The following is a 72089-nucleotide window of genomic DNA, read 5'->3' as shown; positions in this document are numbered from 1 at the left end:
CATGAAGAATCGGAAGCTTAAACTCCTAGGATATGTTTATCTAATCATCAAGAAGTTAAGGAATTTACCTTGGATTTGTTTATGAAGTGAAGCTTGAATTCTTGAAATTTTTCTTCCTTGGAATGAAGAAAGCCGAGAGCAATGTTCTTGGGAGGGTGTTTTTCTTTTTGATTGTGTTTGTGGTGGAAAATGGAAGTTGAATGAGATATTTGGGTGGTTAATTAGATGATTAAAGTGAGTGGATTGTGATTAAGCATGACATCACCTTGGTGACTTCATCATTTGCCACTTGTCATTAATTGGTGGTGGAAGCATCTTTTATGCTAATCCTTGCTTAATTTCTTAATCCTTAATCCTTAATCCTTGCACTAATCTCTCTTGCATTACTTGTCGTTTAATTGTTTTACGACTCGTTCGTCGTTTAAGGGATCATATCCGGGATCTTATTACTTGGGTTCCCCTAAACCTTTCTCAATATTTTTATATTCCTTTTATGATCCTCTCTTATAATCCTTGAATTTTAGTCCTTTTAATCATGTTACCTTATATTCAATTCTTTCAGTATCTGGTGGGGTTTCGGGAAAAATCAAAGTATTTTCTGACGATCTTTACATACACTTTTATACCATATGGAGTACTAATAAGATCTCAGAATATTAATAAAAGAACTCCTACATAGTGTGTCATGAAAAGTTTTCTTAATCAGCAAAATCACTATTCATCAGTGTTTCAAAAATTCCAAAAATTGGGGTTATTACACGATTGCTGCGCGAATTGAGTAAGAGCATTCCCGATTGCAGCTGTCTTTTCCATAGGAAAAAATTTAGTAAGGAATTTCTGAGCAAGATCCTCCCATGTCGCAATAGAACCTAGTGGTAGAGAGTGCAACCAACTCTTAGCTTTGTCCCTCAGAGAGAATGGGAAAATTCTCAATTTCATAGCATATTCAGAAACATTATTGAACTTGAAGGTGTCGCAGATCTCGATGAAATCCCTAATTTTCATATTTGGATCTTTCGTTGGAGCACCCCCAAACTGAACTGAATTCTGTACCATCCCAATTGTGCCAGGCTTGATCTCAAAGGTATTAGCTGCTATAGATGGCCTGACAATGCTAGATTGAATGTCATTGATCTTTGGTTGAGAATAATCCATAAACTCTTTCGTTGCTGCTACTAGTTCTCCCATTGCAATGATTACTTCTTCAACTTTTTCAACTTCTTCAAAAACTTCTTTGTCCCCTTCTTCAACTTCGTCTAGTGTTTCCTTACGAGATTTAGAACGTGTTCACATACACGCTCTCTAGAGTACCTAAAACATACGAAAAAATAAACCTTGTAAGATAAAGAATCCGAGTCAGTGAACTTTAACGACCACTGATGATAAGCACATAAACTAAATTTAACACCGATCCCCGGCAGCGGCGCCAAAAACTTGTTCGCAATAAAAAACACGGAAAAATACACACAAGCGTACGCGATCACAAGTAGTATAAGATTTAAGTCAAGTTTGTTCCTAAAAAGATTGGTTTAGGTTAAGTTCAGATTATGCCCTTATGCAACAATGTATGATTATCGTTCACAGCTAAGACAAGTAACAAATTTGAGTTGATTAACTACTTAAGAGATTATACTAGCATGCATTAACTAAGAGATTAAAAGTGAAATACTTATATGAGAATAAAACATGGGAATTTAACTTCATTAAATACTTCATTCAAAATTTATGTTTTTATTCAATAGTATGCGATGGTGATGACAACTAATCAGATAACATGAAATTAGTATACGTTATCTTGCGATATACGTATACCCTACTACTGAGCATCCACAATCAAGATAGAAGCCAAATAGACACAATTATGCTTAGACCCTATATGTCTATAGAATTTGAAATCATTACGGTTTAAGAACAAATTATTTATTATGATTACATAGGGCAGGTAAGATGGTTAAAATTACTCCATGAATTATGCATGTCAATTCATGCATAAACCTATGCTAGCATGGCAAGTTCTAAACCTCTATATTCACTGTCGCTTCAACAGAGATTAACAAACAATCTTAGATGTTAGCTATGCATCAAGATGAATAAGCACAACCAAACGAAATCATAAATCACCAAACACTAAAGATTTAGAACAATTAACTATTGAAATCCATAAATAAATCTGCTAGAACCCCATGAAAATGATTAATTCATAATCGAACACATCGTCACCATGGGTTCCAATGAAAACATGAGACTAATAAGTTCAGAACACTATGAGTTAATATAAAAGTACTAGGATTTAGAACAAATAAAAAACAAGCATCCAAAAGTATCGCTTAAATAGAAGAATACAAAAGAATGAACTAATTCTTCTTCTCCTTAGCCGTCTTGTGTGCTCTAGGTCTTCTTAATATTCTTTCTGGCTTTCTTGTTATTAAAAAACGTCTTCTTTTCATTATATATAAGCCCCTGGATCAACTGGACTATTCAAATCACCCAATTAAACTCAAATCAGGATTTTGAAGCAAGTGTCATGCGTGGGTGCGCTCTTCCTAGCGCGGGTGCGCTCTCTCTCTGTCAACATGGGCGCGGGCGCACTCCTTCAGGCGCGAACGCGCCTGCTCTCTGTAGAAATTTCTGCATTTTCTTGATTCTTGCTTTGATCTTCGTGTAACCTTCCGTGACTCCATTCCTGACCTCTTATTAGAATAAAATCCTTATAAAGCTCCTTTCCCCCTCTGACTAATGCCCTGCAAAGACTCAACACAAAACACATTAAAAACACCACATACTTGAGTCAAAAATACCAACTTAAGCTGATATGAAGCGTTTTAAGTGGATATAAATTCCACTTATCAGGATGCAAACTGTGATGCTTGTCTAGATAAAGAATTTTCTATTGAAATGGATGTTGTGCAAGCTAAGTTCAGGGAGGATTATATCACTATTCTGGGAAGCAATGCTAGATCTCTAACTCCTCAGGAAGTATCTGATGCCATCAATGATGTATACAAGGCTCAAATCAAGGCTTTCCATAACTTTGGAAAAACACTTCAAATTACATTGACTGGACATCAAGATAAAATAATGAAGATGGTGAGGGAAAAGATCGATCAAATAATCCCTTCCCAAACTGAGATAAAAAACAAATTCATAAACTTTGTTGACCAGATGTCAAGGTATGATCTCAGTGGAATGGAAACACATGTCAAAAATCTCAAGACCTTATTTATGGCCCTGAATGAGCAAGTTCAAAATCATATCATTCATTCTAATGATACAAGACTGAAGCTGGATCAAACACATTCTACTAGATACACTTCTTCAACCTTGCTCATGGATGAAATTAAGAAGGCTGTGCAAGACACTTTTGGGGTTTCTACTTCCTCCACATCTCAATCCTCATCCACACTGCAAGTTCAAGAACTGCAACACCAAGGGTCTTTTCTCAAATCTTCCAATGACTCACTGAGTGCACAAGTACAAGCTCTTACATCCTTGGTGTAGAGTCAACAGACAGATATCAAAACCCTGGTGGACTCTCACAAGTATCTCCAAATGCAGAATTCTGTTGCTTTGGGAGCCATCATGGGGAAGCTCAACATACCACTGCCCTCACTACCTGAAGAAATAAGGCCAGAATTACCAACTCCTCTACTCATGCCTGTCACCAAAACTAAGGGGGATATTGAGGCTATGATTCAACAATCTAGGGATGCTAAATCTAAGTCTAAAGAGCCTATTCAGGTTGGCCAAATCTCTTCACAAACTCAACAATTTCAAGATGCGGGAAAAGAAAGACTCATCAAGGCTGCAGAAGGACCAAATCAAGATCAAGAATTCAGTGAACTTCTTGCAGTCCTCAGAATGTCTCTTCAAAATAACTTCATCATATACAAAAGAGCATTGGCCAAGACTATCAACTCTATCAGGGCAGTAGTTGTGAATGTTGAGAACTACTTATAGAAGAAGATTATTGTCAACATCAATGATGGTGGTGTGGATAGATGCCTTCAAGTATCCCTTTCAAATCACATAACAGTAAGGGTATCTGAGCTAGATGTTGTGATTGATAAAGTACATGTAGTCATCACATAGGACACTCAGCTTCTTCATGAGCTTAAAAATGCACAGGTAGCAGCTTTTCCTGAAGCCTATCTATATCCAAGCTAAGGGGTGTCCTACATCTGCTCATAGACCAAGAAGAATAAAATCTTCAATGTTCCCAAGAACTGCGTGAGAGGGAACATGAGGCTGATTATGACTCTTCAATCTGATTTAAAATACAAAAAGGTCAAGAAACTTGAAGATGAAGAAATGATCAGAATTCTTGAAAGGTATCTGGTAAATGTTGACACCATGTTGACATCCACTCAATTCAACTTAAAAGATGACAAGGATGATGATAAGCAGAAGCATCATGAACAAAAACCTTCTGGCTCAAATTCAAGTCAATCTTCAAGAGCAACTGGCAGCAAGGATAAAAAGAAGGATGAAAAGAAGGACAATGACAAGAAGAGATGAGATGAAAGAAGGAGGAAAAAGAAGGAAGATAATCCATGACCACACAAACAAACCCTACAAATCCAAATGACACAATCGCAACCTACCAAATCCCTTGGCTTAAACACTCAACCATCTCTTACCTCTAAGCCAAAATTTTTATACAAGCCAACTGCAAACTCACTTCTCAAAATACCAATCACTACCACTAAAACCATCTTGAAGAAAATCACAACCTTCATATAAACCTCAATCAAGACACACTTTAAATCTGTTGGGAGAAAAAAAAGCAACTGCCAGTGTTAGTCCCTAACAATGCAGCAAGAATTACAGAAAGGGGGGGGAGGGTTGAATGTAATTCTAGTAAACTTTTTCTTGAACTATAAAATGTTCTAACTTAAACTATGTATATATGTGTGTTTTGATTTGCAAGGTGCGGAATAACAAGTTAAGTGAATCAAAAACACAAAGTAATAAAAACACAAGCTTTTAAAACTTTCTGGTGGATTTGAAAGTATCCACCAGATATATATATATATATATATATATATATATATATATATATATATATATCGATTTAAGAACTCTGTGAAGAACAAGTTGTCTCACAGCTGCTTTACAAGTGAACAAACAAACTACAGAGAAATTCTTAACAGTTACAGCCTTTTCTATTTCTCTTCTAAAAGTGTTTGCTTAGTTATTTGTTTCACTAGCTACACTTGGTTTATATATCACCAAGTTTAAATGGTAGTAAGACAGGATAATAAAATAAAACTATCGAGTCAAACTCCATGCTGCTTCACTACTCTATTCCAGCATCTTTGAAAATCTTCTTAACTTGCATGGAAATGGTAATGCTTTTTTGTTCTTCATTCCTGTTAAACAGGCTCCCATATTCCTTTTGTAAACACCACATGTGACTGTATTGTCACTGTCAACAGATGTTTGAATTGATCATTCATCGGGTACATGCTTGTCATCCGTCAGGTTGCCTTGTTGATCATCCGTCGGGTAGCTTTGTCAATCATCCTTCAGGTAGCTATTTGGCACTTGACTTCATTTCACTTATGCAGAATTACAAGACATCTTATATTTACAATTAATCAACCTATTCTGCATATCTAATAATAGTTAACATGACTCATATGCTACTACAGGATCTATACAAAGTTGTTCACAGAAATGTGTTACAATACTTATTGTTACATAAGCTACTCATTCGATGGATGTCAAATCATCATCCGTTGGTGAAGGGCATATGGCATAGCCTATTTGTATATTCGAGGATTTAACTCAACTCAAATAAGAATGTAATAAGTAAATAGTGGATCTATCATCAGAGAGATCTCACAAAGTAACATCTGTCAAAGGGTTAAGAAACATTATTCATCTACAGACTTGAAGACTTAATTCACTGGAAGAAGCTCAAGAAATTGATCAAGCCTCAGTGATATAAATCAAGATTGTGGATTTAATCTAGTGACAAAGATCTCGTCAGGGTATCAATTAATTACAAGGATTTAGTCTGAAGAAAATCAAAGTCAAGACATGAAAAAACGTCATGGAAGTTAGTCACTCATGAACCAGACAGTACATCGAGTGTCAACGTTGAAGTGGTGGAATTGATTCATATATTTCAGTAATTTTCAGAAGATATTCAGAAGAATGGATGCTGCTCAAGATTAGTATTAATTCTCTATTAATTAATTAAGTCATATAATTTAATTAAGAAAATAAATTATATCTACAAAGATTAATTTATTGATTAATTGAATTAATTGATTAATTAATTCAGAATTAATATTAAGGTTTTTCAGGATTTTAATTGATTTAAAATCTGTTATTAATTCTTAAAGACAACCGATTGTATTAGTATGACAATCGGTATGACAATCAATAGTCATACCGAAAGTCATGCTAATTCAAAAGGATTGTCTTATCAGATTTTTTATTACATTAAAATCTATTATTAATTCAGTAAGACAATCTGATTTTGAACTACTATGACAATCGGTATGACAATTGATTGTCATACCGAAAGTCTTGCTAGTTCATTCTGATTGTCTTGCCAGTTCAAAGAGATTGTCATGCCAGTACATTCTACTCGACTGTTGGATTAAAAGAAGCAGCAGAAGACATTCATGCAATAATACAGAACACACAAGTCAAGAGCAAAAGCAGAAAACAAAGGCACAACATTTCATTTTTCATCTGCTTTATTCAAGATCAAAATTCTAGATTGTAAAGTTAAATCCAATCCACTAGAATTATTTATCTTGTTCTTGTGTAACAATCTAGCGGATTAATATCCCTAGAACTTAATCTCAAATCGCATTTAGCATTTGATCTTTTAATTGCAAAAATAGAAAAAGTTCATGTCGAATTTATTCTAGATTTGTAATAATTGATTTGAGATTAATCCCTTGTAAACGATACCGTTGTTGTAACACCTTTCAAGTTTAATAATAATTTTATTTAACTTGAATTTTGTTTCACATTTTTATTCCGCATTTTATTCGATTAAACGGTATTGTTTGTATTCAACCCCCCTTCTACAAACATATTGAGACCTAACAATTGGTATCAGAGCCTTCTGATTAACGTACAAATCAAGATCCTAGAATTTTATGTTTCTTTCACTCCTTGAATTTTTTATTCACTCAAAAAATTCATAATGACTACACAAAAAGTTGGAACCGTTAAAATTCCACTTTTCGATAAAGAAAATTATGTTATGTGGAAGAAGAAGATGCTACTGTTTTTACAAGTTGCTAATCCCAAATATCTGCAAGTGTTAAAGAAGGGTCCAAAAATTCCTATGGTTATTGAACCAGAGGTAATAGAAAATGATGTGGTGATCACCAAAGTGAGAACTTATGTGAAAGATCCTGAGGATTTCTCTCCTGCTGAAATAGAAGAAGCCTCCCTGGATGCTAGCCTTCAATTAATTTTAGTAGATTCCCTTGATCCCTTAATGAATAGACATGTGATGAATTGTAAAGATTCCAAACATATATGGGAAACTATTGAGGTTATTAATGAAGGCACAGAGGAAGTTAGGGAGAACAAGTTAGAAATCCTAACCTCTGAGTATGAATACTTCAAATCCAATCCAGGAGAAGGAATCACTGAAGTGTTTGAGAGGTACAATGCATTGATCAACAACCTGAACATTAATGGTAAATACTATTCCATCAGGGAGGTCAACAAAAAGTTCCTTTTAACACTGCCAACTCATCTCGAACATAGAATCACTGCCATAAGAGAAGCAAGAGATCTGAGTGAGATTTCTTTGGATAGGCTCTATGGTGTGTTAAAGACTTATGAGTTGGAGTAGATTCAGCAGAAGGAAGTTTACGGGAAAGGAAGAGTGGTCAGCACGTCTACTGCTCTAGTAGCTGATGAACAACAACAACAACCACAATATCAACAACAATCTCAACAGTCAGAAAGAATGGTACAGTCTTCCAAGGTTGAAGATAATATGATAGTAGCAGAATTTGATCCTCCTACTACAAATCAATCAGGAGATGATTTTTATTCCTTGGAAGAACTGGAGCAATTGGAGGATGAGTCAATGGCCCTGATTGTCAAGAGATTCTCAAATGTCAGATTCAAAAGGAATCTCAAGTTCAAGTACAAGTCCAACTACAACAGATTCCAGAAAGGTGGATCTTCATCCTCTAACACCAGCAGTGGTGGGTATAAAATAGGGATGGTTGATCGAAGCACCATTCGATGCTTCAACTGCAATGAGTTGGGACACTTTGCCACAGAATGCAGGAAGCCAAAACAAGCTAGGAAGAACTCTTATGATTCTAATCAGAAGAGTAAATCTGAAAGGGCTTACTTGGCAAAGGGAAGAAGCTGGGATGATACTGACAGTGAAGATGAAGAAGTTGGGAATCTTGCTCTCATGGCTAGTGATGCAAACACCTCATCGTCAAGAAAAGAGGTAAAATTTACTGATGCTGAATTAGTTTATCATCTAGGAGGTTCCTTAGATTGTGCTCGTCGTGATAATGAATTGTTAAATCAACAAATCAAAGACCTTGAGAAAGAGGTCAATGAATTAAGACTTGTGCACATTAATCAAGATAAATTAAAAGAACAAGTATCTTTTCTAGAGAATAGAGTTGACTGTTATAGACAACTTGAAACTATTCTCAAAGACAAGATCACCGGTCTTGAGGATAAGGTTAAAGCTTACTTTAATTCTTATTCGAAGTCCAAAGAGTTTTACAATAAGTAAGCTGTTAATCAAATATCTGGAATAAGTTATGATTACAATGCTGCTATTGGAAAATTAGGCATAAACTCCCCTCCTCATGTCTGTGCTAAAGGCAGGGAAGTACCACATGTGCTTAAGGGTGTTGATGAACCCCTCTATAAAGAATCAATTGTTGAACCATTTGATGAGACCTCATTTATTATTCAAGAAGAAATCCGTGCTGAAGATAATGCTAATGAGAAAGCTGTCTCCAAGTCAAGTGTGTCAAAAGTTCTAGTCAAGGTTGTGAAAGCAATTGAGACTAATTCAGACACACATGAGTTGGATAACACAAATGCCATGTCTACCATGCATAAGTTGCCTATTGTTAATCCCTCTCATAAAACATGTGGTGTTCCTAATTGTATGTCTTGTGCTTTTAATCTGATGTATGCTTATTTTAATGGTAAGCATATTTCTAATGATAAGACTACTCCTCGTCAGCATGTGAATAACAGAAAGCATGATAGGTCTAAGACTGCTAGTCCTCCTAAAGCTAGAAAGGAGACATTTGTGCCTAAGCCTAAACAGAAATCTGTCAAGGCTGTTCACAAGGTCAAATGTTCAGTCATTGAGAACATTGAGAATATTAAAATTAAGAATGTTGTTTTTCCTGATAAAGGCCAATTTTACAAGTATGCCGGACCCAACCAAGCTTGGGTTCCGAAGAAGGTCTAATCCATTTGTATTGCAGGGCATTAAACAAGTACAACCGGTAGTGTGGATTCTTGACAGCGGATCGTCAAGACATATGACCGGAGATAGAGCCCTGCTATCAAATGTGGTTGAGAAAGCTGGCCTAGTGGTTACCTTTGGAGATAACAGCAAAGGTTTAACGGAGGGATATGGCTGTTTACTAGCTGGAAATGTTATCATTGAAAATGTGTATGTTATGCAAGGACTTGAACACAATCTGCTTAGCATTAGTCAGTTCTGTGACAACGACTACAATGTTTTATTCGACAAGCTGAAGTGTCAGATTCTGCACAAGAAAAGTGAAAAACCCTCCTTAATGGGAATCCGGAAAGGAAATCTGTTCGTAGCTGACATGAACTCTGGAAGCAATCCTGAAGTCAATTATTTCTATGCAAAGGCATCGTCAGATGAGAGTTGGCTATGTCACAAGAGACTTTCTCATCTCAATTTCAAAACAATGAATTCTCTTGTAAAAAGAGAATTGGTAAGAGGTCTGCCTCAGCTGGAATTCTCTCCAGAAGGACTATGTGAGGCTTGCCAGAAAGAAAAGTCAAAGAAAGCAAGTCACAGAGGCACTGGCACATCTTCTATAACTGGTGTTCTGCAATTATTGCACATGGATTTATTTGGACCAGTTAATGTCCTTTCGATGTCAAAGAAGTGTTACTGTCTTGTGATAGTTGATGACTATTCCAAGTATACGTGGGTTTTATTTCTTCACTCTAAGGATGAAACACCACAAGTTGTGATTGATCATATCAAGATGATTGAGTTAGATTCTAACGTCCCTGTTAGAGCAATAAGGTCAGATAATGGAACAGAATTCAAGAATTCACTTCTCAATGAATTCTGTACAGACAAAGGGATTACCAGACAATTTTCAGCTCCTAGAACCCCTCAGCAAAATGGAGTGGTAGAAAGGAAGAATCATACATTGATTGAAGCTGCAAGAACGATGTTAAGTGAATCAGGTCTTTCAATGTACTTTTGGGCTGAAGCTGTCAATACTGCATGTTATACTCAGAATCGAACTCTAATCAACAAAGACTTCATGAAAACTCCTTATGAGATTTTGAATGAACAGAAACTTTCTATCAAATACTTTCATGTATTTGGTGCCAGATGCTTCGTGCTCAAGGATGGAGATGATCGTCGTGGTAAGTTCGAGGCAAAGGCATATGAGGGTATTTTTGTTGGATATGGAAGAAGATCATACAGAGTGTATATCATTGATCAACACAAAGTAACTGAAAGTGTCAATGTTACATTTGATGACACTAAACTCCCTAGTATCCAAACTGAAGATCCTTCTGAGAAACTGAAGTTTGATGATATGTCAGATTCAGAATCAGAACATGGTCAAGAACCTGAGGTTGTTGCTGGTGAAGAACCTGTTAATCATGATGATACTCAAGGTAATAGTGATGGAAACTTTGGCAACAATGGAGATACCACTGCTACTGACGGAGAATCTTCAAGTCAACATGGCAACAACTCAGGGGGAGATGCTGAAGGATCATCTAGTAGGACACAACATCCCAATGAATTTCAAGGCGAATCATCAAGATCAAATCTTCCAAGACAGACTGTCTGGAATAAAGCTCATCCTTTTGAGTTGATTATTGGTGATCCAGATGTTGGAGTCAGAACTAGACGTGCTACTCAAAATGAGTGTCTGTTCTCAGGATTTCTTTCTGAGATGGAACCTAAGAAGATTGAAGAAGCACTAACTGATCCAGATTGGGTGATTGCTATACAAGATGAACTCAATCAGTTTGAAAGTCAACAAGTCTGGAAACTGGTACCTAGACCTACACACAAGAAAGCTGTTGGTACTAGGTGGGTATTCAGGAATAAACTAGATGAAGATGGTGTGGTTACAAGAAACAAGGCAAGACTGGTAGCAAAAGGGTATTCTCAAGCTGAAGGCATTGATTATGATGAAACCTATGCTCCAGTGGCTAGACTTGAGGCCATCAGGATATTTCTGGCATTCGCAGCATTCTCAAACTTTAAAGTTTATCAAATGGATGTCAAGACCGCCTTTCTGAATGGAAAGCTGAATGAAGAGGTATATGTAGAGCAACCTCCTGGTTTTGAAGATCCAGATCATTTGGATTTTGTCTTCTTTCATTTCAAGGCTATCTATGGGCTCAAACAGTCTCCAAGAAAATGGTATGACACTCTCTCTGAATTTCTTATTGAAAATAGCTTTATTAGAGGTGTCATAGACAAAACTCTCTTTTCTAAAAAACATAAGAATGATACTATATTAGTCCAAGTCTATGTGGATGATATAATATTTGGGTCTACTAATGATAATCTCTGTAAGAGATTTGCTAACTTAATGCACAACAAGTTTGAAATTAGCGTGATGGGAGAGCTGAAGTTCTTTCTTGGATTACAAGTAAATCAAAGGTTAGATGGAACATTTATTTGTCAATCCAAGTATCTCAAGGAACTCCTCAAAAAGTACAATCTAGAGGATTCTGCATCAGCAAGGACTCCATCAACTACAGCTGTCAAGCTTGGACCATGTGAAAACTCCATTAAGGTAGATGTCACAAGCTACAGAGGTATGATTGGCTCATTACTCTATCTTACTGCAAGTAGACCAGATATTATGTATGCTACATGCTTATGTGCAAGGTTCCAAGCGGATCCTAGAGATATTCATCTCGTTGCTGTTAAACGAATCTTAAGATATCTTAAGGGAACACCAAATCTAGGTATTTGGTACCCTAAAGAATCTGGTTTTAACCTTGTTGGATATACAGATTCAGATTACACAGGAAGTGTTGTTGATAGGAAAAGCACCTCAGGGAGTTGTGAATTCCTAGGAAGCAGGCTAGTCTCATGGTACAGCAAGAAACAACAAACAGTTTCCAACTCAACGGCCGAGGCTGAATATATTGCTGCTGGAAGCTGCTGTGCTCAGATCTTGTGGATTAGGAACCAGCTACGAGACTATGGCTCTGTATTGAACAAAATTCCTATTTTATGTGACAATACAAGTGCAATAGCCATCACCAACAACCCTGTGCAGCACTCGAGGACAAAGCACATTGACATCAGGTATCATTTTATTAGAGAGCATGTCATGAATGGTACTGTTGAACTATTTTTTGTTCCAACAGAAGAACAAATAGCAGATATTTTCACTAAACCACTTGATGAATCCATATTTACCAGATTAGTTGGTAAATTGGGCATGTTGAATAGTTTTAGTGATTAATTTAATTAATATATGAGATCTGTTCTTGAATGAATTTACAAATGAATTTTTCATAAATGAAAAATTCATTTGCAAATTTATTTTATCATTTTATCATATTTCTTACTTATTTCTATGGAATTTCTATTATCTTATCTTATTTATTTACTCAACATGTTAATTGTAATGTCTCAGAATATTTTATTTTCTCTAAAAATATCTCTCTATGAATTTAATCTGTTAAAATTCAAAAGAAATCTATTTTTGGACTGGAAATATTATTATCTCTGAAATATTTTAATTATTCTAATTATGTAAATATTTTCTGCAATATTCATTTCAGTTTTCTGAAATTAAAATATTTTATAAATTCTGTTTTTATGTTAATTATTAAGTATATGTAAATACTTATTTATCTTATACTAGAATGACAATCGGTAAGACAATTGAAATTGTCTTGCTGAAAGTCATTTTAGTAATAATGATTGGTTATTTTAAAATCAGATTAATTTTATAACTGGCAAGACAATCAGTATGACTATTGATTGTCATGCCAATAATAAAATTAATATCAGACTTATTATTATATTTTATTTTGTACTGGTATGACAATCGGTATGACTATCAGATTGTCATACCAGTTATTTATTTTTATTTGTTTTGTTTTGTTTGTTTTTTTTCTTTAACCTGGTGTGACAATCGGTATGACAATCGGTATGACAATCCGATTGTCATACCAGTTATACTACTTAATCGGTTTTGTGTGTTTTAATTTCCATTCAGTTTCTTTTTCTTAAAAATTCCAACAGTTTATCTGTCTCTCTCTCTCTTCGAACAAACACAAATCATCTGCCATTGTCTTCCTTTGCTCGAGTTTTTACTCAGCAATCTGAATCATCACTCCTGTGATATATACTTACATTTATATACATACAGGAGTGCTGCCAAAATATTTTCAAAAACTTTTTTTTCGAATCAATTTTTTTTCCCCTTCAAATTCAGTTTGTGTTTGTTGATTTTGAGTATTTTTAATTTTAATTTCAATTTCTGTTTTGTGTCTTTTGGTTTTTTCAAATCTGTGTTTGTGAGTTAGGAATTTTAACGAGATACATTCCTGTCTAAATTTTTCGATTATAATTAATTTAATTCGAATTATTAAATTAATTTAATTAATTCGAATTTTCTTAATATTATTCTTAAAATTCTGAAAGTGTGTGTCTTATTATTATTTTAAATGGCTCTCAATTTTCAAATTGTCGCTCATAATCAGGTTGGTTATTTTAATCCAGAAAAATGTGATGTGGAAAAATTTAAGCCTTGGATTAGATTTTTAAATGACCATTCGATTGTTAGCTCTGCTATTAAATCAAATGTGATTTTAAATGTCGATCTGCTTAGACTGATATGCACAACCTCTACTGTGGCCGATGATTCAAAATCTTTTTCATTCACCGTGGCAAACACACAGTATGTGGTTGATGAAACAGTAGTCAATCAAGCGTTAAATTTTCCATTGGACAATTTCTGTAATTTACCCTCTGAAAATGATATCACAAACTTTTTCCATGCTATTCACTATCAGGGGGTGATCAATTTAACCAAACTTTCAAAATCCAATTTGGTGTCTGAATGGGATATTTTCTTCGATACACTTTCTAAAGTGTTTGCCAACTGCACTAAATCCAACTTTCACAACATCACTTCCACTCTGCAGTATATTGGTCTTGCGGTTGTTTTCAATCAAAGGATCAATTTTGGCAAACTACTTTTTCCCATTCTCTTGAGACGTCTCACTACTGCTTTACGTGATCATTCTAAAAATCGTAGGGTATCATGTTACTATGCTCATTTTCTCATGCTTATAGCAGATCATCTTCTCACACCTGAGCACAAAGCCCTTTTTGCTAACTCAGCAGTAACCGAACCCCCTCCTGTAAGCAAAAAGATTTACACCTGCCAAGACACAACCTTTAAATTCATGCAAGTTCCAGTACTTGTATCTGCTTTCATGACCACTTATATTCCCTTACCTATTTTCAATCTTCCCGGTCATGAACAGCAACCTCAACCTCCAGTGGTTCAAGCCACCCAGGCTCCTCCAACATCAGATGCTCTTCCATTACAGGTAGTAATTCCACACTCTCACTCCATTCCTACTTCTGTTGAAAGACCCCCAGTGGTCGATAGGACTGACCATGAAGTTGTAGAACCACAACTTCAATCCCAGGTCATAGAGCCAAACACAGAGTCTCAACCTATCTCAACCTCTCCCCCACTGTCTAAAATGTTACCCAGAAGGTTAATAGGAAGTAGTGCATTGTTAAATGTGAGTGAACCCTCAGCTCTGCCTCCTCCAAAGAAAAGAAGAACTTATACTGAGGCATCTGAAAGCCCATCCTTGTCCTCCCAACAGGACATGGACTTTGAAATGGCCAATAAACAGTTACTAGAGACATTCTCTCAACAGGATGAATCTATTGAAATTCGCCATAGGGCCATGGCATCTTGTACTGAGTCAAGCACAATTCCATTACTCACAATGGAACCATACATACCCACAGATGATACTCAAGACACAGAGCAAGGAGTGCACATAGAGTCTGTTACAGTGCCTGCCATAGTTACGGCAGAAGAGCAGTCATATGCTTCTGAGGGAAAATCTGACTCTCAGTCACCCTTAATAGAGTCATTTTCTCCCCTCCCAGATCAAACACCTCTGGCTCCCTTACAGGATTCTCCACTCGCAGATTTATTTGGAGAAAGTGGAGGGCAACTCGGTCAATCTATCCCTGAAGCAATTCAGACATCTATTTCACATGAAATGATAGGTTTGACTGAGGATCGGGACTCGCGAATTCCCATTGCACCACCACTGACCTCTCTTGAAGAGGCTAGGGTGATTTTAACTGCAGGTACAGAAGAATAGCAACAGGAAGACTCCTCACGAGCAATTATATTGAGAGAAACACAAGCACGTGAGGTGAGTGAACCAAACACGAGTGAAATTCAGGTGAGAGCACACACAGACACAGATACTGAAAACCTGTTAGCTCAAATTGCTGCTCTAAAAGAAGAACTTGCTAAAAGCCAAGCTGAAGATCAAGCATTCAAAGCACAAGTGGTTGAACGGTCTTCTTCTTCCACCTCTGTCAACAATCAGCTGGCACTCATAAGGAATGATATCTCAGATCTCAAGAACACTGTCACACCAAAGCTAAATTCCATTCAGGAAACTCCAACTTTATCAGCTGATGACATTTCTAACTTCTGCTCTCTACATACAAGGATGACTTCTCTTGAAGATTTGGTTGAAATGAATCATTGTAATAACCCCAATTTTTGGAAATTTTTTGAAACCCTTATGAATAGTGTTTTACTGAATGAGAAAACTTTTCATGCCACACTATGTAGGGGTTCTGTTATTGATCTTCTGGGATATTATTAATACTCTATGTGGTATATAAGTGTATGTAAAGATCGTCATAATCCAATTTCCGAACACTTGGATTTTTCCCGGAAATCCACTAGATACGGAAAGGATTGAGTATAAGGTAACAGGATAAAACGGATTTAAATTAAAGGATTATAATAGAGGATCATAAAAAGGAATATAATGTATTGAGAAAGGTTAAGGGAACCTAAGTAATAAGATCCCGGGTATGATCCTTCAAACGATAAACGAAAACGAAAGTTAAGCGAACCGTATAACAGATCAGCGGTCATTAGGCAAACGATTAGGAAGTTAAGCAAAGGGATTAGAGGGAGTGATGTCACCCAACCAATGAGAGGAGGACAAAGAGGGTAAGATGACATCACAACATGACATAGGCATGACATGGGAAGGAAGGAGGTGTGGTTGAATGAGAACCACACAAATTCAAGGGCAACAAGGTAATTAACTAAATCAAACACAAAAACAAGCCAACTAAGCCAAGCAAAATCATTTTTCATCAAAATAAAAAAGAACCAAGGCTTGTTCTTGAAGAGCTCTCGGCTTTTTACTATTCAAAAGAGCAAGAAATTCAAAATCAAAGATCCAAGCTTCCTAAATTGGTGAGTTAATTCCCTAATCATCTTCATGCTTAGTTAGGGCTATATCATGAGTTTAAGCCATCAATTCCTTCTCCATCTTCTTCATTTAATCAAAGAAGTAGACTATGAATAGTGTTTTCAAGTTTTTAACTTGAAGTTTTTCTTGTTTTCCTTGAAGATCCAAGCATTCCTAAGACTTCTCAAAGCTTCTTAAGGCTTCCTAGCTCCTCCCACCACTTCAAGGAAGGTATACCATCTCCAAACCCTAGATTCCTATGTATTATAAGATGATTTTGATTAGTAGGATGATATTGTAGCTTGATGTTGTGATTTAGAGTTTGGGATTTGAAATGGTATTGAATTGGAATGGTAAATGTTGTTGTTTTGATTAAAAGAACTTAAGAATGGTTAAAGTTAAGCTTAGGCATAAGTATGAATGTTAAAAATTGAATTGGTTGGGGTTGTTATGATGTGATAAGGATGGATGTTGGTTGTATGTTGGATTTGAGGTTGAATTGGGTTGGTTTTGAATGGTTTAAAATTGGGAAATCGCGTAAACATAGCCGTCGTAACGTCTGATTTTCTTTAGACTGTTTTTGTGCATAACATTAGGACCCGAGAACCCCCTGCTAGATTATGACCATTGCCATGTTTAGATAGCTCCTGTTACGAGCTTCGTTTTGATATGTAGTTCGTTCGATTCCGATGCACGGTTTAGGAGAAACGACCGTTTCAAGTAACGGCGTTTCGCGAACGAAACTTTTCCCCTCGCCTTACTTTGAAACATAGGTTAAAGACCAAAAAGGGTTAATTAATGCATGAAAAATTTAAGGTAAGTGTGTTAGGCAGTTGGTAAGACACTCGCGAAGGAATCGCCTTAAAACTCATAAAGGTTAAATTATTAAAAATGGTGGAGCCGAGGGTACTCGAGTGACTTAAGAGAATCAGTAAGCACAAAACGAGCGTTAGAGTCTGAGTTGGTTAGAGTATAGATGTACAAGTGACTTTGGTTTAATTCTAACTTACTTGTTGTTTATAGGTTACCAGACTCGTCCCGAGCCATTCGTAACCCCCAGTCGCTCAGGCAAGTTTTCTACCCGTTATAACTGTTGTTGTGATGAATATATGTATTTGCATTATCTTGCGATAGATGCATGTTGGTTAATTAGCAAATGATGCAATATATTGAAGCATGCTGCTATGGTATATATATATGCATGCCTGTTTCGCATTCTTTCCATATATATCTGTTGATTCAGTTGATAATACCTATGCTAGAGGATAGCGGTAATTTGCATATACCCTTAGTACAGGGACCCAAAGGTGAAAATATTTTCTAAAACCAGGAGTCGAGGATCCCGAGTAGATTTTGTATATATGGATATAAATATATATATATATATACTTATATATATATATATGGTCATAGTTTTCAAAACTATTAATCGAATAAGATTTATTCGATAACTTTAACTTTATTTTATTATTGAATATTATTTCGAATATTATTCGAAGGCGTATGACTCCTTTATATTAAATGAATATTATTTTGAATATTCATTCGGGGACTTATGACTCCTTTTATTTATTTATCTGAATATTATTTGAATATTCATTCGGGGACTTATGACTCCTTTTATTTATTTATCTGAATATTATTTGAATATTCATTCGAGGGCTTATGACCCTTTTATTTATTTATCTGAATATTATTTGAATATTCATTCGAGGGCTTATGACTCTTTTATATTATTTATTGAATATTATTTGAATATTCATTCGAGGGCTTATGACTCAGTTTATATTATTTAATGAATATTATTTGAATATTCATTTGAGGATCTATGACTCCGATTATTTGCTGAGGTATATTCTTTATTTTATTAAAGAATAAGGTGTCAATAATCAAACTTATTTTCGATTATTCAAATAAAGATAGTACTTTCATATAAGTATATCTTTGGTTATTTAATACTCGTTTCAAGTATAAGTTTTAATACTTCTACTTCAATTATTTTTATAAAGATTATTCTTTATGGGAATATTATTTAAATAATAATATTCAGTCATTTTCTAAATATTCTGGGGACTGATTTACTTCATTAAATCAGCTTTACTCCAAACACTCTATAAAGTGTTTTCGAGTCTTCAAAATGATTTTTAAAAGTTAGAGCGGATCCCAAAACTCATTTTTATATTTAAGATCTTCCTTTTTAAGGGGATTTAAATACTCGCTCAAAACCTGAGGGATCCGGCTCTATGGTGTATTTTATATTCGCAACAAGGTTGCAGTTTTGGTAAATGAATTGATTACTTACCCAATGTTCGGGAAGTAAGTCCATCTATTGAGTCGGCATAAGCAACATGGGCTCAGTGGGCGTCCATGATAGTGTAAGTGGCTCAGTGGGAGTCCATCAAATGCATAAGTGGCTGAGTGGCAGTCCAGCATAAGGTCCTATTGCGACCAGGGTGATGACCAGTGGGGAATTCGTCCATCTACTAGTAGAAAAGGTTACTTATGGGCATCTTTGCCTGATCAGCAAGATATCTGGTTTATGCCAAATTCTTTTCCTTTCCAAATTTATTGGATATTACAATTCTGTTCATACTTTACATGACAGAGGTTTTCAGGAAATGTATAAAGAAGATGTATATGTGGATATATATATATATATATCAGAACTAAATGAAGTATATCATAACTTCATTTCCTTTAATAATATTTCAAAGATTTAATCTATTCAAATCTTGTCTGGTAGTCTCATCTATGTGATGAACTGTTGAAAGCTCATTATACTTTGAACAGTGGTAGTTCAAGTAGCTTTATAAATGATATAAGTATAGTGAAGTATTTGGTAACTTCATCCCTTGTTTTTACTTATATCTAGTAAGTAATTATCTTACTCATGATAAAAGATTCTAGTAAGTATCCATTTAGATACTTATATTATTGTTATCACTATATATTATCTTGCGAGCTGTAAGGCTCACTCTTGCTTTATTTCTTCATCACACAACAACAGTTAGGAAAGATGGCCAGACTCCAGCAGACCCAGCGCAAGCGCGTGGGAAGCGTCCTGCGTCTTCCCGATGATTTTTGTGGCTGCTATAGCTGCAGAGGTAGATCTATTGGTAGATCAGGCATTCTATTTTTGAGAATCAAATTATGTATAATTATAACTTGTGGCAGATAATGGAAATTAACTGTAAATTTATCAAGTAATCATTTTGGGTTGTAATAACTTTTAAATTGTGGATTCAAAGACTTGTAATTATTTAAATTTCATCTCTGAGACTATAACGGGTTGTGGTGTGTGTTAGTGTGGGGTCACAGCATAAGGTTATTATTATTAATTAAGTGAAGTGATATTATGGAAAGAAAGACCGTGACGACCCGGATCCCCGACCCCGGATATTGGGGTGTTACAGAAGTGGTATCAGAGCTAAGCGTTATAAACCTCAGAGATGATGTGACGTTAAGATAATAAGTTCACAAAGATAATAAGAACTCTTGCCAAGTTCATAATTGGGCTACCTAACGTAGTACTGACAGTTAAAACCCTTATGGGAACCCTTATAAATATCGTGATAGGAGCGTAGTTCGTTATCGTATATGGTAGCGGGACTCCGAACCCTGAGGTTGAGGAGCAACAGCGCGATGATGTTTTATTACTAATTGGAGATCGGATTATGGATCCGATAGAGTGTCCTAATGCAGGACCGGATGATGTTGATATTGAGGATGTAGCGGTTGAGGATGTTGTCCTAGAAGGGATAGTTGTTGACGAGGATCCCATGGAGGATCCTGACAAGATTGGATAAAGGACCACTGATGAATTGATGACCATGGTTAGGTCGACTACCAGAGGTAGGATTGGCCGGTCACTACCGGAGGTTCGTTCAAGTTTGTAAAGATAGTAACCCCTTTAACGCGGCTTACCCGTAAGACTGAGAAGTGCGAATGGACAGAGAAATGCGAGAACAACTTTCAAGAACTGAAGCAGAGGTTGGTGATGGCCCCTATGCTAGCATTGCCGGATGGAAAAGGAGATTTTGTGAAGTGTAGTGACGCTTCGCACAAGGGCTTAGGGTGCATGCTTATGCAGCACGGTAAGGTAATCGCGTACATGTCAAGACAATTAAGGTAATATGAAATTCGATATCCCCGCCCATGAGCTTAGGCTCGTGGCAATAGTTTTACCCTAAAGATTGGAAGCACTACTTGTATGGAGAGAAGTGCGAGAATTACCTAAGCCATAAGTGCTCTAGTACATTTTCACGTAGAAAGAGCTCAACATATGCCAGAGGAGGCAGTTAGAGCTAATCAAGAATAATGATTGGGAGATTCTTTATCATTCGGGGAAAGCCAATATGGTGGCTGATGCCCTTAGTAAAAAGGAGAGACTCAAGATGATAATGTCTTTGGGAGAGTTTATAAGAGATTTTGGAAATAGTAGTGAAGGTAACCGGAGCCGGTACCGAAAAGCTGTTTGAGATTGCAATAGAGACCGAATTATTGGAAAAGAGCATACGGTGCCAGAGAAAGATGATAAGGGAATAATGAGGAATTCCTATAGAATTTGGGTTCCGAAAGTTCAAGAGCGTAAGGATGAGAACTTAGATGAGAGCCATAGTTTGAGGAATAAGATTTAGAGCAAACCCTGAACGTGATAGTCAGGGAGGTCGCCATCAAGATAGAAGGAACCCATGACATAATGGAGTGGAAAATGAGGATTTTAAATTAAAAGATGACCCCAATTATGGGGAGTAGGATGAAACATTTCATACTAAGGAAACAGAAAGTCGAGTAAGGAAAGGAGACCCGATACGGTACTCCTATACGGCAATTCATGGACCTGTCTAGACAGAACTTAGACTATTATCCCCAACCACCACCTTGAGGAAACAATGCGATAGAAAATTCTTTCAGGACCTTTAAGTCTCTAAGCTCTCAAAGTTCCAAGGAACAGGTTGACCTAGTCGAGGCAAGAGCCTGGCTAAAGGAAATAGAGGAATCATTTGAGATTCTGAATGATTGACGAACCACAAAAGACTGTTTTTGTCACTTACCCTCCTAAGAGAGAGACCACCCGCTGGTCAAAGACCAAGAAAGGCATGGAGCCAGAGGTTAGAATAAACTGATTTAAGTTCAGTCAATTGTTTTTGGGAAAGTAATTCCCAAAGATAAGGAGATAGTGTAAAAGCTTTGGAGCTAGAACAAAAGTGGATGAGTATGATGAATTATGAATCTAAGTTGTAAAAGTTATCAAGATTCGTTCTGAGGACACGAATCCAGAATGACGGGATGTTTGGAATCAATACTTATGTTGTGTTAGTTCATGAAATAATGATAAGAGAAAGGAAAATAAAAAGAAACTGAAGTGGAAAGGAATATAAAGGCAATAGAGTTTGAGGTATGATAAGGGAGTTGGGTATGAGGAAACCCTAAAGACTCGTAGCAATAGACATAGAAAAGTATGTAATCGTTAGGATGAGGGTGATTCACCATGAGTTAAAGTTGATGGTTGAAGGCATACGAGTTATGTACATTTTATCCCCTTTAAGTTGGGAGGATTCAAGGAAACCTTTAGATAGTTCGAAGGATAAATAATAAGACGCGGATAGACTAAGGAGACAAGAAAGTAAGAAAGTAGGAAAATTGGATGAAGGAAGTGACCTTCAATAATGTGAAATGTAAGACCGGTGGCTCGATACTCAGAAAGGGAGACGCCAGATATGAGAGGTATCCCAACATTGAGGTGACTGTTGAGATAAACAACAAAAGTAAATAAGGAATTATTAAGAAGAAGTTCACGTTGAACATGACCAATATCTTCCAGAACATCCATGTTATCATTACCAAATCTGGAAAGAAAAGCGGATGACCATTGTTATCTTTTGGAGGCCATATGGATTGACCTCAATTTGAATAAGGATGCTATTATGAAGTTAGGTATAGACTATCGAGGTGGGAATGATGAAGAAGATAATCTATCAAGGATATATGACTTGGTTTATCCATGGATGGATGCATGTACCTTTTCAAAGGTGGAATTAAGGATAGAACATCGATAACTTAAAATGAATCCTAGGGGAATGCATAAAGGTTGGCATTTCACCCTTAATAGGGATAGTATAAAATTTGACAGTATGAATTGGAAAGGATTAAGGTAATAACAACCTTTAAAGAATCAGTGGAGAAATTTTTTTTCAAAAGTATATAGACAATGATTCTAGTATTAGTATATGGTATTTTGATATGCCCTGTATCTAGGGAATACAGGAGGAACGATTCAAGGATAACCTTAGAGGTTTTACAAGGAGAAAGGTAATATTCAAAATTCTCAAGAATAGAAATGTGGATAAAGGAAATATGACGTAATTATAGTGTTGCCAAGTGGGGCACGTGTTAAACCACGAGAAAGTATGGATCGAACCAGTAATGGTCGAAATTATTCAGGGCAATTAGGACTTAAGATAAAAGATGTTCTAATTATGATTGAGAGTCAGTCATGACAGTGATTAATCTCTAAAGACTGAGGCAATAACTTATGGAAAAATGGTGATTTTTTTTTTACTTATCAGATTTTAAGGAAAACATCTTCACTCAAGCAGTGATCGGAAATAGGGTAGAAAATTTGTGAAAGTGGTTAAAATGAAATTGACTGTAAGGAAATTTTACTATCAGGAAAGGCCAAAGAGGTGGCCGACACTTTAAAGGTAAGATGATAATTATAGGCGCTTGTGCCAAAATAATACAGTGAGGATGGTTAAAACTGTGAAGGTTGTATTATGGTTTGGAAGATTGACATTCCTTCTGATGACTGTGCAATACCCAACCGTAATAGTAGTTGGTAAAGGTTTAATTCGTGTAATCGCCATGAGCAGGCTATCTATCTTAGGAGGTCCTATCTTGAGATAAGCCAGGACCATATTTCAAAAAGGACTAGACGAACCTTTGAGTTAAGTCTTCTATTTAAGGCATATGATTAAGAATGGTATTAACCTGCTATCGTTGCTTTGATTGAAACTCTTCTGCAATTTTATCTACTTCATGTCATGAAAGTACGTCAGAGTTTGGAGTGTTCTTCATGAATTGTGATTGGTGGTTATGTTAACTCCTTAGGAGAATTAGATACGAGATGTATGGACTCCGTATGGTTAGCTATTAAGACTTCATGGAAAATGAATGACTACAGTAGGTCAGTGGTGGACCATAGTAAGGCAGCAATGATTCTGCGAGTAATGAGCTGATTACAACCGTGAGAGTTGTATTGGAATGGGTGTTGAGATTGAGTACCACTAATCGGGTCGTGGTAGTCTATAAGTTATCATTGATAGACTAATTAAGTAGAGTATCTACCTAGTGAATTATTATTCTTTCTTATCAATAGAGAGTCGTATTATTATACGAGGAAGGTTGCGATGCAAGCATAGAATTCTAGTAACGATGATGTATAGAATGAGATCCCAGATTCGATTTTCGATGTCGAGGGAGTTTCAAAGGTGATTGTGTATAAGCTCGAGGAAGAGCATGGGTCCATAGAATGATGGACGGAATAGCAAATATTTAAGCATGTGAAATATGATGCGATAATACTCGATATTGATATAAATACATATATGTTTTGTTCTCCTATGACAAACCTCTATAGTTCAGAGGTAGGTTCCAAGCCAGATATTTTGTGGCAGTATATTTTTTTTTCATATATACAATTCTTTTCAATTCGTTCTTTTCTCTTCTTTTCATTTCATGTAAGCTGAGAAGAACAACCCTTCCAGAAAGGGGAGGTATTGCCGAATGACTATCTATCTGTGTGATAGAAGCCTAGTAGGATACCATCTATTGTTTAATTGCTTGTCAAGTACTAAAGGCTGGCCACCTTCTGTACTAACTATGCGATATAACAAGTGTTCATGATCATAGTGATCTCTCAATAAATTCTTTTACTTCTATATGAAGGATTAAGCTTTCGAAGATAGAAGCAACTGAAAAAGGATAATAAAGTTGTGGTAGTATTCGGAATGGAAACACATTCGTGATACTAAGGTTGACGTGGTTATTAAAAGGTTATAGAATGCTATCGAGCAAAAGTATAACCAGTATAATATTAGGAACGGAAGGTGATAGTGATTACGAACTGGAAAAGAATGGGTATTGAGAAGCAAAAGCTATAATGATTAGAAGCTATGATGAGAGTCTGTGTAATAGACTTGAAAGAATTTGGAATGATCACTTAACGCGGATTAAGTTATCTTACGACAATAGATCATATGTCAGTATTGAGGTATCGCCTTATGAGATCCTTGAGGGAAGACAATGTCGATCTCCCTTATGTTAGGATGAAGTTGTAGAGCGCAAGATGCTCGGACCCGCAGTAGTCCAAGGGACCAGGGATATAATAGATCTAATCAGAGGATGACTGGTAGTAGCCAGGAAGGACATAAGAAGTATGTCGATTTGACACGAAAGGACAAAGAATAGGAAGGAGGCAACCTTGTATTGTTAAAAGTATTCCCTTGAAAAGAATTAATGAGATTCGGAAAGAAAGGAAAGCTAAGTCCACCAATTGTTGGACCCTTGGATATATTAAGACGTTTTGGGAAGTTAGCATATGAGCTAGCCCTACCCCAGAACATGTAGCAAGTCATAACGCGTTTCACGTATCAATGTTAAGAAAGGGTAATTCGGATGCCAGATAAATAGGGGCATATGAGTGCATAGACACGCAACCCGACGTAACCTATATGGAGCAACCAAGAAGGGTTATAGAGTGAAAAGGAACAAGTGCTTAGGAGAAGGGTTATCAAACTAGGCGGAGTTTGGTGGTAGAACCACAATGTGGGAAAATTGACTTGAGAGTTAGAAAGTGCAATACTAAGAAGGTATCCCTATTCATTTCTGTCTGATTCCGGGACGGAATCCTTTTAAGGAGGGGAGACTGTAATAACCCCAATTTTTGGAAATTTTTTGAAACCCTTATGAATAGTGTTTTACTGAATGAGAAAACTTTTCATGCCACACTATGTAGGGGTTCTGTTATTGATCTTCTGGGATATTATTAATACTCTATGTGGTATATAAGTGTATGTAAAGATCGTCAGAATCCAATTTCCGAACACTTGGATTTTTCCCGGAAATCCACTAGATACGGAAAGGATTGAGTATAAGGTAACAGGATAAAACGGATTTAAATTAAAGGATTATAATAGAGGATCATAAAAAGGAATATAATGTATTGAGAAAGGTTAAGGGAACCTAAGTAATAAGATCCCGGGTATGATCCTTCAAACGATAAACGAAAACGAAAGTTAAGCGAACCGTATAACAGATCAGCGGTCATTAGGCAAACGATTAGGAAGTTAAGCAAAGGGATTAGAGGGAGTGATGTCACCCAACCAATGAGAGGAGGACAAAGAGGGTAAGATGACATCACAACATGACATAGGCATGACATGGGAAGGAAGGAGGTGTGGTTGAATGAGAACCACACAAATTCAAGGGCAACAAGGTAATTAACTAAATCAAACACAAAAACAAGCCAACCAAGCCAAGCAAAATCATTTTTCATCAAAATAAAAAAGAACCAAGGCTTGTTCTTGAAGAGCTCTCGGCTTTTTACTATTCAAAAGAGCAAGAAATTCAAAATCAAAGATCCAAGCTTCCTAAATTGGTGAGTTAATTCCCTAATCATCTTCATGCTTAGTTAGGGCTATATCATGAGTTTAAGCCATCAATTCCTTCTCCATCTTCTTCATTTAATCAAAGAAGAAGACTATGGATATTGTTTTCAAGTTTTTAACTTGAAGTTTTTCTTGTTTTCCTTGAAGATCCAAGCATTCCTAAGACTTCTCAAAGCTTCTTAAGGCTTACTAGCTCCTCCCACCACTTCAAGGAAGGTATACCATCTCCAAACCCTAGATTCCTATATATTATAAGATGATTTTGATTAGTAGGATGATATTGTAGCTTGATGTTGTGATTTAGAGTTTGGGATTTGAAATGGTATTGAATTGGAATGGTAAATGTTGTTGTTTTGATTAAAAGAACTTAAGAATGGTTAAAGTTAAGCTTAGGCATAAGTATGAATGTTAAAAATTGAATTGGTTGGGGTTGTTATGATTTGATAAGGATGGATGTTCGTTGTATGTTGGATTTGAGGTTGAATTGGGTTGGTTTTGAATGGTTTAAAATTGGGAAATCGCGTAAACATAGCCGTCGTAACGTCCGATTTTCTTTAGACTGTTTTTGTGCATAACATTAGGACCCGAGAACCCCCTGCTAGATTATGACCATTGCCATGTTTAGATAGCTCATGTTACGATCTTCGTTTTGATATGTAGTTCGTTCGATTCCGATGCACGGTTTAGGAGAAACGACCGTTTCAAGTAACGGCGTTTCGCGAACGAAACTTTTCCCCTCGCCTTACTTTGAAACATAGGTTAAAGTCCAAAAAGGGTTAATTAATGCATGAAACATTTAAGGTAAGTGTGTTAGGCAGTTGGTAAGACACTCGCGAAGGAATCGCCTTAAAACTCATAAAGGTTAAATTATTAAAAATGGTGGAGCCGAGGGTACTCGAGTGACTTAAGAGAATCAGTAAGCACAAAACGAGCGTTAGAGTCTGAGTTGGTTAGAGTATAGATGTACAAGTGACTTTGGTTTAATTCCAACTTACTTGTTGTTTATAGGTTACCAGACTCGTCCCGAGCCATTCGTAACCCCCAGTCGCTCAGGCAAGTTTTCTACCCGTTATAACTGTTGTTGTGATGAATATATGTATTTGCATTATCTTGCGATAGATGCATGTTGGTTAATTAGCAAATGATGCAATATATTGAAGCATGCTGCTATGGTATATATATATGCATGCCTGTTTCGCATTCTTTCCATATATATCTATTGATTCAGTTGATAATACCTATGCTAGAGGATAGCGGTAATTTGCATATACCCTTAGTACAGGGACCCAAAGGTGAAAATATTTTCTAAAACCGGGAGTCGAGGATCCCGAGTAGATTTTGTATATATGGATATAAATATATATATATATATATATATACTTATATATATATATGGTCATAGTTTTCAAAACTATTAATCGAATAAGGTTTATTCGATAACTTTAACTTTATTTTATTATTGAATATTATTTCGAATATTATTCGAAGGCGTATGACTCCTTTATATTAAATGAATATTATTTTGAATATTCATTCGGGGACTTATGACTCCTTTTATTTATTTATCTGAATATTATTTGAATATTCATTCGGGGACTTATGACTCCTTTTATTTATTTATCTGAATATTATTTGAATATTCATTCGAGGGCTTATGACCCTTTTATTTATTTATCTGAATATTATTTGAATATTCATTCGAGGGCTTATGACTCTTTTATATTATTTATTGAATATTATTTGAATATTCATTCGAGGGCTTATGACTCAGTTTATATTATTTAATGAATATTATTTGAATATTCATTTGAGGATCTATGACTCCGATTATTTGCTGAGGTATATTCTTTATTTTATTAAAGAATAAGGTGTCAATAATCAAACTTATTTTCGATTATTCAAATAAAGATAGTACTTTTATATAAGTATATCTTTGGTTATTTAATACTCGTTTCAAGTATAAGTTTTAATACTTCTACTTCAATTATTTTTATAAAGATTATTCTTTATGGGAATATTATTTAAATAATAATATTCAGTCATTTTCTAAATATTCTGGGGACTGATTTACTTCATTAAATCAGCTTTACTCCAAACACTCTATAAAGTGTTTTCGAGTCTTCAAAATGATTTTTAAAAGTTAGAGCGGATCCCAAAACTTATTTTTATATTTAAGATCTTCCTTTTTAAGGGGATTTAAATACTCGCTCAAAACCTGAGGGATCCGGCTCTATGGTGTATTTTATATTCGCAACAAGGTTGTAGTTTTGGTAAATGAATTGATTACTTACCCAATGTTCGGGAAGTAAGTCCATCTATTGAGTCGGCATAAGCAACATGGGCTCAGTGGGCGTCCATGATAGTGTAAGTGGCTCAGTGGGAGTCCATCAAATGCATAAGTGGCTGAGTGGCAGTCCAGCATAAGGTCCTATTGCGACCAGGGTGATGACCAGTGGGGAATTCGTCCATCTACTAGTAGAAAAGGTTACTTATGGGTATCTTTGCCTGATCAGCAAGATATCTGGTTTATGCCAAATTCTTTTCCTTTCCAAATTTATTGGATATTGCAATTCTGTTCATACTTTACATGACAGAGGTTTTCAGGAAATGTATAAAGAAGATGTATATGTGGATATATATATATATATCAGAACTAAATGAAGTATATCATAACTTCATTTCCTTTAATAATATTTCAAAGATTTAATCTATTCAAATCTTGTCTGGTAGTCTCATCTATGTGATGAACTGTTGAAAGCTCATTATACTTTGAACAGTGGTAGTTCAAGTAGCTTTATAAATGATATAAGTATAGTGAAGTATTTGGTAACTTCATCCCTTGTTTTTACTTATATCTAGTAAGTAATTATCTTACTCATGATAAAAGATTCTAGTAAGTATCCATTTAGATACTTATATTATTGTTATCACTATATATTATCTTGCGAGCTGTAAGGCTCACTCTTGCTTTATTTCTTCATCACACAACAATAGTTACGAAAGATGGCCAGACTCCAGCAGACCCAGCGCAAGCGCGTGAGAAGCGTCCCGCGTCTTTCCGATGATGTTGTGGCTGCTATAGCTGCAGAGGTAGATCTATTGGTAGATCAGGCATTCTATTTTTTAGAATCAAATTATGTATAATTATAACTTGTGGCAGATAATGGCAATTAACTGTAAATTTATCAAGTAATCATTTTGGGTTGTAATAACTTTTAAATTGTGGATTCAAAGTAAATTTCATCTCTGAGACTATAACGGGTTGTGGTGTGTGTTAGTGTGGGGTCACAACATAAGGTTATTATTATTAATTAAGTGAAGTGATATTGTGCAAAGAAAGACCGTGACGACCCGGATCCCCGACCCCGGATCTGGGGGTGTACAATCATTCACTGGATTCCTCCAGATTTCTGAAGATAGAGATAGGTATGGAACATCTGAATGAAGGGATGAAGCACCTGTACTACATGATCAAAAATTCTCACTGTCCCAATGAAGAACAAAGGACTTACTTTGAAGGGCCGTCTGGTGGAGGCTCAGGCTCGGGAGGTGATGGAGGTCATGGAGGATCTAAGGGAAAGTCCGTAGAGGATCCCTCAACTAAGGGGGGAAGAAAGAGAGTAGTGGAAAGGGGAAAGAAAAAGATACCTCTGCTGGAGACAAAGGAAAGGCTGATGATGTCTACTACAGTGGAGAACATGATGACTTTGATATTTTTGACATTCCCACTGAACCAGTCTTGGAAGATAAAGATGGTTTATTTGAAGCTGAAGAGGAAAGTGATTTTGGAGAATGGGAAGAGGAAGCTACAGTGGATCCTATCTTTGAGAAAGAGTTTCAGCAGCAGCAGTCAGGGATGAAAAGAAAAGAAGCTGAACTCAAAAAGGTCTCCCAGATCATTGACATGAGGAAAGACATACAGAGAACATAAACTCTTCAAAAGCAACGTCTTCATGACATTAAAGCTCAAGAAGGGAGAAGAGATGTCAGACTGAAGATTGGTGAAAAATGGGATGAAGCTAGGAGAGTACTTGATATGCCTCAGCTGAGCACTAACAATGATAGGCAGTTCCTACATCTTCTTGACAAGCTGGAAATCTCAAATCCTAACAATGACATGTACATGAATGCTATCAAGACTGAAGTCTCAAGGATCACAGCTGCTTTTGATAGATCCCTAAATGAGATGAGCATCTTTGTATATTGTCAGAGTGAAGGATCTTTCAAGGTGTCACTTCATCTGTTTGAGAATCGTTCTTTGTCAGAGATTTGGGTTCTTCTCAACAAAGTAAAAAGAAGCTCAGAATTGAATGAAGTTCTTTGAGAAAGGCTTAAAGAGTTTGCCAGCAGGGCTAGTCCTCAAGTGGTCAACAATCCTCATCAGGTGAGATTCTTTAAGTCTGATTGTCTTCAAATCTGTCAGTTAGATGTACAATCTCTTAAAGACTACTCAGCTAAGCATCTGGTCTGGATGGAACATCATTTAAAAACTGCTGGATACTCATCCATGTTGAAGACTCAAGCTGCTGATTTGATTCAAGCTTATTGTGAAAAGAATATTAAAAGGTACAATCAGATCAAGAATAAGCTGAAGTCAGTTGGAGTTCAACCAGTCAGACCAGCAAGCTTCACTTCAGAAAAGGATCGTGTCTTTGACAAAGAGTTGCTTCAAGATTTAGAAGAAGGTGAAGTCAGAAGAGAAGACAACTGAAGTCAATTAGCTCAAAACTCAATGTAATATGATTAGAGCTTTATGAATCAAGATAGACTAATGTAGTTATATGTTCAGGCTAGAGGAACATCTATCTTGTATTCACTTGTAAATTTCTTTTGGAATCTGGAAAATGTTAAATATAATCCAGAACTTTTCTGCTATTTACTTTGCATTACTGTTTATATCTTTTTCTTATTTGTTAGTTGAGTTATCCTCTAGGTATTTGTTGTTATTGTCTAACAAGCAAATAGGGGGAGATTGAAGGGCATATGGCATAGCCTATTTGTATATTCGAGGATTTAACTCAACTCAAATAATAATGTAATAAGTAAATAGTGGATCTATCGTCAGAGAGATCTCACAAAGTAACATCTGTCAAAGGGTTAAGAAACATTATTCATCTACAGACTTGAAGACATAATTCACTGGAAGAAGCTCAAGAAATTGATCAAGCCTCAGTGATATAAATCAAGATTGTGGATTTAATCAAATGACAGAGATCTCGTCAGGGTATCAATTAATTACAAGGATTTAGTCTGAAGAAAATCAAAGTCAAGACATGAAGAAAAGTCACGGAAGTTAGTCACTCATGAACCAGACAGTACATCGAGTGTCAACGTTGAAGTGGTGGAATTGATTCATATATTTTAGTGATTTTCAGAAGATATTCAGAAGAATGGATGCTGCTCAAGATTAGTATTAATTCTCTATTAATTAATTAAGTCATATAATTTAATTAAGAAAATAAATTATATCTGCAAAGATTAATTTATTGATTAATTAATTCAGAATTAATATTAAGGTTTTTCAGGATTTTAATTGATTTAAAATCTGTTTTAATTCTTAAAGACAACCGATTGTATTAGTATGACAATCGGTATGACAATCAATAGTCATACCGAAAGTCATGCTAATTTAAAAGGATTGTCTTATCAGATTTTTTATTACATTAAAATCTATTATTAATTCAGTAAGACAATCTGATTTTGAACTACTATGACAATCGGTATGACAATTGATTGTCATACCGAAAGTCTTGCTAGTTCATTCTGATTGTCTTGCCAGTTCAAAGAGACTGTCATGCCAGTACATTCTACTCGACTGTTGGATTAAAAAAAGCAGCAGAAGACATTTATGCAATAATACAGAACACACAAGTTAAGAGCAAAAGCAGAAAACAAAGGCACAACATTTCATTTTTCATCTGCTTTATTCAAGATCAAAATTCTAGATTGTAAAGTTAAATCCAATCCACTAGAATTATTTATCTTGTTCTTGTGTAACAATCTAGAGGATTAAAATCCCTAGAACTTAATCTCAAATCGCATTTAGCATTTGATCTTTTAATTGCAAAAATAGAAAAAGTTCATATCGAATTTATTCTAGATTTGTAATAATTGATTTGAGATTAATCCCTTGTAAACGATACCGTTGTTGTAACACCTTTCAAGTTTAATAATAATTTTATTTAACTTGAATTTTGTTTCACATTTTTATTCCATATTTTATTCGATTAAATGGTATTGTTTGTATTCAACCCCCCTTCTACAAACATATTGAGACCTAACAGTTGGGACTATATTGAGTCATCCGTCGGGACTATATCTGATCATCCGTCAAGAACTATATTTTTCACTAAGTTAAATCTACTAAGGTGTTTTGTTAATGTAATCATCAAGTTCACGACATATTCCCAACAATCTCCCCTAATTTATGCCTACTAGAATTGTAGCCATAAATTAAGAGAAACTTGATGATAACAAAACACCCTAAAAATACAGATTTAAAAGTAGTAGATAAAATCAAAAAGTGCTGCATTATTTACTGAAAAAAAAATTTACAAGACAGAGTGTTCAAAGATTTGCTCACAATCATTTTCAAGGTGCTCCTCTAGTCTGAGAAAAATGATCTATTTCCTTGATTGTCTGGATTTCTTCCTAAGCCTCCTGTTGTTTTCTTCTATTTGATTTTGGAGCTGTCTGTGGAATTCAAGTTCATCAGATTCTGAGAGATCTAGCATTCCTTGCATTTCCAGAAGAGTCTCATTGCTAGATATGCTCAACTAGTCTTCTAATCTGAAGAATCTTCTAACTCCCTTATCTTCCATGAATTCCATCAGCCAGTAGGGCCTTAGATGCACTCTACTCCCTGTGTAAGGAATAGTTAAAGTTTTTGGGAGTGCATCTTTGGCTCTAATACTCCTCAGTTCTTCAATCTTCTTTAGAACTAAACTTCTAGCTGTCACATTGAATCCAAAGTTCTTTTTGAAGGATGAATAAACTTTTATTAGTACAGATTGGCTTTCTTGAAGAATCCTGTGAAGTGGCCATGGTATCTTTTTTCCTCCCTTGTACTTGAATACTAACCTTTCAGGTAGATTCCTGTAAGCATCAATTCCTCTAACTTCTTCCAGTTCATCTAGATAGAGGTTTAGATTAGAGAATTCCTTTATGTCACAAATGTACATGATATCTCCCTTGTTCACCTTGGTTTGAGCTTTGGTTAGGGACTTGGATCTGAGAGTCGAGGGCTTCACTTTCTTGACTGATCTGGTCTTGGTCTTCTTTGGCTTCATGAAATGAGGTAGATTGAGTTCAGGAATTGGTAGACTATCCCAGTCTATTGGCTCATCCTTTGGAATGATAGGTTCACCATGGAAATTCTTGGATGGATCTATCTTGAATTCTTCATGTGTCACAGAGGGCATGGATGTTTGAGTTGTTGTAGAAGTAGACTTTTTGGGAACCTGATCTTCCAATCCTTCTTCATCAAAGTTCACTTTTCTCTTGGAGTGAAGTTTGTATCTAAACCTTCTTTTTTGCTGTGATTCTTCTTGCATTTTTAGATCCTTAGATCCAGTGGTTTCAGATGGTTGTTCAGGAATTTGTTGTGTGAGTTTTACAGCTTGCAACTTGGCCAAGATAGCAGCTTGCTCCTTCTTTTGTTTGAGCTTTTTAGCATCTAGAGCATCTTGCTTCTTTTCTTGCTTCAATCTTTCCTTTTCTTCCCTTTTTGCTTCAGCAAATTGAGGGTGTCAAGCCACCACACAAATTTCCTTACCATTTCTGAAAACTTTGGCAATTCTCCTTTTCAATCACTACAAGAAAAATGTCCATAGACATCGGTTTTTGGCCGATGTCTATGTTGTTTGGCAACCGATGTTGATGTCGGTGATGTCTATTCTAGACATCGGCCATAACCCGATGTCTTTACTTGCTTAGACATCGTTTCTGGCAAAAAAACTGATATCCATGCATTGTTTTTTTACAAAAAATGTTAGAAATAAATAATTTAGTAAATAAATTACACCTATTACAATAAATTAAACATATAATGAGCTATGTTTTTTTCTTTCACATAGACATCGAATATTTTCATTTAGGTGATGTAAAATCAGTTATTAAACATCGATTTATTTGGTAAAAAGTGATGTCTATGTTGGCACTTAGACATCAGTTTTATCCCAAACAAAGTGATGTTTATGTTCCTTTTAGACTTGAAAATGTCAGTCTTTGACATCAGTTTTTTAGGAAAAATCGATGTATATCAATCATTTTGAGATCGGTTTTTCTTCACTAAAAATGTTGTACAATTGCCTTTGAGATATCAGTATTTATATTTTAAAAGTGATGTACAATTATTTTTTTGACATCAGTATTTATTCATTAAAAGTGATGTACAATTATTTTTTTTGACATCAGTATTTATTCATTGAAGGTAATTAAATAATGAACTAACTAAACACTTATATTCAACAACATAAATATCAAGTATCTAGTTTTATTACAGAATCGTTCAAAACCAAACTATTATTATATGCTTGTTAAGCCATCCCTAATAACATAAATATCGAGAATATAGTGTCTTAGCTAAGCCATCCCTGCTAACAGCTACACTAAGAGGATCAAGACTTCGTTTTATAACTTCTTTAGGAGTGATCATTACTCGTTTACACAACGCATCTTCTAGTCCTGCAGCTTCGCACCTAAAATATTTCAATCAACACTGGACCAATTATGGTTGCACTAATTTAAAACAAAGCATTTGCACTAATAGATTGCAAAATAACAAGTTCGCACTAATCTAAATTTAATCTTTACCAGCGTGACTATACAACCGTAACTAAAAATTGTCATCATATCTGTTCAAAATCAGCAAGTTCGCAACCCTTGTGCGTGATCTAAAATCATATCTACAATAAATTTATATATACATAATTTACATTATGTATACATATATTGGTATAGATATTACAATATGAAAGTTTGTGCCATGTCTGAATTATGTAAACAACAGCTATTTATAGTACATATAACATAGATAAGAAAACTTGAACCAGAAAAACAAGGAGGGGGTGAGCAAACCTGATGGACATTGCTTGGTTCACTGTATATGATGTGTCATAAGCATCATTAGGAGGATCAGGAAGAGGACCTGTTGCCTTTCCTTTAGAATTGGAATAATGCAATATAGCAACACCGGTAACTCTCTGCCAAATTGATTCATTCACAAATCTAGGACTTGCTATAATATAGTAGTCACTACTTGCATTCTGATCCATAGTAACCAGAAAAGAATAAGATTGTCCAACATGGATGTCTAACCTAGTATAATTACTTTGTTGCGTATAGTACCCCTCAGTCTCTGCTAATAGCATATTGTGGCTCTGAATACGAAAGTTCAGACATGTTGAAACACCAACATTGTGCACACGAATTCGGTAGGTTTTTCCTGTACAATGTAAAGACATCAATTATTGTTACAAAGGCTTTAAGAATATACAATAGACTGAAATATTATCTAATACAAGTTCAGCTTGCTCTATAACATGTTTGCTAATCATGAATATACTTTAAACCCATTAGGCTTAATTACTCGTGTAGTCGTGTAAAACTTGCATTGTTGAGGACAGCTTTAGTATTACCTTGATCAACATTAATTGTTTCATAGACAATGCCATTTGGTACACTCGCATTATACTGATAAGGTCCCTTGCCATTAATCAGGACACCATCTGGCATTCCCAGGTCCTTGCCCGAGTCAAAGGATGTCCTCAGAGCCTATCTTGAATTTTTTTTAACACAATACAACTAATACGAAAATGATATACCCATAAAACATATAAATCAATAGCAATAACTAACCGAATGGCTTTTGGTATACCAATCACTGATGATAATCACTATATCCCCGTCAGGCATATTAAATGGCAGCGGTATAACTTTCCGATTAGTAATGATGAAAGAACCAAAACCACCTGATGCCCTCTAAAAGTTGAACGACGGAAAGTAAAAGAAGCTACCAATCTGATCCTTGACCTGAAACTCATAGGTCCAGTTCCACCCTGGTCGAATGGACAGTTAGTGCCAAGAACCCCATCTTGCCAAGAAATATGATGCATTTGAACTCTAGGCCTTGAATACCAAAACAGAATACTTGCACCCTCAAAAGACATTCTTGAAACGAAAAACTTAAATCATTTCTAGAGTAAAAAACATAACCTACCAAGTTACAAGCGAATTCTCATTCAATTTGTTTCTCACATTCACAATGACATTTTTATTAGTGGTCACATTGAAAGTAGGACCCAAAAACTTTCCATTAACTGCTATAATCTGCACCAAAAATAGTACATAATATATTAGTATAACCTAAAAATGGCAATTCTCGACAATGCAGTTTACATGCTTTTTGTCTAACAATAATACGATGAAGAGTAAATTCAATTATAGCAGTCCACAGATAGAAGTGACAGGGTTCTATATCTTTGGGCATAATTAAAGAACCTTTTAGACGGATCTATGCGATAACCAAAAAGTTACATAGTCACAAACACAACGTAACATAAAAATTAAATTATATAACATACAAACATAAAAGTATAAACCAATGAGTAACACAACCCAACTTTCAATCAAACTTTAAACAAATGAATACCTAGATATTAAATCCACAACCGTATGCAAAAAAGGTCATGTATATAACATAAAATTGAAAAGAATTAATAACTCCAAAATATATTGAATTAAATGAAAGCACCATACACAGGGCATATAAGCAAATTAGGGTTTCAATTTGGAAAAACCCCAATTTAACAAATTAGGGTTTTGATTTAAAGAAACCCCAATTTACAAATTTTGTTATCATGTAGAGAAGACCATTTCGATTGAAGAATAGAGATTAGATAAGCTTATAAAGCTTAACAACAGAGCTTTAGTTGAGTTGAGATGATGAACACATAGAGATGGTGAGATGGTGAGGGGAGGTGAGATGGTGAGAAGAGGTGAGGTGAGTGGAATTGAGATGGTGAGGTGAGTTGTCGAGGTGATAGTGAGCGGGGGGAGATGAGTGTTTAATCGAGAGAAAATAATGGGGGAACCAAAATATTAGCTAATGAGCGGGGTGAATTTTTGGGATAAGGGGGGAAATTTTGACTAAGGGGGAAAATATTAAGGTGGGCGCGAATTGATTTTTTTTAGGTAACTTTAGACATCAGTTTTAAAATAACTGATGTCTTCGAATGGCAATGACATCATAAAAACACGGGATGATGTTATAAAATCTTTTAACATCAGTGGCAAACGTAACCGATGTCTAATGTGTGATATCTATTGACATTTTTCTTGTAGTGAATGCTGAATCAGCTGGATCCTTATAGAATATAATAGATCTTGACAACAGTTTCTTCTCATCAGGCTTTGGTGTCTCATACACTGTGTCCAAAGGGTTCTTGAGTGAAGACTTTGGGTAGTTCAGCTTTGGCTTCATAATTAGATCTGCCTTTGGGGATTTGATGCAGGATGTCTGGCCTTTTTCCAGATAGTTCATGTTCATATCATTCACAGAAATTTACCTGACTTGAGAGTGATGAATGACTGATTTTCTGGCTTCTTTGCTAGACCAAACTTCTTTTGAATATCCTCATCATTTTTCTCCCAATTTATTGTACTAAACTGCTTCTTCTCAGCTGCTCTCAAAGTGGCTGCTGCTTCATTTATCAGATCAATGCTATCTTTGGTTGGTGGCTTAATGAAAGCAATTGTTGGCACAATTGCTTTACTCATTTGAATGTTAAGCACCTTTTGCTCCCCCTCACTCATAGAACTCTCTTTCTCCCCCTTTTTGTTATCATCAAGCTGAGTAGAGGAGGAGGTCTGTGTAGCCACCAGTTTCTGAAGCAAGTATGTTTGTTGTGCTTGGTGTAGATGGATTGCTGTAAGAGAAGCTTCCATAGCAACCATTCTTTTGTCCAAGGAATCCACCTTGGTTGTAACACCCCCAAATCCGGGGTCGGGGATCCGGGTTGTCACGAGTTCCATTTCCCTTAATAACACCCAATCTTAATAAATAATCAACTATTATGTACTGTGACCCCACCATAAACACACACACCACAAGTTATAGTCTCAGAGATGAATATCCAAAAATAAACACAAGTCGTTTTATTCCATAATTATATGCCAATACACCTTAAAAGGGTTTCTGAATAAATTTACATTTCTTTGCCATTATTACAATTGATAAATATACATAAATCTGGTACATCAAAAGTTGAAAGCCTAGCCTATTGGTAGTTCCTACCTCAGCTACAGCGACATCAACGCCTATAGGAAACTGCGGAACGTTTCCTATCCGCTCACGAATTGGCAGCTTGGTCCTGTTTATCTTGTCTATCTGATGTTGTGTGATGAAAGAAGAAAGCAAGGGTGAGCAGCAAGCCCACCAAAGTAATATGTATAATGATTAACAATATATGAGCCTTCTCATAGTACTCATGAAAGTCTTGGTTAAGAAGAAATGAACCAAGTTGATATCTTAACGCGACCAAGTCACAAAATATTCAGTATATATACATATATACTTTTCCAAATCTTGGAAGTCCTCTTCCATGCATAATATACACAGAGTTCCAATTTATAACTGTATAAAACTATCGTTTCAACTAATATTCATTAATAATATAAAGTGAGTTATAATTCCTCGAATGAATATTCAAGTAATATTCATTAAATAATATAAAGTGAGTCATAATTCCTCGAATGAATATTCAAGTAATATTCATTAATAACATAAAGTTATCGAATAAACCTTATTCGATCAATATTTTTGAAAACTATATCCATATATATATATAAATATATATATATATATATATAATATACTCGGGAACATCGACTCCCGGTTTAGAAATATGTTCACCTTGGGGTCCCCTTTACTAAGGGTATATGCAAATTACCGCTTATCTCTAACATAGGTATTATGCAACTAATAAGCATTTGAACCAACAGATATATAAATCAAGAATATGAAACAGGCATGCATATATACCATATCACATGCTACAATATATCGCAAGAATTTGCTAATAACAAATATGAATTTATCGCAAGATCATGCATATACACATATACATCACAACAACAGTTATACGGGTAGAAAACTTGCCTGAGCGACTGGGGCTTACAAATGGCTCGGGATGAGTCTGGTAACCTATAAACAACATGTGAGTTGGAATTAAACCAAAGTCACTTGTAAATCTATACTTTAACCAAATTAGACTCTAACGCTCGCTTTGCGCTTACTGATTCTCTTAAGTCACTCGAGTACCCCCGGCTCCACCATTTTTAATAAATTAACCATTAAGGGTTTTAAGGCGATTCTTTCGCGAGTACCTTACCAACTGCCTAATCCACTTAAAATAATTGGTTCATACTCCAATTAGCCCTTTAAGGTCTTTAACCTATGTTTCAAAGTAAGGCTAGGGGTAATGATTCGTTCGCGAAATGTCGTTATTTAAAACGGCTGTTTCTCCTAAACCGTACATCGGAATCAAACGAACCACATATCAAAACGAAGCTCGTAACATGAACTATCTAAACATGGCAATGGTCAAAACTTAGCAGGGAGTTTTCGGGTCCTAATGTTATGAACAAAAGCAGTCTAAAGTAAATCGGACATTACGACGGCTATGTTTACGCGATTTCCCAATTTTATACCATTCCAATACAACCACCAATCAATCCCAATCCATCCATAAAACCAACATCAATCCACAATACATCATAACAGCCCCAATCAACTCAATATTAACAATTATACTTATTCTTAAACTTGAATTTAAACTATACTTAAGTCCTTTAACCAAACCATAAGATTTCAACATTCAATTCACCACCATTCCAACCCAAACTCTAAACCAACAAGCATTAAGCTACTCTATTACCATAACAACCAAAATCATCCTAATATACAAAGTAAAGCTAGGGTTTGGAGATGATATACCTTCCTTGAAGTGATGTGAGTAGCTAGGAAGCCTTAAGAAGCCTTGAGATGTCTTAGGGATGCTTGGATCTTAAAGGAAAAACAAGAAAAATCAAGTTAAAAACCTTGAAATCACTATTCATTGTCTTCTTCATTAATTTCTTGGAGAAGATTAAGAATGAACTAGAGGCTTAAACTCATAAGATAGCCATAACTATGCATAAGGAGTACTAGAGAATTATCTTACCAATTTAGGAAGCTTGGAACTTGGATTTTGAAAAATCTTCTCTATGAAAATGGAAAAAGCCGAGAGCAAATGTTCTTGGTGAAGAGAAATACAATTTTTGTTTTGATGAAATGATTTGTTTTGGCTTGGTGGATGTAGTTTTGTTTTTATTTTGGTTAATTACCTTATTAACCTTGTCTTTGTGTGGTTATAAACCAACCACATCTCCTCCCTCCCTATGTCATGCTTACATCACCTTATTGTGTCATCATCTCTTACTTGTCCTCTCCTTATTGGTTGGATGACCTCATCATCCCTAACCTCCTTGATTAACTTCCTAATTGTTTGCCTAATGACCGCTGATCTGTTATACGGTTCGCTTAACTTTCATTTTCGTTTATCGTTTGAGGGATCATACCCAGGATCTTATTACTTGGGTTTCCTTAACCTTTCTCAATACATTATAATCCTTTTATGATCCTCTCTTATAATCCTTTTATTTAAATCCTTTTTATCCTATTACCTTATACTCAATTCTTTTCGTATATAGTGGATTTCCGGGAAAAATCAAAGCGTTCGGAATTGGATTCTGACGATCTTTACATACACTTATATACCATATAGAGTACTAATAAAATCTCAGAATATCCATAACAGAACCCCTACATAGTGTGGCATGAAAAGTTTTCTCATTCAGTAAAAACACTATTCATAAGGGTTACAAAAAGTTCAAAATTTTGGGGTTATTACAGTCTCCCCTCCTTAAATGGATTCCGTCCCGGAATCAGATAGAAAATGAATAGGGATACTCTCTTAACATTGCACTTTCTAAATCTCGAGTAAATTTTCCCACATTGTGGTTCTTCCATCAAACTCTGAATAGTTTGATAACCCTCCTCCTAAGCACTTGTTCCTTTTCACTCTATAACCCTTCCTGGTTGCTCCATATAGGTTACGTTTGGTTGCATGTCTATGCGCTCATATGCCCCTATTTATCTGGCATCCGAATTACACTTACTTAACATTGATACGTGGAACACGTTATGAACTTGCTAAATGTTCGGGGGTAGGGCTATCTCATATGCTAACTTCCCAAAACGTCTTAATATATCCAAGGGTCCGACAAATTGTGGACTTAGCTTTCCTTTCTTTCCGAACCCCATCAATCCTTTCCAAGGGTTTCCAAGGGGATACCTTTAAACACACTAGGTTCCCTACTTCCTATTCTTTATCCTTTCGTGTCAAATCAACATACTTCGTGTGCCCATCTTGGGCTACTACCAGCCGTCCTCTGATTAAATCTATTATATCCTTGGTCCTTTGGACTACTGCGGGTCCGAGCATCTTACGCTCTTACAACTTCATCCTAACATAAGGGAGATCGACATTGTCTTCCCTCAAGGATCTCATAAGGCGATATCTCAATACTGACATATGATCTATTGTCGTAAGAAAACTTAATCCGCGTTAAGTGATCATTCCAAATTCTTTCAAGTCTATTGCACAGACTCTCATTATAGCTTTTAGCATTAGAGCTTTTACTTCTCAATACCCATTCTTTTCCAGTTCGTAATCGCTACTACCTTCCATTCCTAATATTATACTGGTTATACTTTTGCTCGTTAGCGTTCTATAACCTTTTAATAACCACATCAACCTTAGTATCACGAATGTGTTTCCATTCCGAATACCACCACAAGTTTACTACTCCTTTTTTTTCAGCTGCTTCTATCTTCGAAAGCTTAGTCCTTCATATAGAAGTAAAAGAATTTATTGAGAGATCACTATGATCATGAACACTTGTTACATTGCATAGTTAGTATAGAAGGTGGCCAACCTTTAGTACTTGACAAGCAATTAAACAATAGCTGGTATCCTACTCGGCTTCTATCACACAGATAGATAGTCATTCGGCAATACCTCCCCATCTGGAAGGGTTGTTCTTCTCAGTTTATATGAAATGAAAAGAAGAGAAAAGAACGAATTGAAGAGAATTGTATATATGAAAAAAAATATACTGCTACAAAATATCTGGCTTGGAACCTACCTCTGAACTATAGAGGTTTGTCATAGGAGAACAAAACATATATGTATATATATCAAGTATTATCGCATCACATTTCATATGCCTAAATATTTTTACTATTCCGTCCATCATTCTATGGACCCTTGCTCTTCCTCGAGCTTATACACAATCACCTTTGAAGCTCCCTCGACATCGAAAATCGAATCTGGGATTTCATTCTTGACATCACCGTTACTAGAATTCTATGCTTGCACTGCAACCTTCCTCGTATAGTAATACGACTCTCTATTGATAAGAAGGAATAAATATTCAATAGGTAGATAATCTACTTAATTAGTCTATCAATGATAACTTATACACCACCACAACCCGATTAGTGGTACTCAATCTCAACATCCATTCCAATACAACTCTCATGGTTGTAATCGACTCATTACTCGCAGAATCATTGCTGCATTACTATGGTCCACCACTGACCTACTGTCGTCATTCACGTTCCATAAAATCTTACTATCTAACCATACGGAGTCCATACATGTCGTATCAAATCCTTCTAAGGAGGTAACATAATCACCATTCATGATTCATGAAGAACACTCCTGATCCTGACATACATACATGACATGAAGCAGATAAAATTGTAGAAGAGTTTCAATCAAAGCAACGATAGCAGGTTAATACCATTCTTAATCATATGCCTTCGATAGAAGACTTAACTCAAAGGTTCGTTTAGTCATTTTGAAACATGGTCTAGGCTCATTCTCAAGATAGTACCTTCTAAGATAGATAGCCCGCTCATGTCGATTACACAAATTAAACCTTTTACCAAACTACTATTACGGTTGGGTATTGCACAGTCATCAGAAGGAATGTCAATCTTTCAAACCATAATACAACCTTTACGGCTTCAACCATTATCACTGTATTCCTCTGGCACGAGCGCCTGTAATTGTCCTCTTACACTTAAAGTGTCGGCCACTCTTTGGCCTTTCTTGATAGTAATATTTCCTTACAATCAATGTCATCTTAACCACTTTCACTAATTTTCTACCTCATTTCCCATCACCGCTTGTATGAAGATGTTTTCCTTAAAATCTGATGAGTAAAAATTAAAAAAAAAATTATCACCATTTTTTTTTCCATAAGTTATTGCCTCAGTCTTTAGAGGTTAATCACTGTCACGACTAACTCTTAATCATACTTAGGACATCTTTTATCTTAGGTCCTAATTGCCCTGAACAATTTCGACCATTACTGGTTCGATCCATACTTTCTCATGGTTTAACACGTGCCCCACTTGGCATCATTATAATTACGTCATATTTCCTTTATCAACATTTCTATTCTTGAGAATTTTGAATATTACCTTTCTCCTTGTAAAACCTCTAAGGTTATCCTTGAATCGTTCCTCATGTATTCCCTAGATACAGGGCATATCAAGATACCGTTTATTAATACCAGAATCATTGTCTATATACTTCTGAAAAAAAATTTCTCCACTGATTCTTAAAGGTTGTTATTACCTTAATCCTTTCCAATTCATACTGTCAAAACTCATACTATCCCTATTAAGGGTGAAATGCCAACCTTTAAGCATTCCCCTAGGATTCGTTTTAAGTTACCGATGTTCTATCCTTAATTCCACCTTTAAAAAGGTACATGCATCCTTCCATGGATAAATCAAGTCATATATCCCTGATATGGGTGTCTTATTCAATCATTCCCACCTCGATAGTATATGCCTAGTTTCACAATAACATCTGTATTCAAAATGAGGTCAATCAATATGGCCTCCAAAAGATAACAACGGTTATCCGCTTTTCTTGTCTAATTTGGTAACGATAACAAGGATGTTCTGGAAGATATTGGCCGTGTTCAACGTGAACCTCTTCTTAACAATTCCTTATTTACTTTTGTTGTTTATCTCAACAGTCACCTCAATGTTGGGATATCTTTCATACCTGGCGTCTCCCTTTCTGGGTATCGAGCCACCGATCTTACACTTCACATTCTTGAAGGTCACTTCCTTCATCCAATTTTCCTAATTTCTTACTTCCTTGCCTCCTCAGTCTATCCGCGTCTCATTATTTATCCTTCGAATTATCTCAAGGTTTCCTCGAATCCTCCCAACTTACAGGGGATAAAATATATGTATCTCTTATGCCCTCAACCATCAATTTTAACTCATGGTGAATCACCCTCATCCTGATAAATGCATACTTTTCTATTTCTATTGCTACGAGTCTTTAGGGTTTCCTCATACCCAACTCCCTTATCATACCTCAAACTCTATTACCTTTATATTCCTTTCCACTTCAGTTTCTTTTTTATCTTCCTTTCTCTTATCATTATTTCATGAACTAACACAACATAAGCATTGATTTCAAACCTCCCGTCATTCTGGATTCGTGTCCTCAGAACGAATCTTGATAACTTTTACAACTTAGATTCATAATTCATCATACTCGTCTGCCTTTATTCTGGCTCTAAAGCTTTTACAATATCTCCATAACCTTGGGAAGTACTTTCCTGAAAACAATTGACTGAACTTAAATCAGTTTATTATAATCTCTTGCTCCGTGCCTTCCTTGGCCTTTCACCACCGTGTGGCCTCTCTCTTAGGAGGGTAAGTGACAAAACAGTCTTTTGTGATTCGTTAATCATTTAGAATTTCAAATGATTCTTATATTTCCTTTAGCCAGGCTCTTGCCTCGACTGGGTCAACCTGTTCCTTGGAACTCTGAGAGCTTAGTGATTTAAAGGTCATGAAAGAATTTCCTACCGCATTGTTTCCTCAAGGTGGTGGTTGGGGATAATAGTCTAAGTTCTTTTTTTTAGACAGGTCCATGAATTGCCGTATAGGAGTACCGTCTCGGGTCTCCTTTCTTTACTCAACTTTCTGTTTCCTTAGTCTGAACATTCCCTCCTCCTCCCCATAATCGGGGTCATCCTACATATTTTAAATCCTCATTTTCCACTTCATTATGTTATGGGTTCCTTCTATCTTGATGGCGACCTCCCTGACTATCAGGTTCAGGGTTTGCTCTAAATCTTATTCCTCAAACTAGCTTTCATCTAAGATCTCATCTTTAAGCTCTTGAACATTTGGAACCCAAATTCTGTAGGAATACCTCATTATTCCCTTATCATCTTTCTCGGTATTAATCTTTTATCTAATTGTTGGCTCTTTGCCTTTCTTCATCACTTTTTCTGGCACAATATGTTCTTTTCCGATAATTCGGACTGTATTGCAATCTCAAACAGCTTTTCGGTACCGGCTCCGGTTACCTTCACTTCTATTTCCATTTTCTCAAAATCTCTTATAAACTCTCCCCAAAGACATTATCATCTTGAGTCTCTCCTTTATACTAAGGGCAGTAGCCACCATTTTGGCTTTCCCTGGATGATAAAGAATCTCTTAATCGTAATCCTTGATTAGCTATAACCACCTCCTATGGCGCATGTTGAGATCTTTCTGCGTGAAAATGCACTAGAGCACTTATGGCTTAGGTAAATCTCGCACTTCTCTCCATACAAGTAGTGCCTCCAATCTTTAGGGCAAAACTATTTCCACGAGCCCAAGCTTATGGGTGGGGATATCGAATTTTTATATTCCCTTAATTGTCTTGACTAGTACGCGATTACCTTGCTGTGCTGTATAAGAAGCACCCTAATTCCTTATGCGAAGCATCACTACAAATCACAAAATCTCCTTTTCTATCCGGAAACGCCAACATAGGAGCCGTCACCAACCTTTGCTTCAGTTCTTGAAAGCTGTTCTCGCATTTTTCTGTCCATTAGAACTTCTCAGTCTTACAAGTAAGCCGCGTTAAAGGGGCTACTATCTTTACAAACTTGAACGAACCTCCGGTAGTGACCGGCCAATCCTACCTCTGGGAGTTGCCCTAACCATGGTCATCAATTCCTCAGTAGTCCTTTATTCATTCTTATCAGGATCCTTCATGGGATCCTCCTCAGCAACTATCCCTTCTAGGACAACATCCTCAACCGCTACATCCTCAATATGAACATCATCCGATCCCGCGTTAGGACGCTCTATCGGATCCATAATCTGATCTCCAATAAGTAATAAAACATCATCGCGTTGTTGCTCCTCAACCTCAGGGTTCGGAGTCCCGCTACCATATACGATAACGAACTACGCTTCTATCGCTACATTTATAAGGGTTTCCATAAGGGTTTTAACTGTCAGTGCTACGTTAGGTAGCCCGACTATGAACTTGGCAAAAGTTTTTATTATCTTAATGAACTTATTATCTTAACGTCACATCATCTCTGAGGTTTATAACGCTTAGCTCTGATACCACTTCTGTAACACCCCCAAATCCGGGGTCGGGGATCCGGGTTGTCACGAGTTCCATTTCCCTTAATAACACCCAATCTTAATAAATAATCAACTATTCTGTACTGTGACCCTACCATAAACACACACACCACAAGTTATAGTCTCAGAGATGAATATCCAAAAATAAACACAAGTCGTTTTATTCCACAATTATATGCCAATACACCTTAAAAGGATTTCTGAATAAATTTACATTTCTTTGCCATTATTTCAATTGATAAATATACATAAATCTGGTACATCAAAAGTTGAAAGCCTAGCCTATTGGTAGTTCCTACCTCAGCTACAGCGACATCAACGCCTATAGGAAACTGCGGAACGTTTCTTATCCGCTCGCGAATTGGGAGCTTGGTCCTGTTCATCTTGTCTATCTGATGTTGTGTGATGAAAGAAGAAAGCAAGGGTGAGCAGCAAGCCCACTAAAATAATATGTATAATGATTAACAATATATGAGCCTTCTCATAGTACTCATGAAAATCTTGGTTAAGAAGAAATGAACCAAGTTGATATCTTAACGCGACCAAGTCGCAAAATATTCAGTATATATACATATATACTTTTCCAAATCTTGGAAGTCCTCTTCCATGCATAATATACACAGAGTTCCAGTTTATAACTGTATAAAACTATCGTTGTAAGGTGATCTCATATATCTAACCTTGTCTCAACATTTTTGTGAAAATCTTTGTCATGCATAAGATAATCATTAACTAGATATAAGTTTAAAAGATGAAGTTACAAGATACTCCAATATACTTATATCCGAATACTACTTGAACTACCACCGTTCAAGTTATAATCAGTTTCAAAAGTTCATCACCCAGATGAGACTACAAGATAAGACTTGAATAGATTCAATCCTTGAAAGAAGTATCATAGTTTTCAGAACTCTTGATGTACTAAATTAATTCAGAACTTACACATGTCTCTACTTCCATTTCTCTTACTAGGGTGAAGACCCACACTTATGTCCATACAATACTTCACAAAGTAACATTTTCGTACTAACATGATAACTATTATCATAGAAACTCAATCCATGGTAGGTGATTATTGCAGTTCACATTTTAAACCCATCATATATATATACTCTCCACATATCTTATATTGTCTGAATCATCTTCTTACTTTGACCCTCTGTCTAAGGGTGCTCTCATACAACTATTCTTCACTATCTCCAGGTACTTGCATCTTCAATTTCTCACTTCTTCCATTCTTCTGTCAACTCTTCAATGATCTTAGTAATATTCAATTTTCTTTTCTACTCAAGACGTCTATCCCTGAATGAACTTTTCTTGGTAGGTAGTCACTTAAACAACCATGGCTCATAATCAATTTTAATCAAGTTCTCATACTTTTGAAGCTTGGTATACAATTCCTACTTCTCAACCTTTCATAGACACTTCTTTAGGCTTTCAACTTAACCTTCCTTAGCCCTTAGATGGGTGAGGATGTTATCAATAAATACGATCATATCATTCAAGTACTATTGTCACACCATATTCCTTAATTCCCTATAGACAAATGACACACTTATTACTCCGCCTATTATCACCAAAACTTGCAACATCCATAACTTATTCTATTTGCAATCTTTAGTATGTCCTCAGGCTTACATTTAGCTGATAATAGTCTGATCTTAGGTCTTTCTTCAAGAACCAACATGTTCCCTTCATAAATAATCGATTCTATGCAGAGTTACTTATTCCTATTCATCAACTTTTCTAACTTCTGATAATCAACACGTACTTCATACATCCATTCTTCTTTCCTATAAATCACCTCAATGCACAACACGGAATGCACCTTGTCTCATTATTCTTTTCATCCCACAGTTCTGAAGTTTTCTTCTTGATATCCCTTATATGCACTAGTTACGCCTTATCTTCTTGCTTATGTCCTTGAATACTTATACTAATATTAGTTTCCGTGGATATTATCGTTTGCTTCTTTCGGTAATCAATTATTGTCCTGGTTCCTTATCAGGGCCTTGAGCAGCTAAACTTTTAATCACATTACAAGGCTTAGTCTTGGCTGTACTGGACGTCAAACCTTTTGATGCACTACCTCCCATGCTATCTCGGGAAGTACTTCTACAATTCTTGGCAATATGCCCTACCTTGCGACAGTTATAACAGACGACTCCTGGATTTTCCACCTTATATTCTGACGCGTAATGTCCCTTCTGACTACACCTAAAGCATTCAGTATTTGCTTTACACCTTCCACCATGCCTCTTACCGCATCGCTTACACTCCAATATAGGCGATTTAACCGAATTGGCTTGAGTAGAGCTAGCTGAGGTGTTACTAATTCTATTTAAAGAAATACTTTTCTCTCTAAATTCTTTATTCTTACTCCTTCCGACCTTTTTATGAGACTTTTGACTGGATCCTTCTTGACCTGATGCTTCTTCCATATCATCAATCTTTCCCTTCTTATCTTCTCGTTCTCTAGCGGCTAACTTCTGATCAAATTCAATTACTAAGGCGGCCTGAACTATGGAAGGATACGTTTTGAGTTGCAATGCCACCACTCCACTACGAATTTCAGGCTTCAATCCTTGTTGAAACCTCCTTGCCTTCTGAGCTTCGGAGCACACATAATCTAGTACAAATCTAGCCAACTCCGTGAACTTAGCCTCATACTCAGCTACACTTCTGTCACCTTGCTTCAGTTCTAGAAACTCAATTCCCATTTGGTTCCTTACACAGTCAGGAAAATACTTTTCCAAAAATAACTCAGTAAACCTAGCCCACGGAACAGGGCCTTCTCCTCTAATGCTTTAGTTGACTCCCACCAGTAATTTGCTTCATTTTTCAAGAAATAGCTTGCATAATCAGCCTTAAGATTCTCACTTACTTGAACAAGATTAAAAGCTTTCTCCATCTCTTGTAACCATGCTCCAGCAGCTACTGGATTAGGTTCACCTTTAAACTCAGGAGGGTTAACATTCTGAAAGTATTTGAAACTAGCACTTTGGTTCACTCCTTGCTGTTGCTGCTGCAACAGTAGTTGCTGTTGCTGAACCTGTTGGATTAACTGTAACTGTTGTTGCTGCTGCTGGCGCAACAAGTCTAGAATTTCATTTATAGCTGGACCCTCCGCAAAACTACTACTGTTTTCTTTAGACTGGGTAACTTTCTTGGGTGGCATCTTCCTGAAATATAGATATATGAGTTTATTCAATAACCAAAAATATTTAACAAAAGGTATCACCGTTTAAACGGTGCACCTGTATCAGGAAAATGTTGCCCAATCACAGTACCCATGTCTTTAATATCGGGATCCATTTATAAAAGAAATTTAGATTAGCAGCATTAGCAACAATAGCAGTAGCAGAATCAACAACGGTTCAGAAATCTAAAATACAAAGAAACTAAATGCCGTAGCACGGTTCCTCAATATAACAACAACTAACCAACTTCCTATCACTACTCAAGTACAACATCTAAATTTTTCCAACATACCACAAAAGTCGGCTGAATATATTAGTTACGCACTATGTAGAACAAGCCAATAGGTCGAGTCAAGCTTAAGGGACACTGACTTCACTAAGGGTCATCGTCCATGCTTCTACCAATCCTTCTTCTAAGGATGGTTTCTTGTCACCCAAAAGTAACCCATCAACCATTACTTTACTTTTCCTGAAGCTATAATTCCATCATTAGGTCCGGAACTCTTGCAATTACCACTACTCCAAAGTAATATATTAATATAGTACTCTCGTTCTTTTCAACAGTCGCTCTTACTTGCTTTCCATAACGAGAACCATCTAGTCGCCAAAAATTCATTTCCATAAAATATCCAATAAAATTTCTGGCTCAAGGAAATCGAATAAGAAGAAACAATGAAGAAGAAAATATAGATATGACTGAGAGCAACCATACAAGTACATAAGATGGCCAGTCTTAGTACCATACGGTCACAACACATAACTCGGTGGCGTCCCACCAGACCCTTTTGTCACAAAGACAATTGGTCAATTCATATGCATTGTTTGCCCCAATCAACCGAAAAGTTACCAAGGAAAAGAACAATATTCAAATAAGAAGTTCACGAATAGAAAAGAAAGAATCTGATTTGTAAGGAGATCAACAAGACCCTAAGTAGCTTACCTCAGGTTCATAACTTTCTCACAAGAAAGATAAACAATTTATGGGATAGGACACAATTATTCCGAAGATAAAATACATTTAAAGGGAGAAATAAAAGAGTTCAAGGATGTCATCTCCCAATCTGATCCACATTCATTACCAAACTTAGTCGTCATAACAGCCCCTAACTATTATCATGCTATCCGAACTCACAAAAATCGCATAATCAATCCAATAACATTCCTTGATACAGATAATACGATCTTTAGAAATAACGGGGCATCTCTTTACTTGACACATCACGGGCATGCTGAGAAGATGACTTTTCTCAATCAGACTCGAACTCTCGAAAGGAAAACTAGGAGTCTCTATCGGACATTACTTATAATACATATACAAAGGAAACGTACTCTAAATTAGGGCAGTTCCAATCAATCCTCAACAAACGTCAGGGTTACACCTTAGAAACCCTTGACTAAACTCATAGACTTGCTCCTCTGATTGAGTTGCTGACTCACACCTATATATAAACCATCCTACACTCTTTTAACTCCACTCTTAACCTAAATCAGGGACTCAAACCTGTAGCTCTGATACCAACTGTGACGGCCTCAACCTCGGGGTCAGGAGTTGACGTCACCAACAACAATAATAACAATTATAATTCAATCTAAAAATATAACTATGACCCCTTTACCAAAACCTTTTCCAGGTTTAAGTATGACTTAGGTTATTCAACCAACACAACCCAAATTACCTTACACAATCCTGACCACTAATTTAATGCAGCAACTCAACAGAACTCATCTGGTCTGTACACAACTACCTCAGAGGAGCCTGCCACAAAGGAGCTGGAACTCTGCCCTGACTACCGCGCAAGAATCTCCTAAGCATCTGCAATACATATAAAATATTCTGCAAGGGTGAGCAATTGCTTGCTCAGCAATACCGCTATATGAATAACAAGTAAAATAGTTTAAAGTAAAACAGTTATAGGAACAGAATTCATAATTCGTTAGAAACATGTAAAACAAATATAAACTGGATATCAAAACTAGCATGTTTTGTAAAACAATAACATCAGTAGTGTGCTGTGTATAAATACCAAAGAATAATTCTAGCATGCCATTTTCATTTCCAAATCCGCTATATTAACTATTCATGCCCTTACGGGAATCACACAAAACCAAATCAGATACGTAGCGGATATGTGAAGACAGCTGATCAGGCTATCAACACCAGACGGCTCTAACTGCCATCCCATTTACCTGTTCCGAAACTCAGAGACTAGCTAGGTCTCTGACCTGCTGGACTAATCGGTTTTATAATGCGCGCAACCGAATTATCCTCTTACGCCACCTCAATAGGCCTACTCTGGCCCCAATGTATCCCATATCTGACCGTTTTATCCAGTTTTTAAAACACTTGTACCTATCTCATTTTCAAAATCATTCATTTAGCCAACACACATTTAAAATCCGTTTCGCAAATCATTCCATTTGAGACAGGTACCTTTCGAAGTTACTTTTCCCCAAAACAATTCGAAAACAGTGATTTATAACTACAGGGGATACGTAACTTAAAACGTTTCTGTTCCATTACGAGAATAAAACATTTAGCTATTCATATACACTGAACCATAAAAGAATGGTCAGGGGTACTTGCCTTGCAGAGCGATACAACTATCTCTGATTGACCTTGAACTGATTTGGGACACTCGGCTTTATCACTTTACTATTTGACTATCCTGGATCCGACTTCAACGCCCAGGTCCTTCACTTAGGAACCTCGCTGCGCTTGTCGACTGAACACTAGATTATCTTTAGTTCGATATCACTTTTTGAGTCCTTTGACTAATACCTACAGAGCCGAAATACTCTACGTTAGACGTCTAGGTATGCTTGACATATCCTCGATACTAATTCTACCCAACGATATTCAAATCCGACTCGTAATTACGCATATTATAATAACATACACAACAATTTGGGTTCACGTTCTCAAAATCGGTTTAGTGTTTGTTCTCAGAAAATACATATACTAATTATTTTACAAAATTAGAGTTATCGAGTTTTAACAAAACACTCACTACAACATACAATCACTTTCCACACAGAATATATGTATATACTTATTTATACTCGTTCGACGTTCCGATAATTACAGGTTATGTTCCGAATTTCTGAATTTAATTTCTGAAAATTCGGCAGCACCTCCTCTGTTTATCGGTCTACCCGTCGAACAACTCGACGTCTCAATCAACAATTTCAAACCAACAATCCAAATCCCAATCACCGATTTCAGTCAACAACGCCAATTCACAATTTTTCTAACACCAATTACATATAATTATTTACATCTTATATTTTTATTCGTATTTTATATTTATTTATTCGTAGGACTCAGAATTAATTCATCACAGTCCACCGTCCGCTCGTCGAAATTCCTCGCGGACGGCGGTAAAAATTCGCGGGTGCCCGTATAAATCGGGTTTCCATCGCGAACCTTCACCGATTAAATATTATAACTTTTGAAATATAATCCAAATAATTACAGGAATTTATTCGAAAAATAATACCAAATAATTCGAGTAAATACCTTAAATATTTACTTCGAATTTATAGGAAATAATCGAATAAATCCCAAACAATCATTCAGGTTTCATCACTACAATCCATCAGAGAAAAAAAATCAGAATTAATAAAAATATTAATCATCACAAACGAGACACGCTCGCGCGTGTAACCCGACTCAGGCATCCAAAAACTGGGGGAAACAAGAAGAAATACGACCATCATACCCAACTGTAACACATATGCATACATACGTATGTATATATATCTACAACAATCAAGCAAAAACAGGGCCGAGAAATTCACCGAGCACAACCCCGCCCCCACCACCGTCGCCTCTCCGGCAAACCGGCGGCAACAGGCGGCCGGGAAAAAGGAAGGAGGATGGCGGCACTTACCCAGAACAGGGAAGAGCTGCGAAGAATAAGCGGAACAGATTAAAGAGGGAGAGACCAGGAGGAGAGTTCGAGAGCAGAGAGAAAGAGTGAGTGTGATAGAGAGATTGATAAAAGAGAGATGAGAGACAAGCTGTGTCTCTGTGTATGTTTTGTTTATTTTTTTATCCAATCTGCACTTAACACGTAACTGGAGGCTTAGTAGTATTTTGACATGTACCCAAAATGGTTGACACGTGTCCCTATTACCGACTAAAAGCCCCAACTTGTTCCGAAATTCGCAATATAACGAATCGAATTGCGAATAAAAGAGATTAGGAAAATCGTGAAAATACTTTTAAAATATTATAAATATCCCGAAGTAAATAAAAACGTAATTTTCATAATTTAAAAACAATTTTCGGAACATAATTTTATACCCGCTTTTAACGAATAACGAAACAACAAGCGGGTGAAACTAACTCCGAAAATTCCCAAAATAATTTTAAAATTCTCAGAATAATACGAACTTAATAAAATATAAGTTTCATAATTTTTGAAGATTTCCATAATTAAATATGGATGTTACCATTAATCACACTCAGAAAATCATTTAAAAATAAATAATTAATGAAATATTGATTTCTCAATTTTAGAAAGTCTCAAAAGTAATTATTGTAATTATAAAATCATAAAAACAATTTTAGAGACAATCCAATCATTTATGAAAATAAAACTGCAATTAAATCCACTTTTTAAAGTGGAACAGAACAATACCACTCACTAATTATTACACAAATAATCCTTATACGACCACAGTCACATATAAAAATAGTAACACACAATACACTGCTGGCACTACCAATACACATATTTTATTTATTAATTATTTAACAATTATACATTTAAAATATACGAGTCGTTATACATAGGATGCCTCCTTGTTCCCTTGTCCTTCTTAGATGTTACATTAAGAAGTATACTAATGAACTTACAAAAGAGCTCGAGTTACATTCGAGATAAAACAACTACAAATAGAAAACGACATGCAAGTCGTATTTATTACAAACCAAAAGAATAAACCATTACAACTAAGGTCTTAAGGCCATAACTATGCACCATGCTCAAGTAACCATTAAAGAACATGATAGATCATATAAAGATGACATACTATTTATCACTTATCATGATCCAATCAAGAATAATAAATAAGTAAAGCATATGTCATAAGCACAAGTTAAAACGAAACCCTAAACACGCGGATCGACCTCTGCGGTGAGGTCGCTGGGGGGGGGGGTTCGGGGGGGGGGGCAGCGAGCCCCCCGATGGCGGAAATTTTTGCAAAATCAAGTATCAGAATACTAGCAAAACATGTATCAGAATACTATTCCAGAAGCATGTATCAGTATACACACAACCCATATCCCAGTTACCAAAAACATGTATTAATATACATATTATAAGATATCGCATACATGTGAGTTATGGCAGATCTTAAACATACTAGTATCATCATATAGATCATTAACAGATTCATCATATCATTCTTATAACATAATTGTTATCATGGTAGACTCATATAACATAACTGTTATCATGGAAGACTCATCACACATGCATACTTGTAAAAATACAGTAAACACGTAACCAAATCAGCCCCTTATACACGTAGCTCTGATACCATTGTTGGGTTCCGAAGCATAAAACGCAACGGATAAACGTAAATAAAACAAAAAAAATTCGAAACCCAAAAACAGGATCCATGTATAATTGTGGGCAGATTATGGAGATAACGAATCATACCTTTCAAGAGCTTAACTTTCACGAACTCAACGAAGATCATAGCTATCACGCTTTGTGTCTACCTCTCAGAGAAACACCTCTATGGTATCCACACGAGCACCTCCAAGAACGTCTCACGAACTTGACTATGGAATGGATGTACTAGCCTCCTTCTTGACGATCCGAATTGCCTCTGCCTCTCTTTGCTGCTAGGGTTTCTCCAAAAACGTACAAGCCTCTTTAACCTATCATTATGTATTTATAATGGCTGATTAAAAAGGCCCATAACAGAAAAGCCCAACCCTAGTAGGTATTGGATTAAATAATAAAAACAAATTTCTATTATTTAATTAATAACTAAGTCATACTTAATTATTATGGGCAAAAAACATTCCTTTTAATTCGAATTTATATTATCTCAATTAAGTCTTACTTAATTATAATAAAATTCGAATAATCATCAATTAATTTAAATCCATAATTTAAATTAACTATTCCATTAAGTGCTCTATTTGTGCGACCCTATAGGCTATTATTTAATTGGTAATAATTTTATTCTCTAATAAAATTATAAACAATGAGCGGTACCTAGTAATACATCATTGTTACCCAATTAAACAATAATTAAATCGTGATTAGATAAAACTTTTCGTGATTAACATTTTTCGTGTAATATAATCCCTTTAACCATACATATTATAGATTAAACTCGAGGCATGTATTTAGTCATCCTCTTCAACATTTAATCCGGGTTTACTTGATCCATGAGTAAATTATCAAGACAAATCATTATTTGAGCATGGCCATGCTTTTATAATCTCACTCATTCAAGAGGCCAATAATATCTCACCTAATTATAGGAGGGTTAAATCCTGTATCTATCATTCATATTTCCCATACGACTCATGATATACCCGATGTCCACTTTTATCATCACCCGATTAAAAGTAACTTTTAATGTAGTCAAAGTATATTAATCCTCGTATAGAAATATAATGATTTCAAGTCAAAGGATCGTTATACCATTATCACTGTGAGTCTTTATTATGACTTTATTAAACATGAAGAATCTCACTGTGGGTCTGTCCAGTACCATGTACTCTCACATGTACCTATGTAATGACTTTAGTATCCCCATACTTATAACCAATGAGATGTGGTTATCTTGTCAAACAACATACTAGTCTATCTCTGTATTATTATTGTCCTATATAATAATACTCGACTAGGGACCTTTAAGAATATGATATATTATATAATCTCAAGTTCAAGTCATGTACTTAAACTATACAATGTGTATCACGATTCTAAGGACATTTATTATGCTAACAAAATATCGCACTAATTAAGGTCATAATAAATACATTTATTGAATGATCAACTGACATAAATATTTAAAAGAATAATGTATTGCCTCTAGGGCACCTACACTAACAGAGTAGTACGTTCACTGCAGCAAGTTCGAAGAACGTTCGCCCCCCGATGTACCAGGACCACCATGGAGGTGGCTCCATTACCGACCAAGAGCAGGATTGGCTGACCAGGCCATATGAGGGCCTTATGGTCGACCAGGAACCCCTATAAGGTTGATCTAGACCCTCCTGAAAGTTTTATGGTGGAACTCCTATGAAATTTCTTGAGAATTCTTGAAAAATTAAGCACCCAACGAGAACAAATTTCGTGAAGACTAGAACGTCAACGAGAACAAGTTTTGCGAAAATTTTTTGTGAAGACTAGAGCGTCCATGAAAAAAAGTTTCATGAAGAACAAAACGTTCACTAGAAAAATGATCGAAAAATTGGAAGGGATGACATAATAAAGGAAGAAAGCGATGCAGGACACCGCTTATCATATCAGTCCTCTGAAAAAAGCATGGGTGAGACTAAACATAAGTCATTAGTATTAGCTAAGGGATGATTACATTAATCACCTTGATTAGAAAAGCTTATAAAGATTAGAACAAGATTAGCTTCTCATCTGAATAAGTTTCGTGAAAGCCAGAGTGCTCACGAGTACTAGAACAGAACGTTATCCTCTTGACAGATCAGACTACCCTGCAGGAGACTCCTAAGGTCTACTAAGAGCAGACCTTGCCGACCAGGCTACAAAATGAGGCCTTATGGCCGACCAGGAGTCTCTGTAGGACAACCCGGAGGACCCCAAGGTCCATTAAGAGCAGCCCTATCTGACCAGCCAATAGAAGGAGGCTTTATGGATGACTGGGAGCCTCTGTAGGAGAGCCTGGAGGGCTCCAAGGTCCATTAAGACTAGCCCTGGACGACCAGCCAACAAAAGGAGGCCTTATGGCCAACCAAGAGCATTTGTAGGACAACCTAGAGGGCCCTAAGGTACATTAAGAGAAGCCATGGCTGACCAGCCAACAAAAGGAGGCCTTATAGCTCACCAGGAGCCTCTATAGGAGATCCCAGAGGGTCCCAAGGTCCATTAAGACTATCCTTGGCCGACCATCCAACAAAATGAGGCCTTATGTGTAACGCCCCCAAATCCGGGGTCAGAGGATTTGGTCGTCACTATAAAACTTCAATCCAAATTAACCTGTTAAATCAATAAATAAATGCCAGCGGAAGATAATTATCATAAATGACCCCAAACTACTCCAAGATCTTTTAAGGTTATAGTTCTAGAAACAAGGTATCCAAATTCCACCAATAAATTTTCACTTTCTTTTAAAACTCTTTTCAATAAATTCCAACTCACAATTAAACTCACTAGTATAACTTCGAAATAAAGTATACTAGGCCCAAATAAAATACACAACTATAATATAATATAATATAAACAACTTTATACAATAAAACTTACACTAGTCCGCAAACCTTGGACCAACTACCATCCCAAAAGCTTCTTCTTTGCTTCCTTTAATTACGCACCTAAACAGCTCAAGCTAGTCCTCACTGGAGGTTAAATTTGAAAATAGGCAAGTATGAGCGAAAGAAATGCTCAGCAAGTTCATTATAATATATATATAGTTGTTTTGATATAAAACTGACATCTGCATTAGAGCAGAACATTTAAAATCATAATTGTTGAATCATAAAATTTTAGTTGAGGAATCCCAGATTTAATTCCTTAATTGTATTTAAAACCAATTTGATATTTTTGAGCGAGATACTTCAGCAATACTTTGAATCTTGACGAGATTAAAACTCGTAAAACAGTGTTTACGGAAATATCGTAAACCACAATAACATGAGACAATGATTATGGATTGAATCATAAACTTTATTCAAAACTAAACTCTTGATATATTTGCAAGAGCTTCAGAATTGTGTGTTTTCAAAATAGACTCTGGTAAAACTTTCATATCTGAGCAACGAATGCATCAGCTATCCATAAAACAACATTCAAGAAATTCCTAACTATTCAGTATCCATCATTATCGACTAAGTTTCCATAGACTTAGCCTGCTAAACCAGCCTGATAAGGATGGGTTGAATAATTAAGAAGATCCCAATTCATTCAAGATTCTAATTATCACTGAGCAACTAATGCTACAGCAACAATCTGAACTTCGAATTCATTTATAAACACTGAAATTTTCCGCAACTGAGTGTTAAGAAAGAATAACTTTAATCCAAAACAGAACAGTTGATAAATCATTTATTCTATGATTATCAAAACAATTTAGAAATAATATTTTAGATTGGAACCAATTATGCATTATGCTGTTCCTGATGATCAGTCACGAAACAACACCGGTATCCCACAGCCATACCGTAAATAGAGGTACTACCCGTATCCCGCAGCCATACGGTACCTATAGGGCGCCAGAAAAGGCATAACAAGCCTTGTAAGATATTACACTTCCGTATTACACTTCTGTATAATAGCTCACGCTGGACCGGTGCCTCGGCCTCTTACGCAACCAGTAACCATCCAATCTTAAAACCTTTTATTGAAAAGGGGTCATAATACTCGACACCCGAAATAATTTTATTCCCCCAATTCTTGGGTAAGAATATTCACAACCAAATCACTTTTCTCAAAATCCAAAACATTTATAAATCCGATAATTGGATAAGTAAAATCACTTAGCTATTCTGATCATAGAATAGCAGAAGAATACTTGCATAAACAGAATTTTTTAATTCAGCGATATGTAAAACATTTATCTATCTTGAACTGAATAGGGAAAGCAATACTTGCATAATAAGCTTCAAAATAAATATCACTTGAATAATAAGTGATGATAGGGATACATGCCTTTGAGTTTTAGTAGTTAGTCACACTCGCAACGACACATCTATTCTGACATTATGTCTCAAAACGTCACCGTCTTTCTTTCCAACACTTCACCGATATGCTGCTCCTGCGATTGCTAGAAGCCAAATATCCAATACCATTTCATTTCATTCTTTATCCAACACCTTATCCTGATCAACTCGAGAGATCCGCATCTATAAATAAAAGATACAACTTTAATCGCTTAAACGATAATTACTCGATGAACTGCGCGTCAAAATCCTATCGTCTACCCATATGATAGCCCGCACATAAATAAGACAGTCAAACACAGGACTCTTAACCCACGAACGCACGTAGTTCACATAGCATGTAAACACATAACTCACGTATCACATAATTCGTATCACATATGACTCGGTTCGTCAAAAGGTTCGACTCGGTATGTTTAAAACTGAAATCAGGTCAAAAATATGATTTATCGATCAAAAATCGACTCAGAATGATTCGTAAAACAAGCGGCCTTTCGAAACAAAAGGATTTGGGTCTCGAAAGTATTTTTATTGAAAGCGGAACATTTTTCTGAGTCTAGAGGCGTTCGTTTCGTATTAAACGGACGAACGGTTTATTTATTATGAATTTTTGAACATTTTTTGGAATAAAAACGATCTCCGAATCATTTAATAATAAAATAATAGGGTTCAAACACCCTAAAATAATTTTATAAGATTTATCGAGCCTGGAAAATAATTTAAAATAATATTTTACAGCTCGAAACTATTTTTCGGAATTTTTAAATCAAGAATAAATAATTAAATCTATTTATTAAATCAATTAAAATCAATTAATAATTAATTAACTTAATTAAACAATTAATATTAAATTAACCGATTAATTAAAATAATTAAAAACTAATTAAAATTAATAAATAAAATAAATCAGATTTATTTTTGAATTAAAAATGAATTTTGGAATTAGAATAATGATTTAAGGAATTAAAAATGAATTTTTAGAATAAAAAAAAATAAATTTTGAAATAAGTTTTTAAAAGAATTAGCAGAAACACATTTTGGAAAAGAGATTTGGGAATTTCTGGATTAAAACCGGGTTGAGTAATCGGGTTATTGGGTTGAGAAAACGGGTCAGAACATCCAAGAACCCTGTCCGAAAAATAACCAGATTCCGGCAACAGCCCAGAATCCGGCGAGGCTCCAACGGGATCAAAACAAGCCCGTTTTCACCGATTTTCAGTCCAAAATTGATTCCTTCAATTCTAACATCTCAGTCACACTCAAAACAATTGCAAACCATCACAAAACATCTGATAATCATCTTCTTCGTCGAAGAATTGACGAAGTCGAAGCGAAGCCGGCGGTTTTCCGGCTGAGCTTCGTTCTCGACGAGAACAACACCAAACTCAACATTCTATACATGAAACGATTGTAAACTAATAGGGAAACACAGTCGAAATCATCAAAACATTAAACAATCCATAATAACGGAAGTCCTAAATCGACGAATGTAAATCAAGAATCGAAATTTCGATCTGATTACCCTTTGATGGAATTGATTGCACGAACGGCAAGAACACGATTCAGGCTTCGTTTTTGTTACCCGAAATCCAAAATCACCTACTTCTATCACGATCAACGATCGAATCAATCTCAAGAACTCAAACTCTAACCCCCAATCTGATTTTCCTATTTATTTTATCTGAATTTGTGTCTATTTTTGGATAAAAAAATTAAAAATAAAAACTGAAATCAGCTATTTATACTTACAACAAATTGTATCCACAAAATTATTTAAGGGTGTTTTTATTCCTTAATTTAAATAATTGGGCCCAAAAATAATAATTACTGGGAATAATTTTAAAAGCGATAAAATACAAAATTTATATCAAAATTTCTCAAAAATTGCGAATACTTCGAAAATGCAAAAATACCGGGTACTTGAAATACTATTGATTTTATAAAAATAAAGACATGAATTTTGTGGGGTTTGACGTCTCGGTGGGGTCCCGGTCCGTTTATTTTTGAAAAACAGAAACGCTTCCTAAATTAACATAAAATCCCGAAAACACATAAAATGCATTCAAACGCACATAAAATGAGATAAAACGAGTAACACAAATAAACACGAGTCCAAATTACAGATCGATTCATATAAATGCATCTTAAACACGTAACAAGTATCTCTTTGGATCATATCGGATCCGAAACTAGATTACTTAGCCTCTAAGTAACTGCAAAACGATCCAAAAATAGATTACTTAGCCGCTAAGTAACTATATAACGATACAATTGATATCAGATTTGGATAATTATCAAAACAGAGCTTTTTATAAAACACCATATACAAAAATAATGTAATAATATCCCGTCTCTCGAGAATACGGGTTTTGTTGAACTACCGAAATGGTTATCGTATCGAAAATTGTACGCCGGGACACATACGGGTCAAACCGTAATCCGGATTGAAAAAGTCAAAACACGAAAAATGTCCGGAATTACCAGATTAGGTTAGGAAGGAGTTTTCGGAAGAGTTTCGGGTTGTAAAAACGCAAAAACGGTTGAAGTCAGACAATTCCCGGCTTTATAAAATAATTTTGTAATTACTCAGAAAATAATTAATAATTTATAAATCATTATAAAATCATATAACAGTCCAAAAATTATCAGAAAAAAATACCACAATTATCTATATTTTATTCTGGACATATAAAAATTCAAATATTCAAATAATGTCACATATAAACACCCAAACATCAATTCTAATTATTAGATAATTCATCAAAATTCACATAAAATCACATAAATAATTCCAAATAATACTAATAATAATATTTGAAAATATGGGATATTACATTATGGCCGACCAGGAGCCTCTGTAGGAGAGCCTGGAGGGCCCCAAGGTCCATTAAGAGTAGCCCTGGCCGACCAGGCTACAAAAGGAAGCCCTGAGGCTGACCATGAACCTTTGTATGAGAGCCTTGAGGCTTTCCAAAGTTTTCGGCTAGCTCTCTTGAGAAATTTTGTGTGAATTCGTAAGAAGGTGTTAACCTCCAAAGGAAAAAAGTTTCGTGAAGACTAGGACGTCCACGAGAACGAATTCCATAAAGATCAGAACGTCAGCGAGAAAAATTTCCGAGAAGACCAGAGGGTTCACAGAAATAAATTTCGTGCAGAGTAAAACATTCACCATAACAAATTCAGAGAACTTTTTCTCTCGACCGACCAGACGACCCTGAGAGTGGCCCCAAGGCCTGCTAAGAGCAAGACTGGTCGACCAGGCTACAATTGAAGGCTTGAGGCCGACCAGGAACTCCTGTAGGAGAGCTCTGAGGCCTTTAAAAGTTGTTCCGTAGACCCTCCTGTGAAGTCTCTTGGAAATTCCTTGGAAAGGATAACTCTCAGTAGAACTAAGTTTTGTGAAGACTAGAACGTCTACGAGAATGAGTTTGTTGGAGTATAGAACAACCTACAAAGTAAGTGTGGACGAGTTCAATGAATTATAGGACTTCCTGTAGAACAAGTTCAATAGAGCACAGAATGTTCAGTAGAATGAGTACAGAACGTTCGAGAATGAGTACGAAACGTTCACTGAAACAAGCGTAGCGGAACCACGAGGAACTCTAGGGCAACCATGTAATTAATTTCATGGATAACCAAGAGCAAGAAGAGCTTGACAAAGTGCACGAAGGGCTTGAGTCTAAGTAGAAGGTTATACAAAAAAAATTGGAGCAAACACCTCTGGCTAGCAAGGGACAGGAGGACCTGCCCCTGGCCGACCAGGAGGAGCCCCGACGACCCCCCTGCGAATTTTTTTGAATTTTTGTGCGAAAACGGGAGAAAATAAAAAAAAATCATTGTTTTTAAAATTTTCAGGATTTTAAGATTAAGCCCCGATTAGGGCCAATTAGTGAAATTTAGCTGCGATTAGGGCTGATTAGTGTATGTTACACGTAATTAACCCGAATTAGGTGGAGTTAGTGACTCGTGTGATGAAATTAGCCCCGATTAGGCCCATTTAACCTATTCACTCATGTGATTAATGTGAATTAGGGATAATTAGTGTCTGATACATGCTGATTAGTCCTAATCAAGACAAATTAGTTTCGATTGGGGCAGATTAGCCTCGATTAAGGCTAGTTAGTGCGTTCTAGCTTAAAATTAGGCTCGTAGGTCTAGTTAGGAGCTTGTACATGGAAGTTAGCCCCAATTAGGGCCGATTAGACCCAAATAGGGCCTGTTAGCAGCTTTCGCCCTATAATTAACCTTGACGAAGGTTAAGGGGTGATAAATGCTCGCTTTTTAGTCCCGATTAGGACCGATTAGTGTTAAACACTATCATTAGTGTTAAACACTATCTAAATAGCCTGTGCAAACGCCTCAAGTGTGTATACTCACACCATATAAGTCATTGTAAACGTGTAGGTCGCTCCACATTTTATGATAAAATGGTGATATCCATGAAGAGCCGATATCCATGAAGGGCCAGTATCTATGAAGAGCCGACACCCATGAAGGGTCGATACCCGAGAAGGGCCAAAAGTACCCAAGTCGTGAAAAGACCATTATAACTTCCACAAAAACTCAAGCAATATTCCTAGAAGTTGGGGGGCAAATGATATGGATAAAAAATACATCCCAAAGACACATTAAATGTTACATTAATTACACTTGGTTTTCTTATCTGAAGTCCAGTACAAACCTGTTTATCCGAACTCGTAGCAGACTCAAGACGGCCCATATAGACAAGGTCCATCTATAGGGGTCGTGAAGGTCTACGAGCACAAGCTGTTCACGTACTAGGCACAATACAGCTAGAAGAGCAGAGACATGTGTCCTAAACAGACTCAAAGTCCTACACAGAATATTTAGGAGTTCCTTCCTTATACGCCTCCTAATCACCATCTAAGTTGGAGACTTGTCCACCAAGTATCCCGACACAAGTGTAACCTTGTACTCAACTCTATATAAGGGGCTCTACCGCTCAACCTAAAACTACGTTTTTGGCTTGATTCTTTACCACACAGAGATATGTAGGCATCTTGTAAGGACCGATAGTCCCGAACACGAGAGCAGTGATTGAAACTCGAAACTCACAAACTGTAGCATTAATTGCTAACATACTCTAATTTTTATTCCACAACAATATTTATGAATCTCCCATCCTATTTATTTCATATCTAATACTGATTAATAGTCAAATTTTTAAAATAATTATACATATATATAAACATACACCGGCACATATATTTATAAATATGTCATTTTGAGTTTTATGTATCATTTAAAAAGTAATAAAATACAATTAAAAACTTGAGATTTTAAAATAATTATAAATATAACTTACTTTTATTATATCAAATTTTTAAATGACCTGACACAATTTCATATCAAATTAATTATGGTTTAAGTGACCGGCGAAAAGAAATCATCACTACCCAATTTAAAATACACTTACCAAAATATTTTGAGTAATGTTTTTTTAAAAGATTTAATATGTAATATGATTAATCATGACAATTATGAAGTATCAAATATTTGCTTACAAAATACACAATATAATTGTCATATCTTGTGTTACGCTATCAATACAATACAAAGAACATTTTATGTAGTATCAAATATTTAGTGGCAATTTGACAATAATATAATCGTATTTACACCATGCATGTATCTTAAACAAAATTCATATTAACATAGCTCAAGGAACTAATACAACACAAATAACATGTAATTTAGTATTAAATCTTTTCTGGTAAGTCGACAATAATATAGCCACGATGAGAATTTTCTATTAATATAACACAAAAATAAGTTTGTAATATCACAACATCTATCACTAACTTGAATTTCAAATACTTCAAATAAAAATCAAAATTAATAGAAAAATTATGTAATATTTTAGAGTATGCTCGGGCCTAGCACGAGTTATAAAGCTAGTTTGAAATAAAAAGTGTTAATTATGTTTTGGTGTTCCAATTATTTTATAAGTTATATGCTTATATAAATGTTGGGTAATATGAAATTATTATAATACTTATCTCAAGTAAATTCAAATGTTATTATAATACTTATCTCAAGTAAATTATTATAATATTTTAAATTGAATTACACCATTTAATCATACAATGAATATGAAACAACGACAGTTTACTATTTTTATTATTATAATACTTATCTCAAGTAAATTTATTATAGCTATTATTATTCACAAAATTTAAACGCCAACTTCAATTTCAAAAACATATAAATAAAATTATAAAAAAATATTAAATTTGAGAGTGAACCTAATTTCCTTGGACAAGTTGTTCCTTGATAGGCTAATTTTTAGTATATTTATTAATAATTCATATTTATGTAAAGTTTTTTATGAATATAATAATTCATAAGTGATTATCTTAATACATGAAATTGTATGTTTTTTAAAAAGGGAAACATTTACTATCTATACTACATTATAATATAATAATCGGAATATGGAATAATTTGGTATATTATTTTTGTTGGTTTAGTTATCCCAAACATGACCATTAGATTTTTTTTAATAAAGTGATCAGAATTGTAGATCCAAGTACAAGAAAAATATATACAATAATCAATTTTCTATGTTCGAATCCCGTGAATAAAAATTATTTATATAATTATTTTACACCACTCAAACTTCCACGTTCGAACCACGCAAATAATAAATATTTATATTATTATTTATACACTATTCATGTTTCCGTTTGAATCCTGCCAGCAACCAATATTATTATTATTTATAAAAATGCTAATAAGATTAATGGTTCAAATCTCATCAATTATATACTATTTAATTTTTACTAAAAGAAATTTATTATAAGTTTAACTAATATATAATGTATATAATCTTGAGGAGTACTTATAATATCATAAGTCTAAATAGATTTAACCCTACATGAAATAGTACTGTCTTAAAAATTAAATACCACGACTATGAGTTTAAATAGAATGAAATAGTACGTTTTAAAAATCAAACACTTGCACCTCTGTATAATCCCCAGCTTGAAATATTAAGTCCTAACACTAAACAACTTACACCTAAATATATTAAAAGTCATTAATGTTAATATGGCTTTATGTGTAATATTTTTTTGACCAGGATTTCATAAGTAATAAAATAATTAAAACAAAGATACAACCATATACAACCAAGTACAAACTTGGAAACATAAAATATATTATTCACAACTGTATATCTTTTACATTTTTACATAGATATATAATCTATAAACCAAACTAAATCAAACCATTTGAGTAAACCAAATGTACTCAAAGCATTGAAGAGGTATGATGTATACAGACACATGCCCCTATCCTAGGGAGGTTATTTCCCTTAATAAGCAATAAATAAAATTGTGTGTGACAAAAATTAATATGAATTGTGCATTACATAAATATAGAAATCAAAATACACATTTAAATGATAAAAAATAATTTTCAACAAGTACATATTTGATCATATATACATGAGTCAATGGTAATATTCACACTAGTCTGCCAATGATAATATTCACACTAGTCTTAACTGAAATTGTACTTTCGAGTCAAACCAACTCCAATGTCCTAAACATTCTTGCATGAAAAACCTTGAATCAAATCTTGAATCTAGAACTTAATTAGAACTTAATTATTGTATTATACTTTGATATTTCTATTGTCGACCAATTTTGTGTAATCCCAAAGCACACAACAAATCTATTAAAAAAGATTTTGAAAACGATGCAAAAAATTAGAATAGGTTATTTTGTAGCATGCCCAAATCAATTCCCTATGCCCAAATCAATCCCCTTTTAGCTTCAACCACAATAAACAATAAGTGTCACACTACTTTTGTCTGCATATTAGAAATTGATGTTGAATGAAACCATGCATATATGTGTGGAGCAGTGTGTATTATTAAATATATAATTAATGTATGATCAAAATAAATGTCTAAATAAAATTATAGTTTAAAATAAGTAAATTTTTCATTTTTAATAATTTCAAACCTTTTAAATTATAATTTTTTATCAAAATATATTAAATATGATTACAATTAATTGAATAATAAAATATAGATACCTATACAAAATCTGATCTAACTAAATTTAACCATAATTATTAAAATTTTCAGAGTAAATAGGTACAACCTACAAAATTTAAAAACTCTAAATATGAAACCCTAAAATTGTTTAAAATATTTTAATAATAAATACTCAACCATGATCTTTTAAAATTTTACCATCTAAAAATTTTAAAAACTTAAAACATGACACCCTAAATAACTCATTCAAATTAAGTACACATAATATTAATTAAATATTTTATATCTAAAATGGTGTATAAATATGTGATAAAATAAATTTACAAATTTTATATTTTATTATAATATATACTATAACCTATCAATGTCACACCCTAGAAATACTTAAAATAAATTAGTTAAAACAATCAAACACATACTCAAACCTTTAAACTTTTGAAGGGACCTGCAAGTTCATGTAAACCTAATATATAGCCTAACATATATAAATCCCACGTAAAACTATTATACTTCACCACCCTTCTAACAAACACAACAACATTTATATAAACCTAATTTTACGCCTAGATTTATTTAATAATAATAAAAAGTTTAACACCACAAGTAACATGTACTTACAAATTTAAGTATATACTCTCTAGCAACGCACCTAATTTAATTCTATACATAGAAATTTTTAACTCATGTTTCATGGACACATACACCAACAATTTTTACACTTTAAATAAACTAAAATTTGATAAAGTAGGAGTAAATGTTTTACACAACAAATACAAACTTTTACATCTAATATTCTCAAATTTTATACGTTAGGATTTTACATAATGTACGTGCTTTTAAAATTTAAAAATAAAAAATAATTTAATTGAGGCATACATTTTAAATTTAAATTTACATATATAAAATATACATATTTTATATTATTAATAATTCACCATTTTTATAAACTCCTAAATCCTAAAAACAAATAAACTAATGACACTACAAGTTAAATATCTTTAAAATATAACATTAATATAAACTTAACACGCAAGTATCCAACCAACTCTTTTTAAAATTATTTTATAACCTGAACCCTAGGCACCAAAAAATTACAAATTTAAAATGATTACTTAAACGCCAAATATAAAAAAAGTTAACAAAAATAAATACTTACTTTATATATTATATTTAATAAATTTATTAATTTCTAATTATTATACAGTAAAAACAAGTACACAAACGACTATTTTTAAAATATAGTTTTAACTTCAATCTTACATATAAAAAAATTACTCATAACATCAATGATACCTACTTTTTCAATTTTGTTCTCAAATGACCTACAATTAGGGTTAATTATCAAATAGGCACATCCAAATGTATCAAGTAAGTCAGTGATTACAAATCTAAGTCAAATGAGTCACTCATTTAAAAATTTATATAAAAAAATATCACTTTATCATTAGTCGAAATTTTTAAAAGTATAATATATTGAGTTTCGCACACTTTTTATGAATGATATTACATCCAAGTGAAAGGTTCCGAGTTTAACTATTTTAAATAATATTGTTATATTTTTAAAATTTTATCAACTATTTATTTTTACTTTTTTCTTATTGTTTTATTTGATTTAAATAAAAATAAATAGTAGATAAATTTTTAAAAATCTAAAAATATTATATAAAATACTAGAACTCGATATCTTTCATTTGGATGTAATATCATTCATAAATAATGTGTGAAACTCAATATATAATACTTTTAAGAATTTCTAATATCGATATAGTGATATTTTTATACAAAATTTCAAATGAGTGACTCATTTGAGTCAGTTTTGTAATCACTGACTCATTTGAGTCAGTTTTGTAATCAGTGACTCACTTGAAATATTTAGACGCAGAAAGTGACCTACTTGATAATTAACCCAATTATTATAACCACTATTTGTGATAAAGGACCTAAGTTCTATGCAAGAATATAAAATTTTATGCTTTTTTCACTTATATAAGTGCTAACATAGATCAATACATCAATATTAACAAAATGTGACCCATGCATGCTAGCCTAAAACCAATGAATGTAAACAACCAAAATGTCAATTATATGTTATGATAAAGATATTGAAGTTGATAATCGCATCCGCAAAATCAAATTTCAAGACCCAAATTTGATAGACCTTATAATTTAAATTTATTGGGTATGTTATATAGTACCTGGTGAAGTGCATAAGAATGGTTGAGATCGCTTTAAAGAATAAGAAATATTGGAACTGAATATAGTGATGAAAAAATCTAGATCAACATCTAGACATGACCATCATATGACACCATCCAATGGAATGGACGTGGTATTAGTGTTTGTTTCCTAAAGACAGCACTATTATGTTTTGTTTATGACATTTGGATTATTAATGTTTATGTTCTATAAATTATTCTTTTAATAATTTGTTAAATCTCAATTTACTGCAATATAAATATTAGATTAATAAATATCCTTGGAATATGATATGAATTCTATATTTCTAAGTACGTGACTTAGAAATGAGATTATGTGAATAGTATCGATAATCCCAAATATCCCTAGTCAAGTATTATTATTAAGGGACAATAATAATGAATAAAGACTAGTGTGTTTGTTGACTGATGATTACATCTTATTGATCATAGGTATAATGATACTAAAGTCGAAAATACAAGCAACTGTAAATATACATGGTGCGGATAGACCTAATATGAGATTCTACATATCTATTGTGTCATAAGTAATTCCCGCAGTGGTAATGTTGTAATGGTCCTTCGACTTGAAATCATTATATTTTTATATGATGATTAATATACTTTGATTACATCAAAAGTTTCCTTTGACCGGGTAATGATAAAAGTGGATTTTGGGTATATTAGGAATCGTGTGAGAAATATGAATTATCTAGAAAGGATTTAACCCTCCTAATTTTGGAGAGATATTAAATGGCCTCGGCCTTATACCATACATCATGTTGCCTCGGGATGACTGCACGTTACATAATAGCAGTCAAGCGGATGACACTTCGTAAGATGGATTGTGTGAGCTAGACTTGTAATACCTGGCTCCGTGCTCAAATGTTGATTTGAAATGATAATCTACTCATTGATCAAGGAAACTTGGATTAAACCATGAAAAGGATGACACATAACATGCCTCGAGTTTAATCTATAATATTAGGTTAAAGAGATTATATTACATTGTACATTATTCACGACAGGTTTAATCGATCACCGATTTAATTATTATTACTTGGGTAGCAATGATGTATTATTAGATGTCGCTCATTGTTTATAATTTAAATATGAGATATTTAAATTATTGTCAACATAATAATAACCTATAGGGTCACACAAAGAAAGTTTGGAGGAATATTTAATTCAAATTTAAATTTAAATTAAATAATAAATTCAAATTATTTATTATTATTTAAGTAGGACTTAATTAATGGGATAAATGAATATTGAATTTGTATATTATTAAACCCGAAATTCAGTTGTTATTTAATAATTAAGTTAGACATAATTATTAAATAAATAGAATTTAATATTTTAATAAGCTCTAACTTGGAATAGGGTTAGGACTTTTTTTGGCCTCTTTATATAAATATCTGTAAGGCTAAAGGTGAGAGAGAGAGGGGGAGAAACAGGTCCGTTCTTGGTGCTAGTACACGCCTCCTTCATACCGGCTTTCGTGTGGATACCTCTACGACGTAGATCGTTAAGGCGGGATACGTGGTGTTCGGTTAAAGTTCCTTTTGACAACTAGAATCGTAAAGCTCTTTAAGGTAAACATCTCATCCACGAATTAAATATTGTTTTTCGCATGGATCTTGCGGTAGGTTTCGGTTTTATTTTATTTTTATGGTTTTATATATTGTTTCCGTTGTGTTTTTATACCCCGAAACCCAACAATGATATCAGAGCTACTTGCGAAAGGTTTTAATTCATTTGTGTGTTTACTCATTTTGATGATAATATCATGTATATAATCTGCCATGACTATTTGTATGCGA

At 34.9% G+C, this 72089-nt stretch overlaps 1 pseudogene; it reads right to left on the bottom strand.

Annotated features, from left to right (window-relative positions):
• Window positions 1–34938: 34938 nt before the first annotated feature.
• LOC141665502 (monocopper oxidase-like protein SKU5) lies at window positions 34939–64780 on the bottom strand (annotated as a pseudogene).
• Between the last annotated feature and the right edge of the window lie 7309 nt (window positions 64781–72089).

Source organism: Apium graveolens, chromosome 6 (genome assembly GCF_009905375.1).
Source record: "Apium graveolens cultivar Ventura chromosome 6, ASM990537v1, whole genome shotgun sequence".
NCBI classification, from domain to species: domain Eukaryota; kingdom Viridiplantae; phylum Streptophyta; class Magnoliopsida; order Apiales; family Apiaceae; genus Apium; species Apium graveolens.
The sequence above is the reverse complement of the archived record's forward strand: the minus strand, read 5'-3'. Positions and strand labels throughout refer to the sequence as shown.